Source organism: Nuphar pumila, chromosome 10 (assembly GCF_984573655.1).
Source record: "Nuphar pumila chromosome 10, dmNupPumi1.hap1.1, whole genome shotgun sequence".
In the NCBI taxonomy this organism is placed as follows: Eukaryota; Viridiplantae; Streptophyta; class Magnoliopsida; order Nymphaeales; family Nymphaeaceae; genus Nuphar; species Nuphar pumila.
In genome coordinates, this window is record NC_143258.1 from 61,714,522 (window position 1) to 61,786,610 (window position 72,089).

The following is a 72,089-nucleotide window of genomic DNA, read 5'->3' on the forward strand; positions in this document are numbered from 1 at the left end:
AACCAATTATAAAACTAGATTTGAAAATCCCGACCAGTTATAGAAAATGGATTTGAAAATCCCGACCAGTTATAGAAACTGGATTTCAAAATCTCGACCAGTTATAGAAACTGGATTTCAAAATCCCGATCAGTTATAGAAACTGGATTTGAAAATCCCGACCACTTATAAAATCTGGAATTGAAAATTCCGACCAGTTATAGAAACAGGATTTCAAAATCCCAACCAGTTATAGAAACTGGATTTTAAAATCCCGACCAGTTATAACACTGAATTTGAAAATCCCGACCGGTTATAAAAACAGGATTTGAAAATCCCGACCAGTTATAGAAACTTGATTTGAAAATCCTGACCAGTTATAGAAACTGGATTTGAAAATCCCGACCAGTTATAAAAAATAGATTTGAAAATTCTGACCAGTTATAAAACTGCATTTGAAAATCCCGACCAGTTATAGAAACTGGATTTGAAAATCCTGATCAGTTATAATACTGGATTTGAAAATCTTGACCAATTATAAAAGTAGATTTGAAAATCCCGACCAGTTATAGAAAATGGATTTGAAAATCCCGACCAGTTATAAAACTGGATTTGAAAATCCTGACCAGTTATAAAACTGGATTTAAAATTCCCGACGAGTTATAAAACTGGATTTGAAAATCTCGACCAGTTATAAAAACTGGATTTGAAAATCCTGACCAGTTATAAAACTGGATTGGAAAATCTCGACCAGTTATAGAAACTGGATTTAAAAATCCCGAACAGTTATGACACAATATTTGAAAATCCCGACTAGTTATAGATACTAGATTTGAAAATCTCGACCAGTTATAAAAACTGGATTTGAAAATTCCGACCTGTTATACACTAAATTTGAAAATCCCGACCGGTTATAAAAACTGGATTTGAAAATCCCGACCAGTTATAGAAACTTGATTTGAAAATCCCGACCAATTATAGAAACTGGATTTGAATATCCTGACCAGTTATAGAAACTGAATTTGAAAATCCCAACCAGTTATAAAAACTGGATTTGAAAATCCCGACCAGTTATAAAACTGGATTTGAAAATCCCGACGAGTTATAGAAACTGAATTTGAAAATCCTGAACAGTTATAACACTGGATTTGAAAATCCCGACCAATTATAAAACTAGATTTGAAAATCCCGACCAGTTATAGAAAATGGATTTGAAAATCCCGACCAGTTATAAAACTGGATTTGAAAATCCCGACCAGTTATAAAACTGGATTTAAAAATCCCGACCAGTTATAGAAACTGGATTTGAAAATCCTAACCAGTTATAGAAACTGGATTTGAAAATCCCGACCAGTTATAAAAACTAGATTTGAAAATCCCGACCGGTTATAGAAACTGGATTTGAAAATCCCGACCAGTTATAAAAACTGGATTTGAAAATCCCGACCAGTTATAAAACTGGATTTGAAAATCCCGACGAGTTATAGAAACTGGATTTGAAAATCCTGATCAGTTATAACACTGGATTTGAAAATCCTAACCAATTATAAAACTAGATTTGAAAATCCCGACCAGTTATAGAAAATGGATTTGAAAATCCCGACCAGTTATAGAAACTGGATTTCAAAATCTCGACCAGTTATAGAAACTGGATTTCAAAATCCCGATCAGTTGTAGAAACTGGATTTGAAAATCCCGACCACTTATAAAATCTGGAATTGAAAATTCCGACCAGTTATAGAAACAGGATTTCAAAATCCCGACCAGTTATAGAAACTGGATTTTAAAATCCCGACCAGTTATAACACTGAATTTGAAAATCCCGACCGGTTATAAAAACAGGATTTGAAAATCCCGACCAGTTATAGAAACTTGATTTGAAAATCCTGACCAGTTATAGAAACTGGATTTGAAAATCCCGACCAGTTATAAAAAATAGATTTGAAAATTCTGACCAGTTATAAAACTGCATTTGAAAATCCCGACCAGTTATAGAAACTGGATTTGAAAATCCTGATCAGTTATAATACTGGATTTGAAAATCTTGACCAATTATAAAAGTAGATTTGAAAATCCCGACCAGTTATAGAAAATGGATTTGAAAATCCCGACCAGTTATAAAACTGGATTTGAAAATCCTGACCAGTTATAAAACTGGATTTAAAATTCCCGACGAGTTATAAAACTGGATTTGAAAATCTCGACCAGTTATAAAAACTGGATTTGAAAATCCTGACCAGTTATAAAACTGGATTGGAAAATCTCGACCAGTTATAGAAACTGGATTTAAAAATCCCGAACAGTTATGACACAATATTTGAAAATCCCGACCAGTTATAGATACTAGATTTGAAAATCCCGACCAGTTATAAAAACTGGATTTGAAAATTCCGACCTGTTATACACTAAATTTGAAAATCCCGACCGGTTATAAAAACTGGATTTGAAAATCCCGACCAGTTATAGAAACTTGATTTGAAAATCCCGACCAATTATAGAAACTGGATTTGAATATCCTGACCAGTTATAGAAACTGAATTTGAAAATCCCAACCAGTTATAAAAACTGGATTTGAAAATCCCGACCAGTTATAAAACTGGATTTGAAAATCCCGACGAGTTATAGAAACTGAATTTGAAAATCCTGAACAGTTATAACACTGGATTTGAAAATCCCGACCAATTATAAAACTAGATTTGAAAATCCCGACCAGTTATAGAAAATGGATTTGAAAATCCCGACCAGTTATAAAACTGGATTTGAAAATCCCGACCAGTTATAAAACTGGATTTAAAAATCCCGACCAGTTATAGAAACTGGATTTGAAAATCCTAACCAGTTATAGAAACTGGATTTGAAAATCCCGACCAGTTATAAAAACTAGATTTGAAAATCCCGACCGGTTATAGAAACTGGATTTGAAAATCCCGACCAGTTATAAAAACTGGATTTGAAAATCCCGACCAGTTATAAAACTGGATTTGAAAATCCCGACGAGTTATAGAAACTGGATTTGAAAATCCTGATCAGTTATAACACTGGATTTGAAAATCCTAACCAATTATAAAACTAGATTTGAAAATCCTGACAAGTTATAGAAAATGGATTTGAAAATCCCGACCAGTTATAGAAACTGGATTTCAAAATCTCGACCAGTTATAGAAACTGGATTTCAAAATCCCGATCAGTTATAGAAACTGGATTTGAAAATCCCGACCACTTATAAAATCTGGAATTGAAAATTCCGACCAGTTATAGAAACAGGATTTCAAAATCCCGACCAGTTATAGTAACTGGATTTTAAAATCCCGACCAGTTATAACACTGAATTTGAAAATCCCGACTGGTTATAAAAACAGGATTTAAAAATCCCGACCAGTTATAGAAACTTGATTTGAAAATCCTGACCAGTTATAGAAACTGGATTTGAAAATCCCGACCAGTTATAAAAAATAGATTTGAAAATTCTGACCAGTTATAAAACTGCATTTGAAAATCCCGACCAGTTATAGAAACTGGATTTGAAAATCCTGATCAGTTATAATACTGGATTTGAAAATCTTGACCAATTATAAAAGTAGATTTGAAAATCCCGACCAGTTATAGAAAATGGATTTGAAAATCCCGACCAGTTATAAAACTGGATTTGAAAATCCTGACCAGTTATAAAACTGGATTTAAAATTCCCGACGAGTTATAAAACTGGATTTGAAAATCTCGACCAGTTATAAAAACTGGATTTGAAAATCCTGACCAGTTATAAAACTGGATTGGAAAATCTCGACCAGTTATAGAAACTGGATTTAAAAATCCCGAACAGTTATGACACAATATTTGAAAATCCCGACCAGTTATAGATACTAGATTTGAAAATCCCGACCAGTTATAAAAACTGGAGTTGAAAATCCCGACCAGTTATAAAAACTGGAGTTGAAAATCCCAACCAGTTATAGAAACTAGATTTGAAAATCCCGACCAGTTTTAGAAACTGGATTTGAAAATCCCGACCAGTTATAGAAACTGGATTCGAAAATCCCGACCAGTTATAAAATCTGGAATTGAAAATCCCGACCAGTTATAGAAACTGGATTTCAAAATCCCGACCAGTTATAGAAACTGGATTTGAAAATTCCGACCTGTTATACACTAAATTTGAAAATCCCGACCGGTTATAAAAACTGGATTTGAAAATCCTGACCAATTATAAAACTAGATTTGAAAATCCCGACCAGTTATAGAAAATGGATTTGAAAATCCCGACCAGTTATAGAAACTGGACTTGAAAATCCCGACCAGTTATAAAACTGAATTTGAAAATCCCAACCATTTATAGAAACTGGATTTGAAAATTCTGACCAGTTATAAAACTAGATTTGAAAATCCCAACCAGTTATAGAAACTCGATTTGTAAATCCCGACCAGTTATGACACTAGATTTGAAAATCCTGACCAGTTATAGAAACTGGATTTGAAAATCTCGACCAGTTATAGAAACTGGATTTGAAAATCCTGACCAGTTATAGAAACTGGATTTGAAAATCCTGACCAGTTATAGAAACTGCATTTGAAAATTCTGACCAGTTATAAAACTGGATTTGAAAAACCCAACCAGTTATACAAACTGGATTTGAAAATCCCGACCAGTTATGACACTAGATTTGAAAATCCCGACCAGTTATAGAAACTGAATTTGAAAATCCTGACCAGTTATAAAAACTGGATTTGAAAATCCCGACCAGTTATAGAAACTGGATTTTAAAATCCCGACCAGTTATAGAAACTGGATTTGAAAATCCTGACCAGTTATAGAAACTGGATTTGAAAATCCGGACCAGTTATAAAAACTAGATTTGAATATCTCGACCAGTTATAGAAAATGGATTTGAAAATCCCGACCAGTTATAAAAACTGGATTTGAAAATCCCGACCAGTTATAAAACTGGATTTGAAAATCCCGACGAGTTATAGAAACTGGATTTGAAAATCCTGATCAGTTATTACACTGGATTTGAAAATCCTGACCAATTATAAAACTAGATTTGAAAATCCCAACCAGTTATAGAAAATGGATTTGAAAATCCCGACCATTTATAGAAACTGGACTTGAAAATCCCGACCAGTTATAAAACTGGATTTAAAAATCCCGACCAGTTATAAAAACTGGATTTGAAAATCCCGACCAGTTATAAAACTGGATTTGAAAATCCCAACCAGTTATAGAAACTGGATTTGAAAATTCTGACCAGTTATAAAACTAGATTTGAAAATCCCAACCAGTTATAGAAACTGGATTTGTAAATCCCGACCAGTTATGACACTAGATTTGAAAATCCTGACCAGTTATAGAAACTGGATTTAAAAATCTCGACCAGTTATAGAAACTGGATTTGAAAATCCTGACCAGTTATAGAAACTGGATTTGAAAATCCCGACCAGTTATAAAAACTAGATTTGAAAATCCCGACCAGTTATAAAAACTGGATTTGAAAATCCCGACCAATTGTAGAAACTGGATTTGAAAATCCCGACCAGTTATAGAAACTAGATTTAAAAATTCCGACCAGTTATAGAAACTGGATTTGAAAATCCCGACCAGTTGTAAAAACTGAATTTTGAAAATCCCGACCAGTTACAAAAACTGGATTTAAAAATCCTGACCAGTTATAAAACTGGATTTAAAAATCCCGACCAGTTATAGAAACTGGATTTGAAAATCCTGATCAGTTATAACACTAGATTTGAAAATCCCAACCAATTATAAAACTGGATTTGAAAATCCCGACCAGTTATAGAAACTAGATTTGAAAATCCCGACCAGTTATAAAACTGGATTTGAAAATCCCGACCAGTTATAAAACTGGATTTAAAAATCCCGACCAATTATAGAAATTGGATTTGAAAATCCCGACCAGTTATAAAACTGGATTTGAAAATCCTGACCAGTTATAGAAACTGCATTTGAAAATTCTGACCAGTTATAAAACTGGATTTGAAAAACCCAACCAGTTATACAAACTGGATTTGAAAATCCCGACCAGTTATGACACTAGATTTGAAAATCCCGACCAGTTATAGAAACTGAATTTGAAAATCCCGACCAGTTATAGAAACTGAATTTGAAAATCCCGACCAGTTATAAAAACTGGATTTGAAAATCCCGACCAGTTATAGAAACTGGATTTGAAAATCCCGACCAGTTATAGAAACTGGATTTTAAAATCCCGACCAGTTATAGAAACAGGATTTGAAAATCCTGACCAGTTATAGAAACTGGATTTGAAAATCCGGATCAGTTATAAAAACTAGGGTTGAAAATCCCGACCAGTTATAGAAACTGGATTTGAAAATCCCGACCAGTTATAAAAATTGGATTTGAAAATCCCGACCAGTTATAAAACTGGATTTGAAAATCCCGACGAGTTATAGAAACTGGATTTGAAAATCCTGATCAGTTATTACACTGGATTTGAAAATCCTGACCAATTATAAAACTAGATTTGAAAATCCCGACCAGTTATAGAAAATGGATTTGAAAATCCCGACCAGTTATAGAAACTGGATTTGAAAATCCCGACCAGTTATAAAACTGGATTTAAAAATCCCAACCAGTTATAGAAACTGGATTTGAAAATCCCAACCAGTTATAACACTGAATTTGAAAATCCCGACCAGTTATAAAAACTGGATTTGAAAATCCCGACCAGTTATAAAAACTGGATTTGAAAATCCCAACCATTTATAGAAACTGGATTTGAAAATTCTGACCAGTTATAAAACTAGATTTGAAAATCCCAACCAGTTATAGAAACTGGATTTGTAAATCCCGACCAGTTATGACACTAGATTTGAAAATCCTGACCAATTATAGAAACTGGATTTGAAAATCTCGACCAGTTATAGAAACTGGATTTGAAAATCCTGACCAGTTATAGAAACTGGATTTGAAAATCCCGACCAGTTATAAAAACTAGATTTGAAAATCCCGACCAGTTATAAAAACTGGATTTGAAAATCCCGACCAGTTGTAGAAACTGGATTTGAAAATCCCGACCAGTTATAGAAACTAGATTTGAAAATCCCGACCCGTTATAAAACTGGATTTAAAAATCCCAACCAGTTATAGAAACTGGATTTGAAAATCCCAACCAGTTATAACACTGAATTTGAAAATCCCGACCAGTTCTAAAAACTGGATTTGAAAATCCCGACCAGTTATAAAAACTGGATTTGAAAATTCCGACCAATTATAGAAACTGGATTTGAATATCCTGACCAGTTATAGAAACAGAATTTGAAAATCCCGACCAGTTATAAAAACTGGATTTGAAAATCCCGACCAGTTATAAAACTGGATTTGAAAATCCCGACGAGTTATAGAAACTGAATTTGAAAATCCTGAACAGTTATAACACTAGATTTGAAAATCCCGACCAATTATAAAACTAGATTTGAAAATCCCGACCAGTTATAGAAACTGGATTTGAAAATCCCGACCAGTTATAGAAACTAGATTTGAAAATCCCGACCCGTTATAAAACTGGATTTAAAAATCCCAACCAGTTATAGAAACTGGATTTGAAAATCCCAACCAGTTATAACACTGAATTTGAAAATCCCGACCAGTTATAAAAACTGGATTTGAAAATCCCGACCAGTTATAAAAACTGGATTTGAAAATCCCGACCAATTATAGAAACTGGATTTGAATATCCTGACCAGTTATAGAAACTGAATTTGAAAATCCCAACCAGTTATAAAAACTGGATTTGAAAATCCCGACCAGTTATAAAACTGGATTTGAAAATCCCGACGAGTTATAGAAACTGAATTTGAAAATCCTGAACAGTTATAACACTGGATTTGAAAATCCCGACCAATTATAAAACTAGATTTGAAAATCCCGACCAGTTATAGAAAATGGATTTGAAAATCCCGACCAGTTATAAAACTGGATTTGAAAATCCCGACCAGTTATAAAACTGGATTTAAAAATCACGACCAGTTATAGAAACTGGATTTGAAAATCCTAACCAGTTATAGAAACTGGATTTGAAAATCCCGACCAGTTATAAAAACTAGATTTGAAAATCCCGACCGGTTATAGAAACTGGATTTGAAAATCCCGACCAGTTATAAAAACTGGATTTGAAAATCCCGACCAGTTATAAAACTGGATTTGAAAATCCCGACGAGTTATAGAAACTGGATTTGAAAATCCTGATCAGTTATAACACTGGATTTGAAAATCCTAACCAATTATAAAACTAGATTTGAAAATCCCGACCAGTTATAGAAAATGGATTTGAAAATCCCGACCAGTTATAGAAACTGGATTTCAAAATCTCGACCAGTTATAGAAACTGGATTTCAAAATCCCGATCAGTTATAGAAACTGGATTTGAAAATCCCGACCACTTATAAAATCTGGAATTGAAAATTCCGACCAGTTATAGAAACAGGATTTCAAAATCCCAACCAGTTATAGAAACTGGATTTTAAAATACCGACCAGTTATAACACTGAATTTGAAAATCCCGACCGGTTATAAAAACAGGATTTGAAAATCCCGACCAGTTATAGAAACTTGATTTGAAAATCCTGACCAGTTATAGAAACTGGATTTGAAAATCCCGACCAGTTATAAAAAATAGATTTGAAAATTCTGACCAGTTATAAAACTGCATTTGAAAATCCCGACCAGTTATAGAAACTGGATTTGAAAATCCTGATCAGTTATAATACTGGATTTGAAAATCTTGACCAATTATAAAAGTAGATTTGAAAATCCCGACCAGTTATAGAAAATGGATTTGAAAATCCCGACCAGTTATAAAACTGGATTTGAAAATCCTGACCGGTTATAAAACTGGATTTAAAATTCCCGACGAGTTATAAAACTGGATTTGAAAATCTCGACCAGTTATAAAAACTGGATTTGAAAATCCTGACCAGTTATAAAACTGGATTGGAAAATCTCGACCAGTTATAGAAACTGGATTTAAAAATCCCGAACAGTTATGACACAATATTTGAAAATCCCGACCAGTTATAGATACTAGATTTGAAAATCCCGACCAGTTATAAAAACTGGATTTGAAAATTCCGACCTGTTATACACTAAATTTGAAAATCCCGACCGGTTATAGAAACTGGATTTGAAAATCCCGACCAGTTATAGAAACTGGATTTTAAAATCCCGACCAGTTATAGAAACTGGATTTGAAAATCCTGACCAGTTATAGAAACTGGATTTGAAAATCCGGATCAGTTATAAAAACTAGGGTTGAAAATCCCGACCAGTTATAGAAACTGGATTTGAAAATCCCGACCAGTTATAAAAACTGGATTTGAAAATCCCGACCAGTTATAAAACTGGATTTGAAAATCCCGACGAGTTATAGAAACTGGATTTGAAAATCCTGATCAGTTATAACACTGGATTTGAAAATCCTAACCAATTATAAAACTAGATTTGAAAATCCCGACCAGTTATAGAAAATGGATTTGAAAATCCCGACCAGTTATAGAAACTGGATTTCAAAATCCCGACCAGTTATAGAAACTGGATTTCAAAATCCCGACCAGTTATAGAAACTGCATTTGAAAATCCCGACCACTTATAAAATCTGGAATTGAAAATTCCGACCAGTTATAGAAACAGGATTTCAAAATCCCGACCAGTTATAGAAACTGGATTTTAAAATCCCGACCAGTTATAAAACTGAATTTGAAAATCCCGACCGGTTATAAAAACTGGATTTGAAAATCCCGACCAGTTATAGAAACTTGATTTGAAAATCATGACCAGTTATAGAAACTGGATTTGAAAATCCCGACCAGTTATAAAAAATGGATTTGAAAATCCCGACCAGTTATAAAACTGCATTTGAAAATCCCGACCAGTTATAGAAACTGGATTTGAAAATCGTGATCAGTTATAATACTGGATTTGAAAATCTCGACCAATTATAAAAGTAGATTTGAAAATCCCGACCAGTTATAGAAAATGGATTTGAAAATCCCGACCAGTTATAAAACTGGATTTGAAAATCCTGACTAGTTATAAAACTGGATTTAAAAATCCCGACGAGTTATTAAACTGGATTTGAAAATCTCGACCAGTTATAGAAACTGGATTTGAAAATCCTTACCAGTTATAAAACTGGATTGGAAAATCCCGACCAGTTATAGAAACTGGATTTAAAAATCCCGACCAGTTATGACACAATATTTGAAAATCCCGACCAGTTATAGATACTAGATTTGAAAATCCCGACCAGTTATAAAAACTGGAGTTGAAAATCCCGACCAGTTATAGAAATTGGAGTTGAAAATCCCGACCAGTTATAGAAACTGGATTTGAAAATCCCGACCAGTTATAAAACTGGATTTGAAAATCCCGACCAGTTATAGAAATTGGATTTGAAAATCCCGACCAGTTATGACACTAGATTTTGAAATTCCGACTAGTTATAGAAACTGGATTTGAAAATCCCGACCAGTTATAGAAACTGGATTTGAAAATCCCGACCAGTTGCAAAAACTGAATTTTGAAAATCCCGACCAGTTACAAAAACTGGATTTAAAAATCCTGACCAGTTATAAAACTGGATTTGAAAATCCCGACCAGTTATAGAAACTGGATTTGAAAATCATGATCAGTTATAACACTAGATTTGAAAATCCCAACCAATTATAAAACTGGATTTGAAAATCCCGACCAGTTATAGAAACTAGATTTGAAAATCCCGACCAGTTATAAAACTGGATTTGAAAATCCCGACCAGTTATAAAACTGGATTTAAAAATCCCGACCATTTATAGAAATTGGATTTGAAAATCCCGACCAGTTATAAAACTGGATTTGAAAATCCTGACCAGTTATAGAAACTGCATTTGAAAATTCTGACCAGTTATAAAACTGGATTTGAAAAACCCAACCAGTTATACAAACTGGATTTGAAAATCCCGACCAGTTATGACACTAGATTTGAAAATCCCGACCAGTTATAGAAACTGAATTTGAAAATCCCGACCAGTTATAAAAACTGGATTTGAAAATCCCGACCAGTTATAGAAACTGGATTTTAAAATCCCGACCAGTTATAGAAACTGGATTTGAAAATCCTGACCAGTTATAGAAACTGGATTTGAAAATCCGGACCAGTTATAAAAACTAGATTTGAAAATCTCGACCAGTTATAGAAAATGGATTTGAAAATCCCGACCAGTTATAAAAACTGGATTTGAAAATCCCGACCAGTTATAAAACTGGATTTGAAAATCCCGACGAGTTATAGAAACTGGATTTGAAAATCCTGATCAGTTATTACACTGGATTTGAAAATCCTGACCAATTATAAAACTAGATTTGAAAATCCCAACCAGTTATAGAAAATGGATTTGAAAATCCCGAACAGTTATAGAAACTGGACTTGAAAATCCCGACCAGTTATAAAACTGGATTTAAAAATCCCGACCAGTTATAAAAACTGGATTTGAAAATCCCGACCAGTTATAAAACTGGATTTGAAAATCCCAACCAGTTATAGAAACTGGATTTGAAAATTCTGACCAGTTATAAAACTAGATTTGAAAATCCCAACCAGTTATAGAAACTGGATTTGTAAATCCCGACCAGTTATGACACTAGATTTGAAAATCCTGACCAGTTATAGAAACTGGATTTAAAAATCTCGACCAGTTATAGAAACTGTATTTGAAAATCCTGACCAGTTATAGAAACTGGATTTGAAAATCCCGACCAGTTATAAAAACTAGATTTGAAAATCCCGACCAGTTATAAAAACTGGATTTGAAAATCCCGACCAGTTGTAGAAACTGGATTTGAAAATCCCGACCAGTTATAGAAACTAGATTTGAAAATCCCGACCCGTTATAAAACTGGATTTAAAAATCCCAACCAGTTATAGAAACTGGATTTGAAAATCCCAACCAGTTATAACACTGAATTTGAAAATCCCGACCAGTTCTAAAAACTGGATTTGAAAATCCCGACCAGTTATAAAAACTGGATTTGAAAATTCCGACCAATTATAGAAACTGGATTTGAATATCCTGACCAGTTATAGAAACAGAATTTGAAAATCCCGACCAGTTATAAAAACTGGATTTGAAAATCCCGACCAGTTATAAAACTGGATTTGAAAATCCCGACGAGTTATAGAAACTGAATTTGAAAATCCTGAACAGTTATAACACTAGATTTGAAAATCCCGACCAATTATAAAACTAGATTTGAAAATCCCGACCAGTTATAGAAACTGGATTTGAAAATCCCGACCAGTTATAGAAACTAGATTTGAAAATCCCGACCCGTTATAAAACTGGATTTAAAAATCCCAACCAGTTATAGAAACTGGATTTGAAAATCCCAACCAGTTATAACACTGAATTTGAAAATCCCGACCAGTTATAAAAACTGGATTTGAAAATCCCGACCAGGTATAAAAACTGGATTTGAAAATCCCGACCAATTATAGAAACTGGATTTGAATATCCTGACCAGTTATAGAAACTGAATTTGAAAATCCCAACCAGTTATAAAAACTGGATTTGAAAATCCCGACCAGTTATAAAACTGGATTTGAAAATCCCGACGAGTTATAGAAACTGAATTTGAAAATCCTGAACAGTTATAACACTGGATTTGAAAATCCCGACCAATTATAAAACTAGATTTGAAAATCCCGACCAGTTATAGAAAATGGATTTGAAAATCCCGACCAGTTATAAAACTGGATTTGAAAATCCCGACCAGTTATAAAACTGGATTTAAAAATCACGACCAGTTATAGAAACTGGATTTGAAAATCCTAACCAGTTATAGAAACTGGATTTGAAAATCCCGACCAGTTATAAAAACTAGATTTGAAAATCCCGACCGGTTATAGAAACTGGATTTGAAAATCCCGACCAGTTATAAAAACTGGATTTGAAAATCCCGACCAGTTATAAAACTGGATTTGAAAATCCCGACGAGTTATAGAAACTGGATTTGAAAATCCTGATCAGTTATAACACTGGATTTGAAAATCCTAACCAATTATAAAACTAGATTTGAAAATCCCGACCAGTTATAGAAAATGGATTTGAAAATCCCGACCAGTTATAGAAACTGGATTTCAAAATCTCGACCAGTTATAGAAACTGGATTTCAAAATCCCGATCAGTTATAGAAACTGGATTTGAAAATCCCGACCACTTATAAAATCTGGAATTGAAAATTCCGACCAGTTATAGAAACAGGATTTCAAAATCCCAACCAGTTATAGAAACTGGATTTTAAAATACCGACCAGTTATAACACTGAATTTGAAAATCCCGACCGGTTATAAAAACAGGATTTGAAAATCCCGACCAGTTATAGAAACTTGATTTGAAAATCCTGACCAGTTATAGAAACTGGATTTGAAAATCCCGACCAGTTATAAAAAATAGATTTGAAAATTCTGACCAGTTATAAAACTGCATTTGAAAATCCCGACCAGTTATAGAAACTGGATTTGAAAATCCTGATCAGTTATAATACTGGATTTGAAAATCTTGACCAATTATAAAAGTAGATTTGAAAATCCCGACCAGTTATAGAAAATGGATTTGAAAATCCCGACCAGTTATAAAACTGGATTTGAAAATCCTGACCAGTTATAAAACTGGATTTAAAATTCCCGACGAGTTATAAAACTGGATTTGAAAATCTCGACCAGTTATAAAAACTGGATTTGAAAATCCTGACCAGTTATAAAACTGGATTGGAAAATCTCGACCAGTTATAGAAACTGGATTTAAAAATCCCGAACAGTTATGACACAATATTTGAAAATCCCGACCAGTTATAGATACTAGATTTGAAAATCCCGACCAGTTATAAAAACTGGATTTGAAAATTCCGACCTGTTATACACTAAATTTGAAAATCCCGACCGGTTATAGAAACTGGATTTGAAAATCCCGACCAGTTATAGAAACTGGATTTTAAAATCCCGACCAGTTATAGAAACTGGATTTGAAAATCCTGACCAGTTATAGAAACTGGATTTGAAAATCCGGATCAGTTATAAAAACTAGGGTTGAAAATCCCGACCAGTTATAGAAACTGGATTTGAAAATCCCGACCAGTTATAAAAACTGGATTTGAAAATCCCGACCAGTTATAAAACTGGATTTGAAAATCCCGACGAGTTATAGAAACTGGATTTGAAAATCCTGATCAGTTATAACACTGGATTTGAAAATCCTAACCAATTATAAAACTAGATTTGAAAATCCCGACCAGTTATAGAAAATGGATTTGAAAATCCCGACCAGTTATAGAAACTGGATTTCAAAATCCCGACCAGTTATAGAAACTGGATTTCAAAATCCCGACCAGTTATAGAAACTGCATTTGAAAATCCCGACCACTTATAAAATCTGGAATTGAAAATTCCGACCAGTTATAGAAACAGGATTTCAAAATCCCGACCAGTTATAGAAACTGGATTTTAAAATCCCGACCAGTTATAAAACTGAATTTGAAAATCCCGACCGGTTATAAAAACTGGATTTGAAAATCCCGACCAGTTATAGAAACTTGATTTGAAAATCATGACCAGTTATAGAAACTGGATTTGAAAATCCCGACCAGTTATAAAAAATGGATTTGAAAATCCCGACCAGTTATAAAACTGCATTTGAAAATCCCGACCAGTTATAGAAACTGGATTTGAAAATCGTGATCAGTTATAATACTGGATTTGAAAATCTCGACCAATTATAAAAGTAGATTTGAAAATCCCGACCAGTTATAGAAAATGGATTTGAAAATCCCGACCAGTTATAAAACTGGATTTGAAAATCCTGACTAGTTATAAAACTGGATTTAAAAATCCCGACGAGTTATTAAACTGGATTTGAAAATCTCGACCAGTTATAGAAACTGGATTTGAAAATCCTTACCAGTTATAAAACTGGATTGGAAAATCCCGACCAGTTATAGAAACTGGATTTAAAAATCCCGACCAGTTATGACACAATATTTGAAAATCCCGACCAGTTATAGATACTAGATTTGAAAATCCCGACCAGTTATAAAAACTGGAGTTGAAAATCCCGACCAGTTATAGAAATTGGAGTTGAAAATCCCGACCAGTTATAGAAACTGGATTTGAAAATCCCGACCAGTTATAAAACTGGATTTGAAAATCCCGACCAGTTATAGAAATTGGATTTGAAAATCCCGACCAGTTATGACACTAGATTTTGAAATTCCGACTAGTTATAGAAACTGGATTTGAAAATCCCGACCAGTTATAGAAACTGGATTTGAAAATCCCGACCAGTTGCAAAAACTGAATTTTGAAAATCCCGACCAGTTACAAAAACTGGATTTAAAAATCCTGACCAGTTATAAAACTGGATTTGAAAATCCCGACCAGTTATAGAAACTGGATTTGAAAATCATGATCAGTTATAACACTAGATTTGAAAATCCCAACCAATTATAAAACTGGATTTGAAAATCCCGACCAGTTATAGAAACTAGATTTGAAAATCCCGACCAGTTATAAAACTGGATTTGAAAATCCCGACCAGTTATAAAACTGGATTTAAAAATCCCGACCATTTATAGAAATTGGATTTGAAAATCCCGACCAGTTATAAAACTGGATTTGAAAATCCTGACCAGTTATAGAAACTGCATTTGAAAATTCTGACCAGTTATAAAACTGGATTTGAAAAACCCAACCAGTTATACAAACTGGATTTGAAAATCCCGACCAGTTATGACACTAGATTTGAAAATCCCGACCAGTTATAGAAACTGAATTTGAAAATCCCGACCAGTTATAAAAACTGGATTTGAAAATCCCGACCAGTTATAGAAACTGGATTTTAAAATCCCGACCAGTTATAGAAACTGGATTTGAAAATCCTGACCAGTTATAGAAACTGGATTTGAAAATCCGGACCAGTTATAAAAACTAGATTTGAAAATCTCGACCAGTTATAGAAAATGGATTTGAAAATCCCGACCAGTTATAAAAACTGGATTTGAAAATCCCGACCAGTTATAAAACTGGATTTGAAAATCCCGACGAGTTATAGAAACTGGATTTGAAAATCCTGATCAGTTATTACACTGGATTTGAAAATCCTGACCAATTATAAAACTAGATTTGAAAATCCCAACCAGTTATAGAAAATGGATTTGAAAATCCCGAACAGTTATAGAAACTGGACTTGAAAATCCCGACCAGTTATAAAACTGGATTTAAAAATCCCGACCAGTTATAAAAACTGGATTTGAAAATCCCGACCAGTTATAAAACTGGATTTGAAAATCCCAACCAGTTATAGAAACTGGATTTGAAAATTCTGACCAGTTATAAAACTAGATTTGAAAATCCCAACCAGTTATAGAAACTGGATTTGTAAATCCCGACCAGTTATGACACTAGATTTGAAAATCCTGACCAGTTATAGAAACTGGATTTAAAAATCTCGACCAGTTATAGAAACTGTATTTGAAAATCCTGACCAGTTATAGAAACTGGATTTGAAAATCCCGACCAGTTATAAAAACTAGATTTGAAAATCCCGACCAGTTATAAAAACTGGATTTGAAAATCCCGACCAATTGTAGAAACTGGATTTGAAAATCCCGACCAGTTATAGAAACTAGATTTGAAAATTCCGACCAGTTATAGAAACTGGATTTGAAAATCCCGACCAGTTGTAAAAACTGAATTTTGAAAATCCCGACCAGTTACAAAAACTGGATTTAAAAATCCTGACTAGTTATAAAACTGGATTTGAAAATCCCGACCAGTTATAGAAACTGGATTTGAAAATCCTGATCAGTTATAACACTAGATTTGAAAATCCCAACCAATTATAAAACTGGATTTGAAAATCCCGACCAGTTATAGAAACTAGATTTGAAAATCCCGACCAGTTATAAAACTGGATTTGAAAATCCCGACCAGTTATAAAACTGGATTTAAAAATCCCGACCAATTATAGAAATTGGATTTGAAAATCCCGACCAGTTATAAAACTGGATTTGAAAATCCTGACCAGTTATAGAAACTGCATTTGAAAATTCTGACCAGTTATAAAACTGGATTTGAAAAACCCAACCAGTTATACAAACTGGATTTGAAAATCCAGACCAGTTATGACACTAGATTTGAAAATCCCGACCAGTTATAGAAACTGAATTTGAAAATCCCGACCAGTTATAGAAACTGAATTTGAAAATCCCGACCAGTTATAAAAACTGGATTTGAAAATCCCGACCAGTTATAGAAACTGGATTTGAAAATCCCGACTAGTTATAGAAACTGGATTTTAAAATCCCGACCAGTTATAGAAACTGGATTTGAAAATCCTGACCAGTTATAGAAACTGGATTTGAAAATCCGGATCAGTTATAAAAACTAGGGTTGAAAATCCCGACCAGTTATAGAAACTGGATTTGAAAATCCCGACCAGTTATAAAAATTGGATTTGAAAATCCCGACCAGTTATAAAACTGGATTGGAAAATCCCGACGAGTTATAGAAACTGGATTTGAAAATCCTGATCAGTTATTACACTGGATTTGAAAATCCTGACCAATTATAAAACTAGATTTGAAAATCCCGACCAGTTATAGAAAATGGATTTGAAAATCCCGACCAGTTATAGAAACTGGACTTGAAAATCCCGACCAGTTATAAAACTGGATTTGAAAATCCCAACCATTTATAGAAACTGGATTTGAAAATTCTGACCAGTTATAAAACTAGATTTGAAAATCCCAACCAGTTATAGAAACTGGATTTGTAAATCCCGACCAGTTATGACACTAGATTTGAAAATCCTGACCAGTTATAGAAACTGGATTTGAAAATCTCGACCAGTTATAGAAACTGGATTTGAAAATCCTGACCAGTTATAGAAACTGGATTTGAAAATCCCGACCAGTTATAAAAACTAGATTTGAAAATCCCGACCAGTTATAAAAACTGGATTTGAAAATCCCGACCAGTTGTAGAAACTGGATTTGAAAATCCCGACCAGTTATAGAAACTAGATTTGAAAATCCCGACCCGTTATAAAACTGGATTTAAAAATCTCAACCAGTTATAGAAACTGGATTTGAAAATCCCAACCAGTTATAACACTGAATTTGAAAATCCCGACCAGTTATAAAAACTGGATTTGAAAATCCCGACCATTTATAAAAACTGGATTTGAAAATTCCGACCAATTATAGAAACTGGATTTGAATATCCTGACCAGTTATAGAAACTGAATTTGAAAATCCCGACCAGTTATAAAAACTGGATTTGAAAATCCCGACTAGTTATAAAACTGGATTTGAAAATCCTGACCAGTTATAGAAACTGGATTTGAAAATCCCGACCAGTTATAAAAACTAGATTTGAAAATCCCGACCAGTTATAAAAACTGGATTTGAAAATCCCGACCAGTTGTAGAAACTGGATTTGAAAATCCCGACCAGTTATAGAAACTAGATTTGAAAATCCCGACCCGTTATAAAACTGGATTTAAAAATCCCAACCAGTTATAGAAACTGGATTTGAAAATCCCAACCAGTTATAACACTGAATTTGAAAATCCCGACCAGTTATAAAAACTGGATTTGAAAATCCCGACCAGTTATAAAAACTGGATTTGAAAATCCCGACCAATTATAGAAACTGGATTTGAATATCCTGACCAGTTATAGAAACTGATTTGAAAATCCCAACCAGTTATAAAAACTGGATTTGAAAATCCCGACCAGTTATAAAACTGGATTTGAAAATCCCGACGAGTTATAGAAACTGAATTTGAAAATCCTGAACAGTTATAACACTGGATTTGAAAATCCCGACCAATTATAAAACTAGATTTGAAAATCCCGACCAGTTATAGAAAATGGATTTGAAAATCCCGACCAGTTATAAAACTGGATTTGAAAATCCCGACCAGTTATAAAACTGGATTTAAAAATCCCGACCAGTTATAGAAACTGGATTTGAAAATCCTAACCAGTTATAGAAACTGGATTTGAAAATCCCGACCAGTTATAAAAACTAGATTTGAAAATCCCGACCGGTTATAGAAACTGGATTTGAAAATCCCGACCAGTTATAAAAACTGGATTTGAAAATCCCGACCAGTTATAAAACTGGATTTGAAAATCCCGACGAGTTATAGAAACTGGATTTGAAAATCCTGATCAGTTATAACACTGGATTTGAAAATCCTAACCAATTATAAAACTAGATTTGAAAATCCTGACAAGTTATAGAAAATGGATTTGAAAATCCCGACCAGTTATAGAAACTGGATTTCAAAATCTCGACCAGTTATAGAAACTGGATTTCAAAATCCCGATCAGTTATAGAAACTGGATTTGAAAATCCCTACCACTTATAAAATCTGGAATTGAAAATTCCGACCAGTTATAGAAACAGGATTTCAAAATCCCGACCAGTTATAGTAACTGGATTTTAAAATCCCGACCAGTTATAACACTGAATTTGAAAATCCCGACTGGTTATAAAAACATGATTTAAAAATCCCGACCAGTTATAGAAACTTGATTTGAAAATCCTGACCAGTTATAGAAACTGGATTTGAAAATCCCGACCAGTTATAAAAAATAGATTTGAAAATTCTGACCAGTTATAAAACTGCATTTGAAAATCCCGACCAGTTATAGAAACTGGATTTGAAAATCCTGATCAGTTATAATACTGGATTTGAAAATCTTGACCAATTATAAAAGTAGATTTGAAAATCCCGACCAGTTATAGAAAATGGATTTGAAAATCCCGACCAGTTATAAAACTGGATTTGAAAATCCTGACCAGTTATAAAACTGGATTTAAAATTCCCGACGAGTTATAAAACTGGATTTGAAAATCTCGACCAGTTATAAAAACTGGATTTGAAAATCCTGACCAGTTATAAAACTGGATTGGAAAATCTCGACCAGTTATAGAAACTGGATTTAAAAATCCCGAACAGTTATGACACAATATTTGAAAATCCCGACCAGTTATAGATACTAGATTTGAAAATCCCGACCAGTTATAAAAACTGGAGTTGAAAATCCCGACCAGTTATAAAAACTGGAGTTGAAAATCCCAACCAGTTATAGAAACTAGATTTGAAAATCCCGACCAGTTTTAGAAACTGGATTTGAAAATCCCGACCAGTTATAGAAACTGGATTCGAAAATCCCGACCAGTTATAAAATCTGGAATTGAAAATCCCGACCAGTTATAGAAACTGGATTTCAAAATCCCGACCAGTTATAGAAACTGGATTTGAAAATTCCGACCTGTTATACACTAAATTTGAAAATCCCGACCGGTTATAAAAACTGGATTTGAAAATCCTGACCAATTATAAAACTAGATTTGAAAATCCCGACCAGTTATAGAAAATGGATTTGAAAATCCCGACCAGTTATAGAAACTGGACTTGAAAATCCCGACCAGTTATAAAACTGGATTTGAAAATCCCAACCATTTATAGAAACTGGATTTGAAAATTCTGACCAGTTATAAAACTAGATTTGAAAATCCCAACCAGTTATAGAAACTGGATTTGTAAATCCCGACCAGTTATGACACTAGATTTGAAAATCCTGACCAGTTATAGAAACTGGATTTGAAAATCTCGACCAGTTATAGAAACTGGATTTGAAAATCCTGACCAGTTATAGAAACTGGATTTGAAAATCCTGACCAGTTATAGAAACTGCATTTGAAAATTCTGACCAGTTATAAAACTGGATTTGAAAAACCCAACCAGTTATACAAACTGGATTTGAAAATCCCGACCAGTTATGACACTAGATTTGAAAATCCCGACCAGTTATAGAAACTGAATTTGAAAATCCTGACCAGTTATAAAAACTGGATTTGAAAATCCCGACCAGTTATAGAAACTGGATTTTAAAATCCCGACCAGTTATAGAAACTGGATTTGAAAATCCTGACCAGTTATAGAAACTGGATTTGAAAATCCGGACCAGTTATAAAAACTAGATTTGAATATCTCGACCAGTTATAGAAAATGGATTTGAAAATCCCGACCAGTTATAAAAACTGGATTTGAAAATCCCGACCAGTTATAAAACTGGATTTGAAAATCCCGACGAGTTATAGAAACTGGATTTGAAAATCCTGATCAGTTATTACACTGGATTTGAAAATCCTGACCAATTATAAAACTAGATTTGAAAATCCCAACCAGTTATAGAAAATGGATTTGAAAATCCCGACCAGTTATAGAAACTGGACTTGAAAATCCCGACCAGTTATAAAACTGGATTTAAAAATCCCGACCAGTTATAAAAACTGGATTTGAAAATCCCGACCAGTTATAAAACTGGATTTGAAAATCCCAACCAGTTATAGAAATTGGATTTGAAAATTCTGACCAGTTATAAAAACTGGATTTGAAAATCCCGACCAGTTGTAGAAACTGGATATGAAAATCCCGACCAGTTATAGAAACTAGATTTGAAAATCCCGACCCGTTATAAAACTGGATTTAAAAATCCCAACCAGTTATAGAAACTGGATTTGAAAATCCCAACCAGTTATAACACTGAATTTGAAAATCCCGACCAGTTATAAAAACTGGATTTGAAAATCCCGACCAGTTATAAAAACTGGATTTGAAAATCCCGACCAATTATAGAAACTGGATTTGAATATCCTGACCAGTTATAGAAACTGATTTGAAAATCCCAACCAGTTATAAAAACTGGATTTGAAAATCCCGACCAGTTATAAAACTGGATTTGAAAATCCCGACGAGTTATAGAAACTGAATTTGAAAATCCTGAACAGTTATAACACTGGATTTGAAAATCCCGACCAATTATAAAACTAGATTTGAAAATCCCGACCAGTTATAGAAAATGGATTTGAAAATCCCGACCAGTTATAAAACTAGATTTGAAAATCCCGACCAGTTATAAAACTGGATTTAAAAATCCCGACCAGTTATAGAAACTGGATTTGAAAATCCTAACCAGTTATAGAAACTGGATTTGAAAATCCCGACCAGTTATAAAAACTAGATTTGAAAATCCCGACCGGTTATAGAAACTGGATTTGAAAATCCCGACCAGTTATAAAAACTGGATTTGAAAATCCCGACCAGTTATAAAACTGGATTTGAAAATCCCGACGAGTTATAGAAACTGGATTTGAAAATCCTGATCAGTTATAACACTGGATTTGAAAATCCTAACCAATTATAAAACTAGATTTGAAAATCCCGACCAGTTATAGAAAATGGATTTGAAAATCCCGACCAGTTATAGAAACTGGATTTCAAAATCTCGACCAGTTATAGAAACTGGATTTCAAAATCCCGATCAGTTATAGAAACTGGATTTGAAAATCCCGACCACTTATAAAATCTGGAATTGAAAATTCCGACCAGTTATAGAAACAGGATTTCAAAATCCCGACCAGTTATAGAAACTGGATTTTAAAATCCCGACCAGTTATAACACTGAATTTGAAAATCCCGACCGGTTATAAAAACAGGATTTGAAAATCCCGACCAGTTATAGAAACTTGATTTGAAAATCCTGACCAGTTATAGAAACTGGATTTGAAAATCCCGACCAGTTATAAAAAATAGATTTGAAAATTCTGACCAGTTATAAAACTGCATTTGAAAATCCCGACCAGTTATAGAAACTGGATTTGAAAATCCTGATCAGTTATAATACTGGATTTGAAAATCTTGACCAATTATAAAAGTAGATTTGAAAATCCCGACCAGTTATAGAAAATGGATTTGAAAATCCCGACCAGTTATAAAACTGGATTTGAAAATCCTGACCAGTTATAAAACTGGATTTAAAATTCCCGACGAGTTATAAAACTGGATTTGAAAATCTCGACCAGTTATAAAAACTGGATTTGAAAATCCTGACCAGTTATAAAACTGGATTGGAAAATCTCGACCAGTTATAGAAACTGGATTTAAAAATCCCGAACAGTTATGACACAATATTTGAAAATCCCGACCAGTTATAGATACTAGATTTGAAAATCCCGACCAGTTATAAAAACTGGATTTGAAAATTCCGACCTGTTATACACTAAATTTGAAAATCCCGACCGGTTATAAAAACTGGATTTGAAAATCCCGACCAGTTATAGAAACTTGATTTGAAAATCCCGACCAATTATAGAAACTGGATTTGAATATCCTGACCAGTTATAGAAACTGGATTTGAAAATCCCGACCAGTTATAAAAACTAGATTTGAAAATCCCGACCAGTTATAAAAACTGGATTTGAAAATCCCGACCAGTTGTAGAAACTGGATTTGAAAATCCCGACCAGTTATAGAAACTAGATTTGAAAATCCCGACCCGTTATAAAACTGGATTTAAAAATCTCAACCAGTTATAGAAACTGGATTTGAAAATCCCAACCAGTTATAACACTGAATTTGAAAATCCCGACCAGTTATAAAAACTGGATTTGAAAATCCCGACCAGTTATAAAAACTGGATTTGAAAATTCCGACCAATTATAGAAACTGGATTTGAATATCCTGACCAGTTATAGAAACTGAATTTGAAAATCCCGACCAGTTATAAAAACTGGATTTGAAAATCCCGACCAGTTATAAAACTGGATTTGAAAATCCTGACCAGTTATAGAAACTGGATTTGAAAATCCCGACCAGTTATAAAAACTAGATTTGAAAATCCCGACCAGTTATAAAAACTGGATTTGAAAATCCCGACCAGTTGTAGAAACTGGATTTGAAAATCCCGACCAGTTATAGAAACTAGATTTGAAAATCCCGACCCGTTATAAAACTGGATTTAAAAATCCCAACCAGTTATAGAAACTGGATTTGAAAATTCCGACCTGTTATACACTAAATTTGAAAATCCCGACCGGTTATAAAAACTGGATTTGAAAATCCTGACCAATTATAAAACTAGATTTGAAAATCCCGACCAGTTATAGAAAATGGATTTGAAAATCCCGACCAGTTATAGAAACTGGACTTGAAAATCCCGACCAGTTATAAAACTGGATTTGAAAATCCCAACCATTTATAGAAACTGGATTTGAAAATTCTGACCAGTTATAAAACTAGATTTGAAAATCCCAACCAGTTATAGAAACTGGATTTGTAAATCCCGACCAGTTATGACACTAGATTTGAAAATCCTGACCAGTTATAGAAACTGGATTTGAAAATCTCGACCAGTTATAGAAACTGGATTTGAAAATCCTGACCAGTTATAGAAACTGGATTTGAAAATCCTGACCAGTTATAGAAACTGCATTTTAAAATTCTGACCAGTTATAAAACTGGATTTGAAAAACCCAACCAGTTATACAAACTGGATTTGAAAATCCCGACCAGTTATGACACTAGATTTGAAAATCCCGACCAGTTATAGAAACTGAATTTGAAAATCCTGACCAGTTATAAAAACTGGATTTGAAAATCCCGACCAGTTATAGAAACTGGATTTTAAAATCCCGACCAGTTATAGAAACTGGATTTGAAAATCCTGACCAGTTATAGAAACTGGATTTGAAAATCCGGACCAGTTATAAAAACTAGATTTGAATATCTCGACCAGTTATAGAAAATGGATTTGAAAATCCCGACCAGTTATAAAAACTGGATTTGAAAATCCCGACCAGTTATAAAACTGGATTTGAAAATCCCGACGAGTTATAGAAACTGGATTTGAAAATCCTGATCAGTTATTACACTGGATTTGAAAATCCTGACCAATTATAAAACTAGATTTGAAAATCCCAACCAGTTATAGAAAATGGATTTGAAAATCCCGACCAGTTATAGAAACTGGACTTGAAAATCCCGACCAGTTATAAAACTGGATTTAAAAATCCCGACCAGTTATAAAAACTGGATTTGAAAATCCCGACCAGTTATAAAACTGGATTTGAAAATCCCAACCAGTTATAGAAACTGGATTTGAAAATTCTGACCAGTTATAAAAACTGGATTTGAAAATCCCGACCAGTTGTAGAAACTGGATTTAAAAATCCCAACCAGTTATAGAAACTAGATTTGAAAATCCCGACCCGTTATAAAACTGGATTTAAAAATCCCAACCAGTTATAGAAACTGGATTTGAAAATCCCAACCAGTTATAACACTGAATTTGAAAATCCCGACCAGTTATAAAAACTGGATTTGAAAATCCCGACCAGTTATAAAAACTGGATTTGAAAATCCCGACCAATTATAGAAACTGGATTTGAATATCCTGACCAGTTATAGAAACTGATTTGAAAATCCCAACCAGTTATAAAAACTGGATTTGAAAATCCCGACCAGTTATAAAACTGGATTTGAAAATCCCGACGAGTTATAGAAACTGAATTTGAAAATCCTGAACAGTTATAACACTGGATTTGAAAATCCCGACCAATTATAAAACTAGATTTGAAAATCCCGACCAGTTATAGAAAATGGATTTGAAAATCCCGACCAGTTATAAAACTGGATTTGAAAATCCCGACCAGTTATAAAACTGGATTTAAAAATCCCGACCAGTTATAGAAACTGGATTTGAAAATCCTAACCAGTTATAGAAACTGGATTTGAAAATCCCGACCAGTTATAAAAACTAGATTTGAAAATCCCCACCGGTTATAGAAACTGGATTTGAAAATCCCGACCAGTTATAAAAACTGGATTTGAAAATCCCGATCAGTTATAAAACTGGATTTGAAAATCCCGACGAGTTATAGAAACTGGATTTGAAAATCCTGATCAGTTATAACACTGGATTTGAAAATCCTAACCAATTATAAAACTAGATTTGAAAATCCTGACAAGTTATAGAAAATGGATTTGAAAATCCCGACCAGTTATAGAAACTGGATTTCAAAATCTCGACCAGTTATAGAAACTGGATTTCAAAATCCCGATCAGTTATAGAAACTGGATTTGAAAATCCCGACCACTTATAAAATCTGGAATTGAAAATTCCGACCAGTTATAGAAACAGGATTTCAAAATCCCGACCAGTTATAGTAACTGGATTTTAAAATCCCGACCAGTTATAACACTGAATTTGAAAATCCCGACTGGTTATAAAAACAGGATTTAAAAATCCCGACCAGTTATAGAAACTTGATTTGAAAATCCTGACCAGTTATAGAAACTGGATTTGAAAATCCCGACCAGTTATAAAAAATAGATTTGAAAATTCTGACCAGTTATAAAACTGCATTTGAAAATCCCGACCAGTTATAGAAACTGGATTTGAAAATCCTGATCAGTTATAATACTGGATTTGAAAATCTTGACCAATTATAAAAGTAGATTTGAAAATCCCGACCAGTTATAGAAAATGGATTTGAAAATCCCGACCAGTTATAAAACTGGATTTGAAAATCCTGACCAGTTATAAAACTGGATTTAAAATTTCCGACGAGTTATAAAACTGGATTTGAAAATCTCGACCAGTTATAAAAACTGGATTTGAAAATCCTGACCAGTTATAAAACTGGATTGGAAAATCTCGACCAGTTATAGAAACTGGATTTAAAAATCCCGAACAGTTATGACACAATATTTGAAAATCCCGACCAGTTATAGATACTAGATTTGAAAATCCCGACCAGTTATAAAAACTGGAGTTGAAAATCCCGACCAGTTATAAAAACTGGAGTTGAAAATCCCAACCAGTTATAGAAACTAGATTTGAAAATCCCGACCAGTTTTAGAAACTGGATTTGAAAATCCCGACCAGTTATAGAAACTGGATTCGAAAATCCCGACCAGTTATAAAATCTGGAATTGAAAATCCCGACCAGTTATAGAAACTGGATTTCAAAATCCCGACCAGTTATAGAAACTGGATTTGAAAATTCCGACCTGTTATACACTAAATTTGAAAATCCCGACCGGTTATAAAAACTGGATTTGAAAATCCTGACCAATTATAAAACTAGATTTGAAAATCCCGACCAGTTATAGAAAATGGATTTGAAAATCCCGACCAGTTATAGAAACTGGACTTGAAAATCCCGACCAGTTATAAAACTGGATTTGAAAATCCCAACCATTTATAGAAACTGGATTTGAAAATTCTGACCAGTTATAAAACTAGATTTGAAAATCCCAACCAGTTATAGAAACTGGATTTGTAAATCCCGACCAGTTATGACACTAGATTTGAAAATCCTGACCAGTTATAGAAACTGGATTTGAAAATCTCGACCAGTTATAGAAACTGGATTTGAAAATCCTGACCAGTTATAGAAACTGGATTTGAAAATCCTGACCAGTTATAGAAACTGCATTTGAAAATTCTGACCAGTTATAAAACTGGATTTGAAAAACCCAACCAGTTATACAAACTGGATTTGAAAATCCCGACCAGTTATGACACTAGATTTGAAAATCCCGACCAGTTATAGAAACTGAATTTGAAAATCCTGACCAGTTATAAAAACTGGATTTGAAAATCCCGACCAGTTATAGAAACTGGATTTTAAAATCCCGACCAGTTATAGAAACTGGATTTGAAAATCCTGACCAGTTATAGAAACTGGATTTGAAAATCCGGACCAGTTATAAAAACTAGATTTGAATATCTCGACCAGTTATCGAAAATGGATTTGAAAATCCCGACCAGTTATAAAAACTGGATTTGAAAATCCCGACCAGTTATAAAACTGGATTTGAAAATCCCGACGAGTTATAGAAACTGGATTTGAAAATCCTGATCAGTTATTACACTGGATTTGAAAATCCTGACCAATTATAAAACTACATTTGAAAATCCCAACCAGTTATAGAAAATGGATTTGAAAATCCCGACCAGTTATAGAAACTGGACTTGAAAATCCCGACCAGTTATAAAACTGGATTTAAAAATCCCGACCAGTTATAAAAACTGGATTTGAAAATCCCGACCAGTTATAAAACTGGATTTGAAAATCCCAACCAGTTATAGAAATTGGATTTGAAAATTCTGACCAGTTATAAAAACTGGATTTGAAAATCCCGACCAGTTGTAGAAACTGGATTTGAAAATCCCGACCAGTTATAGAAACTAGATTTGAAAATCCCGACCCGTTATAAAACTGGATTTAAAAATCCCAACCAGTTATAGAAACTGGATTTGAAAATCCCAACCAGTTATAACACTGAATTTGAAAATCCCGACCAGTTATAAAAACTGGATTTGAAAATCCCGACCAGTTATAAAAACTGGATTTGAAAATCCCGACCAATTATAGAAACTGGATTTGAATATCCTGACCAGTTATAGAAACTGATTTGAAAATCCCAACCAGTTATAAAAACTGGATTTGAAAATCCCGACCAGTTATAAAACTGGATATGAAAATCCCGACGAGTTATAGAAACTGAATTTGAAAATCCTGAACAGTTATAACACTGGATTTGAAAATCCCGACCAATTATAAAACTAGATTTGAAAATCCCGACCAGTTATAGAAAATGGATTTGAAAATCCCGACCAGTTATAAAACTGGATTTGAAAATCCCGACCAGTTATAAAACTGGATTTAAAAATCCCGACCAGTTATAGAAACTGGATTTGAAAATCCTAACCAGTTATAGAAACTGGATTTGAAAATCCCGACCAGTTATAAAAACTAGATTTGAAAATCCCGACCGGTTATAGAAACTGGATTTGAAAATCCCGACCAGTTATAAAAACTGGATTTGAAAATCCCGACCAGTTATAAAACTGGATTTGAATATCCCGACGAGTTATAGAAACTGGATTTGAAAATCCTGATCAGTTATAACACTGGATTTGAAAATCCTAACCAATTATAAAACTAGATTTGAAAATCCCGACCAGTTATAGAAAATGGATTTGAAAATCCCGACCAGTTATAGAAACTGGATTTCAAAATCTCGACCAGTTATAGAAACTGGATTTCAAAATCCCGATCAGTTATAGAAACTGGATTTGAAAATCCCGACCACTTATAAAATCTGGAATTGAAAATTCCGACCAGTTATAGAAACAGGATTTCAAAATCCCGACCAGTTATAGTAACTGGATTTTAAAATCCCGACCAGTTATAACACTGAATTTGAAAATCCCGACTGGTTATAAAAACAGGATTTAAAAATCCCGACCAGTTATAGAAACTTGATTTGAAAATCCTGACCAGTTATAGAAACTGGATTTGAAAATCCCGACCAGTTATAAAAAATAGATTTGAAAATTCTGACCAGTTATAAAACTGCATTTGAAAATCCCGACCAGTTATAGAAACTGGATTTGAAAATCCTGATCAGTTATAATACTGGATTTGAAAATCTTGACCAATTATAAAAGTAGATTTGAAAATCCCGACCAGTTATAGAAAATGGATTTGAAAATCCCGACCAGTTATAAAACTGGATTTGAAAATCCTGACCAGTTATAAAACTGGATTTAAAATTTCCGACGAGTTATAAAACTGGATTTGAAAATCTCGACCAGTTATAAAAACTGGATTTGAAAATCCTGACCAGTTATAAAACTGGATTGGAAAATCTCGACCAGTTATAGAAACTGGATTTAAAAATCCCGAACAGTTATGACACAATATTTGAAAATCCCGACCAGTTATAGATACTAGATTTGAAAATCCCGACCAGTTATAAAAACTGGAGTTGAAAATCCCGACCAGTTATAAAAACTGGAGTTGAAAATCCCAACCAGTTATAGAAACTAGATTTGAAAATCCCGACCAGTTTTAGAAACTGGATTTGAAAATCCCGACCAGTTATAGAAACTGGATTCGAAAATCCCGACCAGTTATAAAATCTGGAATTGAAAATCCCGACCAGTTATAGAAACTGGATTTCAAAATCCCGACCAGTTATAGAAACTGGATTTGAAAATTCCGACCTGTTATACACTAAATTTGAAAATCCCGACCGGTTATAAAAACTGGATTTGAAAATCCTGACCAATTATAAAACTAGATTTGAAAATCCCGACCAGTTATAGAAAATGGATTTGAAAATCCCGACCAGTTATAGAAACTGGACTTGAAAATCCCGACCAGTTATAAAACTGGATTTGAAAATCCCAACCATTTATAGAAACTGGATTTGAAAATTCTGACCAGTTATAAAACTAGATTTGAAAATCCCAACCAGTTATAGAAACTGGATTTGTAAATCCCGACCAGTTATGACACTAGATTTGAAAATCCTGACCAGTTATAGAAACTGGATTTGAAAATCTCGACCAGTTATAGAAACTGGATTTGAAAATCCTGACCAGTTATAGAAACTGGATTTGAAAATCCTGACCAGTTATAGAAACTGCATTTGAAAATTCTGACCAGTTATAAAACTGGATTTGAAAAACCCAACCAGTTATACAAACTGGATTTGAAAATCCCGACCAGTTATGACACTAGATTTGAAAATCCCGACCAGTTATAGAAACTGAATTTGAAAATCCTGACCAGTTATAAAAACTGGATTTGAAAATCCCGACCAGTTATAGAAACTGGATTTTAAAATCCCGACCAGTTATAGAAACTGGATTTGAAAATCCTGACCAGTTATAGAAACTGGATTTGAAAATCCGGACCAGTTATAAAAACTAGATTTGAATATCTCGACCAGTTATCGAAAATGGATTTGAAAATCCCGACCAGTTATAAAAACTGGATTTGAAAATCCCGACCAGTTATAAAACTGGATTTGAAAATCCCGACGAGTTATAGAAACTGGATTTGAAAATCCTGATCAGTTATTACACTGGATTTGAAAATCCTGACCAATTATAAAACTACATTTGAAAATCCCAACCAGTTATAGAAAATGGATTTGAAAATCCCGACCAGTTATAGAAACTGGACTTGAAAATCCCGACCAGTTATAAAACTGGATTTAAAAATCCCGACCAGTTATAAAAACTGGATTTGAAAATCCCGACCAGTTATAAAACTGGATTTGAAAATCCCAACCAGTTATAGAAACTGGATTTGAAAATTCTGACCAGTTATAAAAACTGGATTTGAAAATCCCGACCAGTTGTAGAAACTGGATTTGAAAATCCCGACCAGTTATAGAAACTAGATTTGAAAATCCCGACCCGTTATAAAACTGGATTTAAAAATCCCAACCAGTTATAGAAACTGGATTTGAAAATCCCAACCAGTTATAACACTGAATTTGAAAATCCCGACCAGTTATAAAAACTGGATTTGAAAATCCCGACCAGTTATAAAAACTGGATTTGAAAATCCCGACCAATTATAGAAACTGGATTTGAATATCCTGACCAGTTATAGAAACTGATTTGAAAATCCCAACCAGTTATAAAAACTGGATTTGAAAATCCCGACCAGTTATAAAACTGGATATGAAAATCCCGACGAGTTATAGAAACTGAATTTGAAAATCCTGAACAGTTATAACACTGGATTTGAAAATCCCGACCAATTATAAAACTAGATTTGAAAATCCCGACCAGTTATAGAAAATGGATTTGAAAATCCCGACCAGTTATAAAACTGGATTTGAAAATCCCGACCAGTTATAAAACTGGATTTAAAAATCCCGACCAGTTATAGAAACTGGATTTGAAAATCCTAACCAGTTATAGAAACTGGATTTGAAAATCCCGACCAGTTATAAAAACTAGATTTGAAAATCCCGACCGGTTATAGAAACTGGATTTGAAAATCCCGACCAGTTATAAAAACTGGATTTGAAAATCCCGACCAGTTATAAAACTGGATTTGAATATCCCGACGAGTTATAGAAACTGGATTTGAAAATCCTGATCAGTTATAACACTGGATTTGAAAATCCTAACCAATTATAAAACTAGATTTGAAAATCCCGACCAGTTATAGAAAATGGATTTGAAAATCCCGACCAGTTATAGAAACTGGATTTCAAAATCTCGACCAGTTATAGAAACTGGATTTCAAAATCCCGATCAGTTATAGAAACTGGATTTGAAAATCCCGACCACTTATAAAATCTGGAATTGAAAATTCCGACCAGTTATAGAAACAGGATTTCAAAATCCCAACCAGTTATAGAAACTGGATTTTAAAATCCCGACCAGTTATAACACTGAATTTGAAAATCCCGACCGGTTATAAAAACAGGATTTGAAAATCCCGACCAGTTATAGAAACTTGATTTGAAAATCCTGACCAGTTATAGAAACTGGATTTGAAAATCCCGACCAGTTATAAAAAATAGATTTGAAAATTCTGACCAGTTATAAAACTGCATTTGAAAATCCCGACCAGTTATAGAAACTGGATTTGAAAATCCTGATCAGTTATAATACTGGATTTGAAAATCTTGACCAATTATAAAAGTAGATTTGAAAATCCCGACCAGTTATAGAAAATGGATTTGAAAATCCCGACCAGTTATAAAACTGGATTTGAAAATCCTGACCAGTTATAAAACTGGATTTAAAATTCCCGACGAGTTATAAAACTGGATTTGAAAATCTCGACCAGTTATAAAAACTGGATTTGAAAATCCTGACCAGTTATAAAACTGGATTGGAAAATCTCGACCAGTTATAGAAACTGGATTTAAAAATCCCGAACAGTTATGACACAATATTTGAAAATCCCGACCAGTTATAGATACTAGATTTGAAAATCCCGACCAGTTATAAAAACTGGATTTGAAAATTCCGACCTGTTATACACTAAATTTGAAAATCCCGACCGGTTATAAAAACTGGATTTGAAAATCCCGACCAGTTATAGAAACTTGATTTGAAAATCCCGACCAATTATAGAAACTGGATTTGAATATCCTGACCAGTTATAGAAACTGAATTTGAAAATCCCAACCAGTTATAAAAACTGGATTTGAAAATCCCGACCAGTTATAAAACTGGATTTGAAAATCCCGACGAGTTATAGAAACTGAATTTGAAAATCCTGAATAGTTATAACACTGGATTTGAAAATCCCGACCAATTATAAAACTAGATTTGAAAATCCCGACCAGTTATAGAAAATGGATTTGAAAATCCCGACCAGTTATAAAACTGGATTTGAAAATCCCGACCAGTTATAAAACTGGATTTAAAAATCCCGACCAGTTATAGAAACTGGATTTGAAAATCCTAACCAGTTATAGAAACTGGATTTGAAAATCCCGACCAGTTATAAAAACTAGATTTGAAAATCCCGACCGGTTATAGAAACTGGATTTGAAAATCCCGACCAGTTATAAAAACTGGATTTGAAAATCCCGACCAGTTATAAAACTGGATTTGAAAATCCCAACGAGTTATAGAAACTGGATTTGAAAATCCTGATCAGTTATAACACTGGATTTGAAAATCCTAACCAATTATAAAACTAGATTTGAAAATCCCGACCAGTTATAGAAAATGGATTTGAAAATCCCGACCAGTTATAGAAACTGGATTTCAAAATCTCGACCAGTTATAGAAACTGGATTTCAAAATCCCGATCAGTTATAGAAACTGGATTTGAAAATCCCGACCACTTATAAAATCTGGAATTGAAAATTCCGACCAGTTATAGAAACAGGATTTCAAAATCCCGACCAGTTATAGAAACTGGATTTTAAAATCCCGACCAGTTATAACACTGAATTTGAAAATCCCGACCGGTTATAAAAACCGGATTTGAAAATCCCGACCAATTATAGAAACTTGATTTGAAAATCCTGACCAGTTATAGAAACTGGATTTGAAAATCCCGACCAGTTATAAAAAATAGATTTGAAAATTCTGACCAGTTATAAAACTGCATTTGAAAATCCCGACCAGTTATAGAAACTGGATTTGAAAATCCTGATCAGTTATAATACTGGATTTGAAAATCTTGACCAATTATAAAAGTAGATTTGAAAATCCCGACCAGTTATAGAAAATGGATTTGAAAATCCCGACCAGTTATAAAACTGGATTTGAAAATCCTGACCAGTTATAAAACTGGATTTAAAATTCCCGACGAGTTATAAAACTGGATTTGAAAATCTCGACCAGTTATAAAAACTGGATTTGAAAATCCTGACCAGTTATAAAACTGGATTGGAAAATCTCGACCAGTTATAGAAACTGGATTTAAAAATCCCGAACAGTTATGACACAATATTTGAAAATCCCGACCAGTTATAGATACTAGATTTGAAAATCCCGACCAGTTATAAAAACTGGATTTGAAAATTTCGACCTGTTATACACTAAATTTGAAAATCCCGACCGGTTATAAAAACTGGATTTGAAAATCCCGACCAGTTATAGAAACTTGATTTGAAAATCCCGACCAATTATAGAAACTGGATTTGAATATCCTGACCAGTTATAGAAACTGAATTTGAAAATCCCAACCAGTTATAAAAACTGGATTTGAAAATCCCGACCAGTTATAAAACTGGATTTGAAAATCCCGACGAGTTATAGAAACTGAATTTGAAAATCCTGAACAGTTATAACACTGGATTTGAAAATCCCGACCAATTATAAAACTAGATTTGAAAATCCCAAACAGTTATAGAAAATGGATTTGAAAATCCCGACCAGTTATAAAACTGGATTTGAAAATCCTGACCAGTTATAAAACTGAATTTAAAAATCCCGACCAGTTATAGAAACTGGATTTGAAAATCCTAACCAGTTAAACATACTGGATTTGAAAATCCCGACCAGTTATAAAAACTAGATTTGAAAATCCCGACCGGTTATAGAAACTGGATTTGAAAATCCCGACCAGTTATAAAAACTGGATTTGAAAATCCCGACCAGTTATAAAACTGGATTTGAAAATCCCGACGAGTTATAGAAACTGGATTTGAAAATCCTGATCAGTTATAACACTGGATTTGAAAATCCTAACCAATTATAAAACTAGATTTGAAAATCCCGACCAGTTATAGAAAATGGATTTGAAAATCCCGACCAGTTATAGAAACTGGATTTCAAAATCTCGACCAGTTATAGAAACTGGATTTCAAAATCCCGATCAGTTATAGAAACTGGATTTGAAAATCCCGACCACTTATAAAATCTGGAATTGAAAATTCCGACCAGTTATAGAAACAGGATTTCAAAATCCCGACCAGTTATAGAAACTGGATTTTAAAATCCCGACCAGTTATAACACTGAATTTGAAAATCCCGACCGGTTATAAAAACAGGATTTGAAAATCCCGACCAGTTATAGAAACTTGATTTGAAAATCTTGACCAGTTATAGAAACTGGATTTGAAAATCCCGACCAGTTATAAAAAATAGATTTGAAAATTCTGACCAGTTATAAAACTGCATTTGAAAATCCCGACCAGTTATAGAAACTGGATTTGAAAATCCTGATCAGTTATAATACTGGATTTGAAAATCTTGACCAATTATAAAAGTAGATTTGAAAATCCCGACCAGTTATAGAAAATGGATTTGAAAATCCCGACCAGTTATAAAACTGGATTTGAAAATCCTGACCAGTTATAAAACTGGATTTAAAATTCCCGACGAGTTATAAAACTGGATTTGAAAATCTCGACCAGTTATAAAAACTGGATTTGAAAATCCTGACCAGTTATAAAACTGGATTGGAAAATCTCGACCAGTTATAGAAACTGGATTTAAAAATCCCGAACAGTTATGACACAATATTTGAAAATCCCGACCAGTTATAGATACTAGATTTGAAAATCCCGACCAGTTATAAAAACTGGATTTGAAAATTCCGACCTGTTATACACTAAATTTGAAAATCCCGACCGGTTATAAAAACTGGATTTGAAAATCCCGACCAGTTATAGAAACTTGATTTGAAAATCCCGACCAATTATAGAAACTGGATTTGAATATCCTGACCAGTTATAGAAACTGAATTTGAAAATCCCAACCAGTTATAAAAACTGGATTTGAAAATCCCGACCAGTTATAAAACTGGATTTGAAAATCCCGACGAGTTATAGAAACTGAATTTGAAAATCCTGAACAGTTATAACACTGGATTTGAAAATCCCGACCAATTATAAAACTAGATTTGAAAATCCCGACCAGTTATAGAAAATGGATTTGAAAATCCCGACCAGTTATAAAACTGGATTTGAAAATCCCGACCAGTTATAAAACTGGATTTAAAAATCCCGACCAGTTATAGAAACTGGATTTGAAAATCCTAACCAGTTATAGAAACTGGATTTGAAAATCCCGACCAGTTATAAAAACTAGATTTGAAAATCCCGACCGGTTATAGAAACTGGATTTGAAAATCCCGACCAGTTATAAAAACTGGATTTGAAAATCCCGACCAGTTATAAAACTGGATTTGAAAATCCCGACGAGTTATAGAAACTGGTTTTGAAAATCCTGATCAGTTATAACACTGGATTTGAAAATCCTAACCAATTATAAAACTAGATTTGAAAATCCTGACCAGTTATAGAAAATGGATTTGAAAATCCCGACCAGTTATAGAAACTGGATTTGAAAATCTCGACCAGTTATAGAAACTGGATTTCAAAATCCCGATCAGTTATAGAAACTGGATTTGAAAATCCCGACCACTTATAAAATCTGGAATTGAAAATTCCGACCAGTTATAGAAACAGGATTTCAAAATCCCGACCAGTTATAGAAACTGGATTTTAAAATCCCGACCAGTTATAACACTGAATTTGAAAATCCCGACCGGTTATAAAAACAGGATTTAAAAATCCCGACCAGTTATAGAAACTTGATTTGAAAATCCTGACCAGTTATAGAAACTGGATTTGAAAATCCCGACCAGTTATAAAAAATAGATTTGAAAATTCTGACCAGTTATAAAACTGCATTTGAAAATCCCGACCAGTTATAGAAACTGGATTTGAAAATCCTGATCAGTTATAATACTGGATTTGAAAATCTTGACCAATTATAAAAGTAGATTTGAAAATCCCGACCAGTTATAGAAAATGGATTTGAAAATCCCGACCAGTTATAAAACTGGATTTGAAAATCCTGACCAGTTATAAAACTGGATTTAAAATTCCCGACGAGTTATAAAACTGGATTTGAAAATCTCGACCAGTTATAAAAACTGGATTTGAAAATCCTGACCAGTTATAAAACTGGATTGGAAAATCTCGACCAGTTATAGAAACTGGATTTAAAAATCCCGAACAGTTATGACACAATATTTGAAAATCCCGACCAGTTATAGATACTAGATTTCAAAATCCCGACCAGTTATAAAAACTGGAGTTGAAAATCCCGACCAGTTATAAAAACTGGAGTTGAAAATCCCAACCAGTTATAGAAACTAGATTTGAAAATCCCGACCAGTTATAGAAACTGGATTTGAAAATCCCGACCAGTTATAGAAACTGGATTCGAAAATCTCGACCAGTTATAAAATCTGGAATTGAAAATCCCGACCAGTTATAGAAACTGGATTTCAAAATCCCGACCAGTTATAGAAACTGGATTTGAAAATTCCGACCTGTTATACACTAAATTTGAAAATCCCGACCGCTTATAAAAACTGGATTTGAAAATCCCGACCAGTTATAGAAACTTGATTTGAAAATCCTGACCAGTTATAAAAACTGGATTTAAAAATCCCGACCAGTTATAAAAACTAGATTTGAAAATCCCGACCAGTTATAAAACTGGATTTGAAAATCCCGACCAGTTATAAAAAATGGATTTGAAAATCCCGACCAGTTATAAAACTGCATTTGAAAATCCCGACCAGTTATAGAAACTGGATTTGAAAATCCTGATCAGTTATAATACTGGATTTGAAAATCTCGACCATTTATAAAAGTAGATTTGAAAATCCCGACCAGTTATAGAAAATGGATTTGGAAATCCCGACCAGTTATAAAACTGGATTTGAAAATCCCGACCAGTTATAAAACTGGATTTAAAAATCCCGACGAGTTATAAAATTGGATTTGAAAATCTCGACCAGTTATAGAAACTGGATTTGAAAATCCTGACCAGTTATAAAACTGGATTGGAAAATCCCGACCAGTTATAGAAACTGGATTTAAAAATCCCGACCAGTTATGACACAATATTTGAAAATCCCGACCAGTTATAGATACTAGATTTGAAAATCCTGACCAGTTATAAAAACTGGAGTTGAAAATCCCGACCAGTTATAAAAACTGGAGTTGAAAATCCCAACCAGTTATAGAAACTGGATTTGAAAATCCCGACCAGTTTTAGAAACTGAATTTGAAAATCCCGACCAGTTATAGAAACTGGATTTGAAAATCCCGACCAGTTATAAAATCTGGAATTGAAAATCCCGACCAGTTATAGAAACTGGATTTCAAAATCCCGACCAGTTATAGAAACTGGATTTGAAAATTCTGACCTGTTATACACTAAATTTGAAAATCCCGACCGGTTATAAAAACTGGATTTGAAAATCCCGACCAGTTATAGAAACTTGATTTGAAAATCCTGACCAGTTATAGAAACTGGATTTAAAAATCCCGACCAGTTATAAAAACTAGATTTGAAAATCCCGACCAGTTATAAAACTGGATTTGAAAATCCCGATCAGTTATAGAAACTGAATTTGAAAATCCTGATCAGTTATAACACTGGATTTTAAAAATCCCGACCAATTATAAAACTAGATTTGAAAATCCCGACCAGTTATAGGAAATGGATTTGAAAATCCCGACCAGTTATAAAACTGGATTTGAAAATCCCGACCAGTTATAAAACTGAATTTGAAAATCCCGACCAGTTATAAAACTGGATTTGAAAATCCCGACCAGTTATAAAACTGGATTTGAAAATCCCGACCAGTTATAGAAACTGGATTTGAAAATCCTTACCAGTTATAAAACTGGATTTGAAAATCCTGACCAGTTATAAAAACTAGATTTGAAAATCCCGACTAGTTATAGATACTGGATTTGAAAATCCCGACCAGTTATAGAAACTGGAGTTGAAAATCCCGTCCAGTTATAGAAACCTGATTTGAAAATCCCGACCAGTTATAGAAACTGGATTTGAAAATCCCGACCAGTTATAGAAACTGGATTTGAAAATCCCGACCAGTTATAGAAACTGGATTTGAAAATCCCGACCAGTTATAAAATCTAGAATTGAAAATCCCGACCAGTTATAGAAACTGGATTTCAAAATCCCGACCAGTTATAGAAACTGGATTTGAAAATCCCGACCAGTTATAACACTGAATTTGAAAATCCCGACCGGTTATAAAAACTGGATTCGAAAATCCCGACCAGTTATAAAAACTTGATTTGAAAATCTGGACCAGTTATAGAAACTGGATTTGAAAATCCCGACCAGTTATAAAAACTGGATTTGAAAATCCCGACTAGTTATAAAACTGGATTTGAAAATCCCGACCAGTTATAGAAACTGGATTTGAAAATCCTGATCAGTTATAACACTAGATTTGAAAATCTGTACCAGTTATAGAAACTTGACTTGAAAATCCCGACCAGCTATAAAACTGGATTTAAAAATCCCGACCAGTTATAAAAACTGGATTTGAAAATCCCGACCAGTTGTAAAACTGGATTTGAAAATCCCAACCAGTTATAGAAACTGGATTTGAAAATTCTGACCAGTTATAAAACTAGATTTGAAAATCCCAACCAGTTATAGAAACTGGATTTGGAAATCCCGACCAGTTATGACACTAGATTTGAAAATCCCGACCAGTTATAGAAACTGGATTTGAAAATCTCGACCAGTTATAGAAACTGGATTTGAAAATCCTGACCAGTTATAGAAACTGGATTTGAAAATCCCGACCAGTTATAAAAACTAGATTTGAAAATCCCGACCAGTTATAGAAACTGGATTTGAAAATCTCGACCAGTTATAGAAACTAGATTTGAAAATTCCGAAACGTTATAAAACTGGATTTAAAAATCCCAACCAGTTATAGAAACTGGATTTGAAAATGCCAACCAGTTATAACACTGAATTTGAAAATCCCGACCAGTTATAAAAACTGGATTTGAAAATCCCGACTAGTCATAGAAACTGGATTTCAAAATCCTGACCAGTTATAGAAACTTGATTTGAAAATCCTGACCAGTTATAGAAACTGGATTTAAAAATCCCGACCAGTTATAAAAACTAGATTTGAAAATCCCGACCAGTTATAAAACTGGATTTGAAAATCCCGACCAGTTATAGAAACTGGATTTCAAAATCCTGACCAGTTATAGAAACTTGATTTGAAAATCCTGACCAGTTATAGAAACTGGATTTAAAAATCCCGACCAGTTATAAAAACTAGATTTGAAAATCCCGACCAGTTATAAAACTGGATTTGAAAATCCCGACCAGTTATAGAAACTGAATTTGAAAATCCTGATCAGTTATAACACTGGATTTTAAAAATCCCGACCAATTATAAAACTAGATTTGAAAATCCCGACCAGTTATAGGAAATGGATTTGAAAATCCCGACCAGTTATAAAACTGGATTTGAAAATCCCGACCAGTTATAAAACTGAATTTAAAAATCCCGACCAGTTATAGAAACTGGATTTGAAAATCCCGACCAGTTATAAAACTGGATTTGAAATTCCCGACCAGTTATAGAAACTGGATTTGAAAATCCTTACCAGTTATAAAACTGGATTTGAAAATCCCGACCAGTTATAGAAACTGGATTTGAAAATCCTCACCAGTTATAGAAACTAGATTTGAAAATCCCGACTAGTTATAGATACTGGATTTGAAAATCCCGACCAGTTATAGAAACTGGAGTTGAAAATCCCGTCCAGTTATAGAAACCTGATTTGAAAATCCCGACCAGTTATAGAAACTGGATTTGAAAATCCCGACCAGTTATAGAAACTGGATTTGAAAATCCCGAAAAGTTATAGAAACTGGATTTGAAAATCCCGACCAGTTATAAAATCTAGAATTGAAAATCCCGACCAGTTATAGAAACTGGATTTCAAAATCCCGACCAGTTATAGAAACTGGATTTGAAAATCCCGACCAGTTATAACACTGAATTTGAAAATCCCGACCGGTTATAAAAACTGGATTCGAAAATCCCGACCAGTTATAAAAACTTGATTTGAAAATCTGGACCAGTTATAGAAACTGGATTTGAAAATCCCGACCAGTTATAAAAACTGGATTTGAAAATCCCGACTAGTTATAAAACTGGATTTGAAAATCCCGACCAGTTATAGAAATTGGATTTGAAAATCCTGATCAGTTATAACACTAGATTTGAAAATCTGTACCAGTTATAGAAACTTGACTTGAAAATCCCGACCAGCTATAAAACTGGATTTAAAAATCCCGACCAGTTATAAAAACTGGATTTGAAAATCCCGACCAGTTATAAAACTGGATTTGAAAATCCCAACCAGTTATAGAAACTGGATTTGAAAATTCTGACCAGTTATAAAACTAGATTTGAAAATCCCAACCAGTTATAGAAACTGGATTTGGAAATCCCGACCAGTTATGACACTAGATTTGAAAATCCCGACCAGTTATAGAAACTGGATTTGAAAATCTCGACCAGTTATAGAAACTGGATTTGAAAATCCTGACCAGTTATAGAAACTGGATTTGAAAATCCCGACCAGTTATAAAAACTAGATTTGAAAATCCCGACCAGTTATAGAAACTGGATTTGAAAATCTCGACCAGTTATAGAAACTAGATTTGAAAATTCCGAAACGTTATAAAACTGGATTTAAAAATCCCAACCAGTTATAGAAACTGGATTTGAAAATCTCGACCAGTTATAGAAACTAGATTTGAAAATTCCGAAACGTTATAAAACTGGATTTAAAAATCCCAACCAGTTATAGAAACTGGATTTGAAAATGCCAACCAGTTATAACACTGAATTTGAAAATCCCGACCAGTTATAAAAACTGGATTTGAAAATCCCGACTAGTCATAGAAACTGGATTTCAAAATCCTGACCAGTTATAGAAACTTGATTTGAAAATCCTGACCAGTTATAGAAACTGGATTTAAAAATCCCGACCAGTTATAAAAACTAGATTTGAAAATCCTGACCAGTTATAAAACTGGATTTGAAAATCCCGACCAGTTATAGAAACTGGATTTCAAAATCCTGACCAGTTATAGAAACTTGATTTGAAAATCCTGACCAGTTATAGAAACTGGATTTAAAAATCCCGACCAGTTATAAAAACTAGATTTGAAAATCCCGACCAGTTATAAAACTGGATTTGAAAATCCCGACCAGTTATAGAAACTGAATTTGAAAATCCTGATCAGTTATAACACTGGATTTTAAAAATCCCGACCAATTATAAAACTAGATTTGAAAATCCCGACCAGTTATAGGAAATGGATTTGAAAATCCCGACCAGTTATAAAACTGGATTTGAAAATCCCGACCAGTTATAAAACTGAATTTAAAAATCCCGACCAGTTATAGAAACTGGATTTGAAAATCCCGACCAGTTATAAAACTGGATTTGAAATTCCCGACCAGTTATAGAAACTGGATTTGAAAATCCTTACCAGTTATAAAACTGGATTTGAAAATCCCGACCAGTTATAGAAACTGGATTTGAAAATCCTGACCAGTTATAGAAACTAGATTTGAAAATCCCGACTAGTTATAGATACTGGATTTGAAAATCCCGACCAGTTATAGAAACTGGAGTTGAAAATCCCGTCCAGTTATAGAAACCTGATTTGAAAATCCCGACCAGTTATAGAAACTGGATTTGAAAATCCCGACCAGTTATAGAAACTGGATTTGAAAATCCCGAAAAGTTATAGAAACTGGATTTGAAAATCCCGACCAGTTATAAAATCTAGAATTGAAAATCCCGACCAGTTATAGAAACTGGATTTCAAAATCCCGACCAGTTATCGAAACTGGATTTGAAAATCCCGACCAGTTATAACACTGAATTTGAAAATCCCGACCGGTTATAAAAACTGGATTCGAAAATCCCGACCAGTTATAAAAACTTGATTTGAAAATTTGGACCAGTTATAGAAACTGGATTTGAAAATCCCGACCAGTTATAAAAACTGGATTTGAAAATCCCGACTAGTTATAAAACTGGATTTGAAAATCCCGACCAGTTATAGAAACTGGATTTGAAAATCCTGATCAGTTATAACACTGGATTTGAAAATCTGTACCAGTTATAGAAACTTGACTTGAAAATCCCGACCAGCTATAAAACTAGATTTAAAAATCCCGACCAGTTATAAAAACTGGATTTGAAAATCCCGACCAGTTATAAAACTGGATTTGAAAATCCCAACCAGTTATAGAAACTGGATTTGAAAATTCTGACCAGTTATAAAACTAGATTTGAAAATCCCAACCAGTTATAGAAACTGGATTTGGAAATCCCGACCAGTTATGACACTAGATTTGAAAATCCCGACCAGTTATAGAAACTGGATTTGAAAATCTCGACCAGTTATAGAAACTGGATTTGAAAATCCTGACCAGTTATAGAAACTGGATTTGAAAATCCCGACCAGTTATAAAAACTAGATTTGAAAATCCCGACCAGTTATAGAAACTGGATTTGAAAATCCCGACCAGTTATAGAAACTAGATTTGAAAATCCCGAAACGTTATAAAACTGGATTTAAAAATCCCAACCAGTTATAGAAACTGGATTTGAAAATCCCAACGAGTTATAACACTGAATTTGAAAATCCCGACCAGTTATAAAAACTGGATTTGAAAATCCCGACCAGTTATAAAAATTGGATTTGAAAATCCCGACCAATTATAGAAACTGGATTTGAATATCCTGACCAGTTATAAAAACTGAATTTGAAAATCACGACCAGTTATAAAAACTGGATTTGAAAATCCCGACCAGTTATAAAACTGGATTTGAAAATCCCGACGAGTTATAGAAACTGAATTTGAAAATCCTGAACAGTTATAACACTGGATTTGAAAATCCTGACCAATTATAAAACTAGATTTGAAAATCCCGACCAGTTATAGAAAATGGATTTGAAAATCCCGACCAGTTATAAAACTGGATTTGAAAATCCCGACCAGTTATAAAACTGGATTTAAAAATCCCGACCAGTTATAGAAACTGGATTTAAAAATCCCGACCAGTTATAGAAACTGGATTTAAAAATCCTAACCAGTTATAGAAACTGGATTTGAAAATCCCGACCAGTTATAAAAACTAGATTTGAAAATCCCGACCAGTTAGAGAAACTGGATTTGAAAATCCCGACTAGTTATAAAATTGGATTTGAAAATCCTGACCAGTTATAAAACTGGATTTAAAAATCCCGACCAGTTATAGAAACTGGATTTGAAAATCCCGACCAGTTATAAAACTGGATTTGAAAATCCCCACCAATTATAGAAACTGGATTTGAAAATCCTGACCAGTTATAAAACTGGATTTGAAAATCCTGACCAGTTATAGAAACTGGATTTAAAAATTCCGACTAGTTATGACACTAGATTTGAAAATTCCGACCAGTTATAGATACTGGATTTGAAAATTCCGACCAGTTATAAAAACTGGAGTTGAAAATCCCGACCAGTTATAGAAACTGGATTTGAAAATCTCGACCAGTTATAGAAACTGGATTTGAAAATCCCGACAAGTTATAGAAACTGGATTTCAAAATCCCGACCAGTTATAGAAACTGATTTGAAAATCTCGACCAGTTATAGAAACTGGATTTGAAAATCCTCACCAGTTATAAAACTGGATTTGAAAATCCCGACCAGTTATAGAAACTGGATTTAAAAATTCCGACCAGTTATGACACTATATTTGAAAATTCCGACCAGTTATAGATACTGGATTTGAAAATCCCGACCAGTTATAAAAACTGGAGTTGCAAATCCCGACCAGTTATAGAAACTGGATTTGAAAATCCCGACCAGTTATAACACTGAATTTGAAAATCCCGACCGGTTATAAAAACTGGATTCGAAAATCCCGACCAGTTATAGAAACTTGATTTGAAAATCTGTACCAGTTATAGAAACTGGATTTGAAAATCCCGACCAGTTATAAAAACTGGATTTGAAAATCCCGACCAGTTATAAAACTGGATTTGAAAATCCCGACCAGTTATAAAACTGGATTTGAAAATCTCGACCAGTTATAGAAATTGGATTTGAAAATCCCAACCAGTTATAGAAACTGGATTTGAAAATCCCGACCAGTTATAAAACTGGATTTGAAAATCCTGACCAGTTATAGAAACTGGATTTGAAAATCCTGATCAGTTATAACACTAGATTTGAAAATTCCGACCAATTATAAAACTGGATTTGAAAATACCGACCAGTTATAGAAACTGGATTTGAAAATCCCGACTAGTTATAAAACTGGATTTGAAAATCCCGACCAGTTATAAAACTGGATTTCAAAATCCCGACCAGTTATAGAAATTGGATTTGAAAATTCCGACCAGTTATGACACTAGATTTGAAAATTCCGACCAGTTATAGATACTGGATTTGAAAATCCCGACCAGTTATAAAAACTGGAGTTGAAAATCCCGACCAGTTATAGAAACTGGATTTGAAAATCTCGACAAGTTATAGAAACTGGATTTGAAAATCCCGACCAGTTATAGAAACTGGATTTCAAAATCCCGACCAGTTATAGAAACTGGATTTGAAAATCCCGACCAGTTATAAAACTGGATTTGAAAATCCTAACCAGTTATAGAAACTGGATTTGAAAATCCTGATCAGTTATAACACTAGATTTGAAAATTCCGACCAATTATAAATATGATTTAAAATCCCCACCAGTTATAGAAACTAGATTTGAAAATCCCAACCAGTTATAGAAACTGGATTTGGAAATCCCGACCAGTTATGACACTAGATTTGAAAATCCCGACCAGTTATAGAAACTGGATTTGAAAATCTCGACCAGTTATAGAAACTGGATTTGAAAATCCTGACCAATTATAGAAACTGGATTTGAAAATCCCGACCAGTTATAAAAACTAGATTTGAAAATCCCGACCAGTTATAGAAACTGGATTTGAAAATCTCGACCAGTTATAGAAACTAGATTTGAAAATTCCGAAACGTTATAAAACTGGATTTAAAAATCCCAACCAGTTATAGAAACTGGATTTGAAAATCTCGACCAGTTATAGAAACTAGATTTGAAAATTCCGAAACGTTATAAAACTGGATTTAAAAATCCCAACCAGTTATAGAAACTGGATTTGAAAATGCCAACCAGTTATAACACTGAATTTGAAAATCCCGACCAGTTATAAAAACTGGATTTGAAAATCCCGACTAGTCATAGAAACTGGATTTCAAAATCCTGACCAGTTATAGAAACTTGATTTGAAAATCCTGACCAGTTATAGAAACTGGATTTAAAAATCCCGACCAGTTATAAAAACTAGATTTGAAAATCCTGACCAGTTATAAAACTGGATTTGAAAATCCCGACCAGTTATAGAAACTGGATTTCAAAATCCTGACCAGTTATAGAAACTTGATTTGAAAATCCTGACCAGTTATAGAAACTGGATTTAAAAATCCCGACCAGTTATAAAAACTAGATTTGAAAATCCCGACCAGTTATAAAACTGGATTTGAAAATCCCGACCAGTTATAGAAACTGAATTTGAAAATCCTGATCAGTTATAACACTGGATTTTAAAAATCCCGACCAATTATAAAACTAGATTTGAAAATCCCGACCAGTTATAGGAAATGGATTTGAAAATCCCGACCAGTTATAAAACTGGATTTGAAAATCCCGACCAGTTATAAAACTGAATTTAAAAATCCCGACCAGTTATAGAAACTGGATTTGAAAATCCCGACCAGTTATAAAACTGGATTTGAAATTCCCGACCAGTTATAGAAACTGGATTTGAAAATCCTTACCAGTTATAAAACTGGATTTGAAAATCCCGACCAGTTATAGAAACTGGATTTGAAAATCCTGACCAGTTATAGAAACTAGATTTGAAAATCCCGACTAGTTATAGATACTGGATTTGAAAATCCCGACCAGTTATAGAAACTGGAGTTGAAAATCCCGTCCAGTTATAGAAACCTGATTTGAAAATCCCGACCAGTTATAGAAACTGGATTTGAAAATCCCGACCAGTTATAGAAACTGGATTTGAAAATCCCGAAAAGTTATAGAAACTGGATTTGAAAATCCCGACCAGTTATAAAATCTAGAATTGAAAATCCCGACCAGTTATAGAAACTGGATTTCAAAATCCCGACCAGTTATCGAAACTGGATTTGAAAATCCCGACCAGTTACAACACTGAATTTGAAAATCCCGACCGGTTATAAAAACTGGATTCGAAAATCCCGACAAGTTAGAAAAACTTGATTTGAAAATTTGGACCAGTTATAGAAACTGGATTTGAAAATCCCGACCAGTTATAAAAACTGGATTTGAAAATCCCGACTAGTTATAAAACTGGATTTGAAAATCCCGACCAGTTATAGAAACTGGATTTGAAAATCCTGATCAGTTATAACACTGGATTTGAAAATCTGTACCAGTTATAGAAACTTGACTTGAAAATCCCGACCAGCTATAAAACTAGATTTAAAAATCCCGACCAGTTATAAAAACTGGATTTGAAAATCCCGACCAGTTATAAAACTGGATTTGAAAATCCCAACCAGTTATAGAAACTGGATTTGAAAATTCTGACCAGTTATAAAACTAGATTTGAAAATCCCAACCAGTTATAGAAACTGGATTTGGAAATCCCGACCAGTTATGACACTAGATTTGAAAATCCCGACCAGTTATAGAAACTGGATTTGAAAATCTCGACCAGTTATAGAAACTGGATTTGAAAATCCCGACCAGTTATAAAAACTAGATTTGAAAATCCCGACCAGTTATAGAAACTAGATTTGAAAATCCCGACCAGTTATAGAAACTGGATTTGAAAATCCCGACCAGTTATAGAAACTAGATTTGAAAATCCCGAAACGTTATAAAACTGGATTTAAAAATCCCAACCAGTTATAGAAACTGGATTTGAAAATCCCAACGAGTTATAACACTGAATTTGAAAATCCCGACCAGTTATAAAAACTGGATTTGAAAATCCCGACCAGTTATAAAAATTGGATTTGAAAATCCCGACCAATTATAGAAACTGGATTTGAATATCCTGACCAGTTATAAAAACTGAATTTGAAAATCACGACCAGTTATAAAAACTGGATTTGAAAATCCCGACCAGTTATAAAACTGGATTTGAAAATCCCGACGAGTTATAGAAACTGAATTTGAAAATCCTGAACAGTTATAACACTGGATTTGAAAATCCTGACCAATTATAAAACTAGATTTGAAAATCCCGACCAGTTATAGAAAATGGATTTGAAAATCCCGACCAGTTATAAAACTGGATTTGAAAATCCCGACCAGTTATAAAACTGGATTTAAAAATCCCGACCAGTTATAGAAACTGGATTTAAAAATCCCGACCAGTTATAGAAACTGGATTTAAAAATCCTAACCAGTTATAGAAACTGGATTTGAAAATCCCGACCAGTTATAAAAACTAGATTTGAAAATCCCGACCAGTTAGAGAAACTGGATTTGAAAATCCCGACTAGTTATAAAATTGGATTTGAAAATCCTGACCAGTTATAAAACTGGATTTAAAAATCCCGACCAGTTATAGAAACTGGATTTGAAAATCCCGACCAGTTATAAAACTGGATTTGAAAATCCCCACCAATTATAGAAACTGGATTTGAAAATCCTGACCAGTTATAAAACTGGATTTGAAAATCCTGACCAGTTATAGAAACTGGATTTAAAAATTCCGACTAGTTATGACACTAGATTTGAAAATTCCGACCAGTTATAGATACTGGATTTGAAAATTCCGACCAGTTATAAAAACTGGAGTTGAAAATCCCGACCAGTTATAGAAACTGGATTTGAAAATCTCGACCAGTTATAGAAACTGGATTTGAAAATCCCGACAAGTTATAGAAACTGGATTTCAAAATCCCGACCAGTTATAGAAACTGATTTGAAAATCTCGACCAGTTATAGAAACTGGATTTGAAAATCCTCACCAGTTATAAAACTGGATTTGAAAATCCCGACCAGTTATAGAAACTGGATTTAAAAATTCCGACCAGTTATGACACTATATTTGAAAATTCCGACCAGTTATAGATACTGGATTTGAAAATCCCGACCAGTTATAAAAACTGGAGTTGCAAATCCCGACCAGTTATAGAAACTGGATTTGAAAATCCCGACCAGTTATAACACTGAATTTGAAAATCCCGACCGGTTATAAAAACTGGATTCGAAAATCCCGACCAGTTATAGAAACTTGATTTGAAAATCTGTACCAGTTATAGAAACTGGATTTGAAAATCCCGACCAGTTATAAAAACTGGATTTGAAAATCCCGACCAGTTATAAAACTGGATTTGAAAATCCCGACCAGTTATAAAACTGGATTTGAAAATCTCGACCAGTTATAGAAATTGGATTTGAAAATCCCAACCAGTTATAGAAACTGGATTTGAAAATCCCGACCAGTTATAAAACTGGATTTGAAAATCCTGACCAGTTATAGAAACTGGATTTGAAAATCCTGATCAGTTATAACACTAGATTTGAAAATTCCGACCAATTATAAAACTGGATTTGAAAATACCGACCAGTTATAGAAACTGGATTTGAAAATCCCGACTAGTTATAAAACTGGATTTGAAAATCCCGACCAGTTATAAAACTGGATTTCAAAATCCCGACCAGTTATAGAAATTGGATTTGAAAATTCCGACCAGTTATGACACTAGATTTGAAAATTCCGACCAGTTATAGATACTGGATTTGAAAATCCCGACCAGTTATAAAAACTGGAGTTGAAAATCCCGACCAGTTATAGAAACTGGATTTGAAAATCTCGACAAGTTATAGAAACTGGATTTGAAAATCCCGACCAGTTATAGAAACTGGATTTCAAAATCCCGACCAGTTATAGAAACTGGATTTGAAAATCCCGACCAGTTATAAAACTGGATTTGAAAATCCTAACCAGTTATAGAAACTGGATTTGAAAATCCTGATCAGTTATAACACTAGATTTGAAAATTCCGACCAATTATAAATATGATTTAAAATCCCCACCAGTTATAGAAACTAGATTTGAAAATCCCGACTAGTTATAAAACTGGATTTGAAAATACCGACCAGTTATAAAACTGGATTTGAAAATCCCGACCAGTTATAGAAATTGGATTTGAAAATCCCGACCAGTTATGACACTAGATTTGGAAATCCCGACCAGTTATAGAAACTGTATTTGAAAATCTCGACCAGTTATAGAAACTGGATTTGAAAATCTCGACCAGTTATAGAAACTGGATTTGAAAATCCCGACCAGTTATAGAAACTGGATTTCAAAATCCTGACCAGTTATAGAAACTGGATTTGAAAATCCCGACCAGTTATAAAACTGGATTTGAAAATCCAGACCAGTTATAGAAACTGGATTTGAAAATCCTGATCAGTTATAACACTAGATTTGAAAATTCCGACCAATTATAAAACTGAATTTAAAACTCCCGACCAGTTATAGAAACTGGATTTGAAAATTTCGACTAGTTATAAAACTGGATTTGAAAATCCCGACCAGTTATAAAACTGGATTTGAAAATCCCGACCAGTTATAGAAACTGGATTTCAAAATCCCGACCAGTTATAGAAACTGGATTTGAAAATCCCGACCAGTTATAAAACTGGATTTGAAAATCCTGACCAGTTATAGAAACTGGATTTGAAAATCCTGATCAGTTATAACACTAGATTTGAAAATTCCGACCAATTATAAAACTGGATTTGAAAATCCCGACCAGTTATAGAAACTGGATTTGAAAATCCCGACTAGTTATAAAACTGGATTTGAAAATCCCGACCAGTTATAAAACTGGATTTGAAAATCTCGACCAGTTATAGAAATTGGATTTGAAAATCCCGACCAGTTATGACACTAGATTTGGAAATCCCGACCAGTTATAGAAACTGTATTTGAAAATCTCGACCAGTTATAGAAACTGGATTTGAAAATCCTGACCAGTTATAAAACTGGATTTGAAAATCCTGACCAGTTATAGAAATTGGATTTGAAAATCCCGACCAGTTATGACACTAGATTTGGAAATCCCGACCAGTTATAGAAACTGTATTTGAAAATCTCGACCAGTTATAGAAACTGGATTTGAAAATCCCGACCAGTTATAGAAACTGGATTTGAAAATCCCGACCAGTTATAGAAAATGGATTTGAAAATCTCGACCAGTTGTAAAAACTGAATTTTGAAAATCCCGACCAATTACAAAAACTGGATTTGAAAATCCCGACTAGTTATAAAACTGGATTTGAAAATCCTGACCAGTTAGAGAAACTGGATTTGAAAATCCTGATCAGTTATAACACTATATTTGAAAATTCCGACCAATTATAAAACTGGATTTGAAAATCCCGACCAGTTATAGAAACTGGATTTGAAAATCCCGACTAGTTATAAAACTGGATTTGAAAATCCTGACCAGTTATAAAACTGGATTTAAAAATCCCGACCAGTTATAGAAACTGGATTTGAAAATCCCGACCAGTTATAAAACTGGATTTGAAAATCCCCACCAGTTATAGAAACTGGATTTGAAAATCCTGACCAGTTATAAAACTGGATTTGAAAATCCCGACCAGTTAAAGAAACTGGATTTAAAAATTCCGACTAGTTATGACAGTAGATTTGAAAATTCCGACCAGTTATAGATACTAGATTTGAAAATCCCGACCAGTTATAAAAACTGGAGTTGAAAATCCCGACCAGTTATAGAAACTGGATTTGAAAATCTCGACAAGTTATAGAAACTGGATTTGAAAATCCCGACCAGTTATAGAAACTGGATTTCAAAATCCCGATCAGTTATAGAAACTGATTTGAAAATCCCGACCTGTTATAGAAACTGGATTTGAAAATCCTGACCAGTTATAAAACTGGATTTAAAAATCCCGACCAGTTATAGAAACTGGATTTAAAAATTCCGACCAGTTATGACACTAGATTTGAAAATTCCGACCAGTTATAGATACTGGATTTGAAAATCCAGACCAGTTATAAAAACTGGAGTTGCAAATCCCGACCAGTTATAGAAACTGGATTTAAAAATCTCGACCAGTTATAGAAACTGTATTTGAAAATCCCGACCACTTATTGAAACTGGATTTCAAAATCCCGACCAGTTATAGAAACTGGATTTGAAAATCCCGACCAGTTATAGAAACTGGATTTGAAAATCCTGACCAGTTATAGAAACTGGATTTGAAAATCCTGATCAGTTATAACACTAGATTTGAAAATTCCGACCAATTATAAAACTGAATTTAAAACTCCCGACCAGTTATAGAAACTCGATTTGAAAATCCCGACTAGTTATAAAACTGGATTTGAAAATCCCGACCAGTTATAAAACTGGATTTGAAAATCCCGACCAGTTATAAAAACTGGATTTCAAAATCCCGACCAGTTATAGAAACTGGATTTGAAAATCCCGACCAGTTATAAAACTGGATTTGAAAATCCTGACCAGTTATAAAAACTGGATTTGAAAATCCCGACCAGTTATAAAAACTGGATTTGAAAATCCCGACCAGTTATAGAAACTGGATTTAAAAATTCTGACTAGTGATGACACTAGATTTAAAAATTCCGACCAGTTATAGATACTGGATTTGAAAATCCCGACCAGTTATAACACTGAATTTGAAAATCCCGACCAGTTATAAAAACTGGATTTGAAAATCACGACCAGTTATAGAAACTGGATTTGAAAATCCCGACCAGTTATAGAAACTGGATTTAAAAATTCCGACCAGTTATGACACTAGATTTGAAAATTCCGACCAGTTATAGATACTGGATTTGAAAATCCCGACGAGTTATAAAAACTGGAGTTGCAAATCCCGACCAGTTATAGAAACTGGATTTGAAAATCTCGACCAGTTATAGAAACTGTATTTGAAAATCCCGACCAGTTATAAAAACTAGAGTTGAAAATCCCGACGAGTTATAGAAACTGGATTTGAAAATCCCGACCAGTTATAGAAACTGGATTTGAAAATCTCGGCCAGTTATAGAACTGGATTTGAAAATCCCGACCAGTTATAAAATCTGGAATTGAAAATCCCGACCAGTTATAGAAACTGGATTTCAAAATCCCGACCAGTTATAACACTGAATTTGAAAATCCCGACCGGTTATAAAAACTGGATTTGAAAATCCCGACCAGTTATAGAAACTTGATTTGAAAATCCTGACGAGTTATAGAAACTTGATTTGAAAATCCTGACCAGTTATAGAAACTGGATTTGAAAATCCCGACCAGTTATAAAAACTGGATTTGAAAATCCCGACCAGTTATAAAACTGGATTTGAAAATTCCGACCAGTTATAGAAACTGGATTTTAAAATCCTGATCAGTTATAACACTGGATTTGAAAATCCCGACCAGTTATAGAAACTGGATTTCAAAATCCCGACCAGTTATAGAAACTGGATTTGAAAATCCCGACCAGTTATAACACTGAATTTGAAAATCCCGACCGGTTATAAAAACTGGATTTGAAAATGCCGACCAGTTATAAAACTGGATTTGAAAATCCCGACCAGTTATAGAAACTGGATTTGAAAATCCTGATCAGTTATAACACTGGATTTGAAAATCCAGACCAATTATAAAACTAGATTTGAAAATCCCGACCAGTTATAGAAAATGGATTTGAAAATCCCGACCAGTTATAAAACTGGATTTGAAAATCCCGACCAGTTATAGAAACTGGATTTGAAAATCCCGACCAGTTATAACACTGAATTTGAAAATCCCGATCAGTTATAAAAACTGGATTTGAAAATCCCGACTAGTTATAAAAACTGGATTTGAAAATCCTGACCAGTTATAGAAACTGAATTTGAAAATCCTGACCAGTTATAAAAACTGGATTTGAAAATCCTGACCAGTTATAGAAACTGAATTTGAAAATCCCGACCAGTTATAAACACTGGATTTGAAAATCCCGACCAGTTATAAAACTGGATTTGAAAATCGCGAGGAGTTATAGAAACTGAATTTGAAAATCCTTATCAGTTATAACACTGGATTTGAAAATCCCGACTAATTATAAAACTAGATTTGAAAATCCCGACCAGTTATAGAAAATGGATTTAAAAATCCCGACCAGTTATAAAACTGGATTTGAAAATCCCGACCAGTTATAGAAACTGGATTTGAAAATCCCGACTAGTTATAAAAACTGGATTTGAAAATCCCAACCAGTTATAGAAACTGGATTTCAAAATCCCGATCAGTTATAGAAACTGGAGTTGAAAATCCCGACCAGTTATAACACTGAATTTGAAAATCGCGACCAGTTATAAAAACTGAATTTGAAAATCCCGACCAGTTATAGAAACTGGATTTGAAAATCCTGACCAGTTATAGAAACTGAATTTGAAAATCCCGACTAGTTATAAAAACTGGATTTGAAAATCCCGACTAGTTATAAAACTGGATTTGAAAATCCCGACGAGTTATAGAAACTGAATATGAAAATCCTGATCAGTTATAACACCTGATTTGAAAATCCCGACCAATTATAAAACTAGATTTGAAAATCCTGACCAGTTATTGAAAATGGATTTGAAAATCCCGACCAGTTATAAAACTGGATTTGAAAATCCCGACCAGTTATAGAAAATGGATTCGAAAAATCCCGACCATTTATAAAACTGGATTTGAAAATCCCGACGAGTTATAGAAACTGAATTTGAAAATCCTGATCAGTTATAACACTGGATTTGAAAATCCCGACCAATTATAAAAACTAGTTATAGAAACTGGATTTGAAGATCCCGACCAGTTATAGAAACTTGATTTGAAAATCCTGACCAGTTATAGAAACTGGATTTGAAAATCCCGACCAGTTATAAAAACTGGATTTGAAAATCTTGACCAGTTATAAAACTGGATTTGAAAATCCCGACCAGTTATAGAAACTGGATTTGAAAATCCTGATCAGTTATAACACTGGATTTGAAAATCCCGACCAATTATAAAACTAAATTTGAAAATCGGGATCTGTTATAGAAACTGGATTTGAAAATCCCGACCAGTTATAAATCTGGATTTGAAAATCCCAACCAGTTATAAAACTAGATTTAAAAATCCCGACCAGTTATAGAAACTGCATTTGAAAATCCTGACCAGTTATAAAACTGGATTTGAAAATCCCGACCAGTTATAGAAATTGGATTTGAAAATTCCGACCAGTTATGACACTAGATTTGGAAATGACGACCAGTTATAGAAACTGGATTTGAAAATCCCGACCAGTTATAAAAATTGGATTTGAAAATCCCGACTAGTTATAGAAACTGGATTTGAAAATCCCGACCAGTTGTAAAAACTGAATTTTGAAAATCCCGACTAGTTACAAAAACTGGATTCTAAAATCCAGACCAGTTATAAAAACTAGATTTGAAAATCCCGACCAGATATAGAAACTGGATTTGAAAATCCCGACCAGTTATAGAAACTGGATTTGAAAATCCCGACCAGTTATAGAAACTAGATTTGAAAATCCCGACCAGTTATAAAACTGGATTTGAAAATCCCGACCAGTTATAGAAACTGGATTTGAAAATCCCGACCAGTTATAAAAACTGGATTTGAAAATCCCGACCAGTTGTAGAAACTGGCTTTCAAAATACCGACCAGTTATAGAAACTTGATTTGAAAATCCCGACCAGTTATAGAAACTGGATTTGAAAATCCCGACCAGTTATAAAAACTAGATTTGAAAATCCCAACCAGTTATATAAACTGGATTTCAAAATACAGACCAGTTATAGAAACTTGATTTGAAAATCCCGACCAGTTATAGAAACTGGATTTGAAAATCCCGACCAGTTATAGAAACTAGATTTGAAAATCCCGACCAGTTATAAAACTGGATTTGAAAATCCCGACCAGTTATAGAGACTGGATTTGAAAATCCCGACCAGTTATAAAAACTGGATTTGAAAATCCCGACCAGTTATAGAAACTCGATTTCAAAATACCGACCAGTTTTAGAAATTGGATTTGAAAATCCCGACCAGTTATAACACTGAATTTGAAAATCCCGACCAGTTATAAAAACTGGATTTGAAAATCCCGACGAGTTATAGAAACTAAATTTGAAAATCCTGATCAGTTATAACACTGGATTTGAAAATCCAGACCAATTATAAAACTAGATTTGAAAATCCCGACCAGTTACAGCAAATGGATTTGAAAATCCCGACCAGTTATAAAACTGGATTTGAAAATTCCGACCAGTTATGACACTAGATTTGAAAATCCCGACCAGTTATAGAAACTTGATTTGAAAATCCCGACCAGTTATAAAACTGGATTTGAAAATCCCGACCAGTTATAGAAACTGGATTTGAAAATCCCGACCAGTTATAGAAACTGGATTTTAAAATCCCGACCAATTATAGAAACTGGATTTGAAAATCCTGACCAGTTATAAAAACTAGATTTGAAAATACCGACTAATTATAAAAACTAGATTTGAAAATCCCGACCAGTTATAGAAACTGGATTTGAAAATCCCGACCAGTTATAGAAAGTAGATTTGAAAATATCGACCAGTTATAGAAACTAGATTTGAAAATCCCGACCAGTTATAAAACTGGATTTGAAAATCTCGACCAGTTATAGAAACTGGATTTGAAAATCCCGACCAGTTATAAAAACTGGATTTGAAAATCCCAACCAGTTATAAAAACTGGATTTCAAAATCCCGACCAGTTATAGAAACTGGAGTTGAAAATCCCGACTAGTTATAACAATGAATTTGAAAATCCCGACCAGTTATAAAAACTGGATTTGAAAATTCCGACCAGTTATAGAAACTGGATTTGAAAATCCTGACCAGTTAAAGAAACTGAATTTGAAAATCCCGACCAGTTATTAAAATTGGATTTGAAAATCCCGACCAGTTATAAAACTGGATTTGAAAATCCCGACGAGTTATAGAAACTGAATTTGAAAATCCTGATCAGTTATAACACTGGATTTGAAAATCCCGACCAATTATAAAACTAGATTTGAAAATCCCGACCAGTTATAGAAAATGGATTTGAAAATCCCGACCAGTTATAAAACTGGATTTGAAAATTCCGACCAGTTATAGAAACTGGATTTGAAAATCCTGACCAGTTAAAGAAACTGAATTTGAAAATCCCGACCAGTTATTAAAATTGGATTTGAAAATCCCGACCAGTTATAAAACTGGATTTGAAAATCCCGACGAGTTATAGAAACTGAATTTGAAAATCCTGATCAGTTATAACACTGGATTTGAAAATCCCGACCAATTATAAAACTAGATTTGAAAATCCCGACCAGTTATAGAAAATGGATTTGAAAATCCCGACCAGTTATAAAACTGGATTTGAAAATCCCGACCAGTTATAAAAACTAGAGTTGAAAATCTCGACCAGTTATAGAAACTGGATTTGAAAATCACGACCAGTTATAGAAACTAGATTTGAAAATCTCGACTAGTTATAGAAACTGGATTTGAAAATCCCGACCAGATATAAGATCTGGATTTGAAAATCCCGACCAGTTATAAAATCTGGAATTGAAAATCCCGACCAGTTATAGAAACTGGATTTCAAAATCCCGACCAGTTATAGAAACTGGATTTGAAAATCCCGACCAGTTATAGAAACTGGATTTGAAAATCCCGACCAGTTATAACACTGAATTTGAAAATCCCGACCGGTTATAAAAACTGGATTTGAAAATCCCGACCAGTTATAGAAACTTGATTTGAAAATCCTGACCAGTTATAGAAACTGGATTTCAAAATCCCGACCAGGTATAAAAACTGGATTTGAAAATCTCGACCAGTTATAAAATTGGATTTAAAAATCCCGACAGTTATAGAAACTGGATTTGAAAATCCTGATCAGTTATAACACTGGATTTGAAAATCCCGACCAATTATAAAACTAGATTTAAAAATCGGGACCTGTTATAGAAACTGGATTTGAAAATCCCGACCAGTTATAGAAACTGGATTTGAAAATCCTAACCAGTTATAAAACTGGATTTGAAAATCCCGACCAGTTATAGAAACTGGATTTGAAAATCTCGACAAGTTATAGAAACTGGATTTGAAAATCCCGACCAGTTATAGAAATTGGATTTAAAAATCCCGACCAGTTATGACACTAGATTTTGAAATCACGACCAGTTATAGAAACTGAATTTGAAAATCCCGACCAGTTGTAAAAACTGAATTTTGAAAATCCCGACCAGTTACAAAAACTGGATTTGAAAATCCCGACCAGTTATAAAAACTAGATTTGAAAATCCCGACCAGTTATAGAAACTGGATTTCAAAATCCCGATCAGTTATAGAAATTGATTTGAAAATCCCGACCAGTTATAACACTGAATTTGAAAATCCCGACCAGTTATAAAAACTGCATTTGAAAATCCCGACCAGTTATAGAAACTGGATTTGAAAATCCTGACCAGTTATAGAAACTGAATTTGAAAATCCCGACCATTTATAGAAACGGGATTTGAAAATTATGATCAGTTATAACACTAGATTTGAAAATTCCGACCAATTATAAAACTGGATTTGAAAATCCCGACCAGTTATAGAAACTGGATTTGAAAATCCCGACTAGTTATAAAACTGGATTTGAAAATCCCGACCAATTATAAAACTGGATTTAAAAATCCCGACCAGTTATAGAAACTGGATTTGAAAATCCCGACGAGTTATAAAACTGGATTTGAAAATCCCGACCAGTTATAGAAACTGGATTTGAAAATCCTGACCAGTTATAAAACTGGATTTGAAAATCCCGACCATTTATAGAAACTGGATTTAAAAATTCTGACTAGTTATGACACTAGATTTAAAAATTCCGACCAGTTATAGATACTGGATTTGAAAATCCCGACCAGTTATAACACTGAATTTGAAAATCCCGACCAGTTATAAAAACTGGATTTGAAAATCCCGACGAGTTATATAAACTAAATTTGAAAATCCTGACCAGTTATAGAAACTGAATTTGAAAATCCCGACCAGTTATAAACACTGGATTTGAAAATCCCGACCAGTTATAAAACTGGATTTGAAAATCCCGACCAGTTATAGAAACTGAATTTGAAAATCCTTATCAGTTATAACACTGGATTTGAAAATCCCGACTAATTATAAAACTAGATTTGAAAATTCCGACCAGTTATAGAAAATGGATTTAAAAATCCCGACCAGTTATAAAACTGGATTTGAAAATCCCGACCAGTTATAGAAACTGGATTTGAAAATCCCGACTAGTTATAAAAACTGGATTTGAAAATCCCAACCAGTTATAGAAACTGGATTTCAAAATCCCGATCAGTTATAGAAACTGATTTGAAAATCCCGACCAGTTATAACACTGAATTTGAAAATCCCGACCAGTTATAAAAACTGCATTTGAAAATCCCGACCAGTTATAGAAACTGGATTTGAAAATCCTGACCAGTTATAGAAACTGAATTTGAAAATCCCGACCATTTATAGAAACTGGATTTGAAAATTATGATCAGTTATAACACTAGATTTGAAAATTCCGACCAATTATAAAACTGGATTTAAAAATCCCGACCAGTTATAGAAACTGGATTTGAAAATCCCGACTAGTTATAAAACTGGATTTGAAAATCCCGACCAATTATAAAACTGGATTTAAAAATCCCGACCAGTTATAGAAACTGGATTTGAAAATCCCGACCAGTTATAAAACTGGATTTGAAAATCCCGACCAGTTATAGAAACTGGATTTGAAAATCCTGACCAGTTATAAAACTGGATTTGAAAATCCCGACCAGTTATAGAAACTGGATTTAAAAATTCTGACTAGTTATGACACTAGATTTAAAAATTCCGACCAGTTATAGATACTGGATTTGAAAATCCCGACCAGTTATAACACTGAATTTGAAAATCCCGACCAGTTATAAAAACTGGATTTGAAAATCCTGACCAGTTATAAAACTGGATTTGAAAATCCCGACCAGTTATAGAAACTGGATTTAAAAATTCTGACTAGTTATGACACTAGATTTAAAAATTCCGACCAGTTATAGATACTGGATTTGAAAATCCCGACCAGTTATAACACTGAATTTAAAAATCCCGACCAGTTATAGAAACTGGATTTGAAAATCCCGACTAGTTATAAAACTGGATTTGAAAATCCCGACCAATTATAAAACTGGATTTAAAAATCCTGACCAGTTATAGAAACTGGATTTGAAAATCCCGACCAGTTATAAAACTGGATTTGAAAATCCCGACCAGTTATAGAAACTGGATTTGAAAATCCTGACCAGTTATAAAACTGGATTTGAAAATCCCGACCAGTTATAGAAACTGGATTTAAAAATTCTGACTAGTTATGACACTAGATTTAAAAATTCCGACAAGTTATAGATACTGGATTTGAAAATCCCGACCAGTTATAACACTGAATTTGAAAATCCCGACCAGTTATAAAAACTGGATTTGAAAATCCCGACGAGTTATAGAAACTAAATTTGAAAATCCTGATAAGTTATAACACTGGATTTGAAAATCCCGACCAATTATAAAACTAGATTTGAAAATCCCTACCAGTTATAGCAAATGGATTTGAAAATCCCGACCAGTTATAAAACTGGATTTGAAAATCCCGACCAGTTATGACACTAGATTTGAAAATCCCGACCAGTTATAGAAACTGGATTTGAAAATCCCGACCAGTTATAGAAATTGGATTTGAAAATCCCGACCAGTTATAGAAACTGGATTTTAAAATCCCGACCAATTATAGAAACTGGATTTGAAAATCCTGACCAGTTATAGAAACTAGATTTGAAAATCCCGACCAGTTATAAAAACTAGATTTGAAAATCCCGACCAGTTATAAAAACTGGATTTGAAAATCCCGACCAGTTATAGAAACTAGATTTGAAAATATCGACCAGTTATAGAAACTAGATTTGAAAATCCCGACCAGTTATAAAACTGGATTTGAAAATCTCGACCAGTTATAGAAACTGGATTTGAAAATCCCGACGAGTTATAAAAACTGGATTTGAAAATCCCAACCAGTTATAGAAACTGGATTTCAAAATCCCGACCAGTTATAGAAACTGCAGTTGAAAATCCCGACCAGTTATAACACTGAATTTGAAAATCCCGACCAGTTATAAAAACTGGATTTGAAAATCCCGACCAGTTATAGAAACTGGATTTGAAAATCCTGACGAGTTATAGAAACTGAATTTGAAAATCCTGACCAGTTATTAAAACTGGATTTGAAAATCCCGACCAGTTATAAAACTGGATTTGAAAATCCCGACGAGTTATAGAAACTGAATTTGAAATTCCTGATCAGTTATAACACTGGATTTGAAAATCCCGACCAATTATAAAACTAGATTTGAAAATCCCGACCAGTTATAGAAAATGGATTTGAAAATCCCGACCAGTTATAAAACTGGATTTGAAAATCCCGACCAGTTATAAAAACTAGAGTTGAAAATCCCGACCAGTTATAGAAATTGGATTTGAAAATCATGACCAGTTATAGAAACTGGATTTGAAAATCTCGACCAGTTATAGAAACTGATTTGAAAATCCCGACCAGATATAGAAACTGGATTTGAAAATCCCGACCAGTTATAAAATCTGGAATTGAAAATCCCGACCAGTTATAGAAACTGGATTTGAAAATCCCGACCAGTTATAGAAACTGGATTTGAAAATCCCGACCAGTTATAGAAACTGGATTTGAAAATCCCGACCAGTTATAACACTGAATTTGAAAATCCCGACCGGTTATAAAAACTGGATTTGAAAATCCCGACCAGTTATAGAAACTTGATTTGAAAATCCTGACCAGTTATAGAAACTGGATTTGAAAATCCCGACCAGTTATAAAAACTGGATTTGAAAATCTCGACCAGTTATAAAATTGGATTTGAAAATCCCGACCAGTTATAGAAACTGGATTTGAAAATCCTGATCAGTTATAACACTGAATTTGAAAATCCCGACCAATTATAAAACTAGATTTGAAAATCGGGACCTGTTATAGAAACTGAATTTGAAAATCCCGACCATTTATAGAAACTGGATTTGAAAATTATGATCAGTTATAACACTAGATTTGAAAATTCCGACCAATTATAAAACTAGATTTGAAAATCCCGACCAGTTATAGAAACTGGATTTGAAAATCCCGACTAGTTATAAAACTGGATTTGAAAATCCCGACCAATTATAAAACTAGATTTAAAAATCCCGACCAGTTATAGAAACTGGATTTGAAAATCCCGACCAGTTATAAAACTGGATTTGAAAATCCCGACCAGTTATAGAAACTGGATTTGAAAATCCTGACCAGTTATAAAACTGGATTTGAAAATCCCGACCAGTTATAGAAACTGGATTTAAAAATTCTGACTAGTTATGACACTAGATTTAAAAATTCCGACCAGTTATAGATACTGGATTTGAAAATCCCGACCACTTATAACACTGAATTTGAAAATCCCGACCAGTTATAAAAACTGGATTTGAAAATCCCGACGAGTTATAGAAACTAAATTTGAAAATCCTGATCAGTTATAACACTGGATTTGAAAATCCCGACCAATTATAAAACTAGATTTGAAAATCCCGACCAGTTATAGCAAATGGATTTGAAAATCCCAACCAGTTATAAAACTGGATTTGAAAATCCCGACCAGTTATGACACTAGATTTGAAAATCTCGACCAGTTATAGAAACTGGATTTGAAAATCCCGACCAGTTATAGAAACTGGATTTGAAAATCCCGACCAGTTATAGAAACTGGATTTTAAAATCCCAACCAATTATAGAAACTGGATTTAAAAATCCTGACCAGTTATAGAAACTAGATTTGAAAATCCCGACCAGTTATAAAAACTAGATTTGAAAATCCCGACCAGTTATAGAAACTGGATTTGAAAATCCCGACCAGTTATAGAAACTAGATTTGAAAATATCGACCAGTTATAGAAACTAGATTTGAAAATCCCGACCAGTTATAAAACTGGATTTGAAAATCCCGACCAGTTATAAAAACTGGATTTGAAAATCCCAACCAGTTATAGAAACTGGATTTCAAAATCCCGACCAGTTATAGAAACTGGAGTTGAAAATCCCGACCAGTTATAACACTGAATTTGAAAATCCTGACCAGTTATAAAAACTGGATTTGAAAATCCCGACCAGTTATATAAACTGGATTTGAAAATCCTGACCAGTTATAGAAACTGAATTTGAAAATCCTGACCAGTTATTAAAACTGGATTTAAAAATCCCGACCAGTTATAAAACTGGATTTGAAAATCCCGACGAGTTATAGAAACTGAATTTGAAAATCATGATCAGTTATAACACTGGATTTGAAAATCCCGACCAATTATAAAACTAGATTTGAAAATCCCGACCAGTTATAGAAACTGGATTTGAAAATCCCGACCAGTTATAAAAACTAGAGTTGAAAATCCCGACCAGTTATAGAAATTGGATTTGAAAATCACGACCAGTTATAGAAACTGGATTTGAAAATCTTGACCAGTTATAGAAACTCGATTTGAAAATCCCGACCAGATATAGAAACTGGATTTGAAAATCCGGACCAGTTATAAAATCTAGAATTGAAAATCCCGACCAGTTATAGAAACTGGATTTGAAAATCCTGATCAGTTATAACACTGGATTTGAAAATCCCGACCAATTATAAAACTAAATTTGAAAATCGGGATCTGTTATAGAAACTGGATTTGAAAATCCCGACCAGTTATAAATCTGGATTTGAAAATCCCAACCAGTTATAAAACTAGATTTAAAAATCCCGACCAGTTATAGAAACTGCATTTGAAAATCCTGACCAGTTATAAAACTGGATTTGAAAATCCCGACCAGTTATAGAAAATGGATTTAAAAATCCCGACCAGTTATGACACTAGATTTTGAAATCACGACCAGTTATAGAAACTGGATTTGAAAATCCCGACCAGTTGTAAAAACTGAATTTTAAAAATCCCGACCAGTTACAAAAACTGGATTAGAAAATCCCGACCAGTTATAAAAACTAGATTTGAAAATCCCGACCAGTTATAGAAACTAGATTTGAAAATCCCGACCAGTTATAGAAACTGGATTTGAAAATCCCTACCAGTTATAGAAACTAGATTTGAAAATCCCGACTAGTTATAAAACTGGATTTGAAAATCCCGACCAGTTATAGAAACTGGATTTGAAAATCCCGACCAGTTATAAAAACTGGATTTGAAAATCCCGACCACTTATAGAAACTGGATTTCAAAATACCGACCAGTTATAGAAACTGGATTTGAAAATCTCGACCAGTTATAAAAACTGGATTTGAAAATCCCGACCAGTTATAACACTGAATTTGAAAATCCCGACCAGTTATAAAAACTGGATTTGAAAATCCCGACCAGTTATAGAAACTGGATTTGAAAATCCTGACTAGTTATAGAAACTGAATTTGAAAATCCCGACCATTTATAGAAACTGGATTTGAAAATCATGATCAGTTATAACACTAGATTTGAAAATTCTGACCAATTATAAAACTGGATTTGAAAATCCCGACCAGTTATAGAAACTGGATTTGAAAATCCCGACTAGTTATAAAACTGGATTTGAAAATCCCGACCAATTATAAAACTGGATTTAAAAATCCCGACCAGTTATAGAAACTGGATTTGAAAATCCCAACCAGTTATAAAACTGGATTTGAAAATCCCGACCAGTTATAGAAACTGGATTTGAAAATCTCGACCAGTTATAGAAACTGGATTTGAAAATCCTGACTAGTTATAGAAACTGAATTTGAAAATCTCGACCAGTTATAGAAACTGGATTTGAAAATCCTGACCAGTTATAAAACTGGATTTGAAAATCCTGACCAGTTATAGAAACTGGATTTGAAAATCCTGATCAGTTATAACACTAGATTTGAAAATTCCGACCAATTATAAAACTGAATTTAAAACTCCCGACCAGTTATAGAAACTGGATTTGAAAATCCCGACTAGTTATAAAACTGGATTTGAAAATCCCGACCAGTTATAAAACTGGATTTGAAAATCCCGACCAGTTATAGAAACTGGATTTCAAAATCCTGACCAGTTATAGAAACTGGATTTGAAAATCCCGACCAGTTATAGAAACTGGATTTGAAAATCCCGACCAGTTATAGAAAATGGATTTGAAAATCTCGACCAGTATTAAAAACTGAATTTTGAAAATCCCGACCAGTTACAAAAACTGGATTTGAAAATCCCGACTAGTTATAAAACTGGATTTGAAAATCCTGACCAGTTATAGAAACTGGATTTGAAAATCCTGATCAGTTATAACACTAGATTTGAAAATTCCGACCAATTATAAAACTGGATTTGAAAATCCCGACCAGTTATAGAAACTGGATTTGAAAATCCCGACTAGTTATAAAACTGGATTTGAAAATCCCGACCAGTTATAAAACTGGATTTAAAAATCCCGACCAGTTATAGAAACTGGATTTGAAAATCCCGACCAGTTATAAAACTGGATTTGAAAATCCCCACCAGTTATAGAAACTGGATTTGAAAATCCTGACCAGTTATAAAACTGGATTTGAAAATCCCGACCAATTAAAGAAACTGGATTTAAAAATTCCGACTAGTTATGACAATAGATTTGAAAATTCCGACCAGTTATAGATACTAGATTTGAAAATCCCGACCAGTTATAAAAACTGGAGTTGAAAATCCCGACCAGTTATAGAAACTGGATTTGAAAATCTCGACAAGTTATAGAAACTGGATTTGAAAATCCCGACCAGTTATAGAAACTGGATTTCAAAATCCCGATCAGTTATAGAAACTGATTTGAAAATCCCGACCAGTTATTGAAACTGGATTTGAAAATCCTGACCAGTTATAAAACTGGATTTGAAAATCCCGACCAGTTATAGAAACTGGATTTAAAAATTCCGACCAGTTATGACACTAGATTTGAAAATTCCGACCAGTTATAGATACTGGATTTGAAAATCCAGACCAGTTATAAAAACTGGAGTTGCAAATCCCGACCAGTTATAGAAACTGGATTTGAAAATCTCGACCAGTTATAGAAACTGTATTTGAAAATCCCGACCACTTATAGAAACTGGATTTCAAAATCCCGACCAGTTATAGAAACTGGATTTGAAAATCCCGACCAGTTATAGAAACTGGATTTGAAAATCCTGACCAGTTATAGAAACTGGATTTGAAAATCCTGATCAGTTATAACACTAGATTTGAAAATTCCGACCAATTATAAAACTGAATTTAAAACTCCCGACCAGTTATAGAAACTGGATTTGAAAATCCCGACTAGTTATAAAACTGGATTTGAAAATCCCGACCAGTTATAAAACTGGATTTGAAAATCCCGACCAGTTATAGAAACTGGATTTCAAAATCCCGACCAGTTATAGAAACTGGATTTGAAAATCCCGACCAGTTATAAAACTGGATTTGAAAATCCTGACCAGTTATAAAAACTGGATTTGAAAATCCCGACCAGTTATAAAAACTGGATTTGAAAATCCCGACCAGTTATAGAAACTAGATTTAAAAATTCTGACTAGTTATGACACTAGATTTAAAAATTCCGACCAGTTATAGATACTGGATTTGAAAATCCCGACCAGTTATAACACTGAATTTGAAAATCCCGACCAGTTATAAAAACTGGATTTGAAAATCCTGACCAGTTATAGAAACTGGATTTGAAAATCCCGACCAGTTATAAAACTGGATTTGAAAATGCCGACCAGTTATAGAAACTGGATTTGAAAATCCTGACCAGTTATAAAACTGGATTTGAAAATCCCGACCAGTTATAGAAACTGGATTTAAAAATTCTCACTAGTTATGACACTAGATTTAAAAATTCCGACCAGTTATAGATACTGGATTTGAAAATCCCGACCAGTTATAAAAACTGGAGTTGAAAATCCAGACCATTTATAGAAACTGGATTTGAAAATCTCGACCAGTTATAGAAACTGTATTTGAAAATCCCGACCAGTTATAGAAACTAGATTTCAAAATCCCGACCAGTTATAGAAACTGGATTTGAAAATCAGGACCAGTTATAGAAACTGGATTTGAAAATCCCGACCAGTTATAGAAACTGGATTTAAAAATTCCGACCAGTTATGACACTAGATTTGAAAATTCCGACCAGTTATAGATACTGGATTTGAAAATCCCGACGAGTTATAAAAACTGGAGTTGCAAATCCCGACCAGTTATAGAAACTGGATTTGAAAATCTCGACCAGTTATAGAAACTGTATTTGAAAATCCCGACCAGTTATAAAATCTGGAATTGAAAATCCCGACCAGTTATAGAAACTAGATTTCAAAATCCCGACCAGTTATAGAAACTAGATTTGAAAATCCCGACCGGTTATAAAAACTGGATTTGAAAATCCCGACCAGTTATAGAAACTTGATTTGAAAATCCTGACCAGTTATAGAAACTGGATTTGAAAATCCCGACCAGTTATAAAAACTGGATTTGAAAATCCCGACCAGTTATAAAACTGGATTTGAAAATCCCGACCAGTTATAGAAACTGGATTTGAAAATCCTGATAAGTTATAACACTGGATTTGAAAATCCCGACCAGTTATAGAAACTGGATTTCAAAATCCCGACCAGTTATAGAAACTGGATTTGAAAATCCCGACCAGTTATAGAAACTGGATTTTAAAATCCCGACCAGTTATAACACTGAATTTAAAAATCCCGACCGGTTATAAAAACTGGATTTGAAAATGCCGACCAGTTATAGAAACTGGATTTGAAAATCCTGATCAGTTATAACACTGGATTTGAAAATCCCGACCAATTATAAAACTAGATTTGAAAATCCCGACAAGTTATAGAAATTGGATTTGAAAATCCCGACCAGTTATAAAACTGGATTTGAAAATCCCGACCAGTTATAGAAACTGGATTTGAAAATCCCGACCAGTTATAACACTGAATTTGAAAATCCCGACCAGTTATAAAAACTGGATTTGAAAATCCCGACTAGTTATAAAAACTGGATTTGATAATGCCGACCAGTTATAGAAACTGGATTTGAAAATCCTGATCAGTTATAACACTGGATTTGAAAATCCCGACCAATTATAAAACTAGATTTGAAAATCCTGACCAGTTATAGAAACTGGATTTGAAAATCCTGATCAGTTATAACACTAGATTTGAAAATTCCGACCAATTATAAAACTGGATTTGAAAATCACGACCAGTTATAGAAACTGGATTTGAAAATCCCGACTAGTTATAAAACTGGATTTGAAAATCCCGACCAGTTATAAAACTGGATTTAAAAATCCCGACCAGTTATAGAAACTGGATTTGAAAATCCCGACCAGTTATAAAACTGGATTTGAAAATCCCCACCAGTTATAGAAACTGGATTTGAAAATCCTGACCAGTTATAAAACTGGATTTGAAAATCCCGACCAGTTATAAAAACTGGATTTGAAAATCACGACCAGTTATAGAAACTGGATTTGAAAATCCCGACCAGTTATAGAAACTGGATTTAAAAATTCCGACCAGTTATGACACTAGATTTGAAAATTCCGACCAGTTATAGATACTGGATTTGAAAATCCCGACGAGTTATAAAAACTGGAGTTGCAAATCCCGACCAGTTATAGAAACTGGATTTGAAAATCTCGACCAGTTATAGAAACTGTATTTGAAAATCCCGACCAGTTATAGAAACTGGATTTCAAAATCCCGACCAGTTATAGAAACTGGATTTGAAAATCCCTATCAGTTATAGAAACTGGATTTGAAAATCCCGACCAGTTATAAAATCTGGAATTGAAAATCCCGACCAGTTATAGAAACTAGATTTCAAAATCCCGACCAGTTATAGAAACTAGATTTGAAAATCCCGACCGGTTATAAAAACTGGATTTGAAAATCCCGACCAGTTATAAAAACTTGATTTGAAAATCCTGACCAGTTATAGAAACTGGATTTGAAAATCCCGACCAGTTATAAAAACTGGATTTGAAAATCCCGACCAGTTATAAAACTGGATTTGAAAATCCCGACCAGTTATAGAAACTGGATTTGAAAATCCTGATAAGTTATAACACTGGATTTGAAAATCCCGACCAGTTATAGAAACTGGATTTCAAAATCCCGACAAGTTATAGAAACTGGATTTGAAAATCCCGACCAGTTATAGAAACTGGATTTGAAAATCCCGACCAGTTATAACACTGAATTTGAAAATCCCGACCGGTTATAAAAACTGGATTTGAAAATGCCGACCAGTTATAGAAACTGGATTTGAAAATCCTGATCAGTTATAACACTGGATTTGAAAATCCCGACCAATTATAAAACTAGATTTGAAAATCCCGACCAGTTATAGAAAATGGATTTGAAAATCCCGACCAGTTATAAAACTGGATTTGAAAATCCCGACCAGTTATAGAAACTGGATTTGAAAATCCCGACCAGTTATAACACTGAATTTGAAAATCCCGACCAGTTATAAAAACTGGATTTGAAAATCCCGACTAGTTATAAAAACTGGATTTGAAAATCCTGACCAGTTATAGAAACTGAATTTGAAAATCCTGACCAGTTATAAAAACTGGATTTGAAAATCCCGACCAGTTATAAAACTGGATTTGAAAATCCCGACCAGTTATAGAAACTGGATTTGAAAATCCTGATAAGTTATAACACTGGATTTGAAAATCCCGACCAGTTATAGAAACTGGATTTCAAAATCCCGACAAGTTATAGAAACTGGATTTGAAAATCCCGACCAGTTATAGAAACTGGATTTGAAAATCCCGACCAGTTATAACACTGAATTTGAAAATCCCGACCGGTTATAAAAACTGGATTTGAAAATGCCGACCAGTTATAGAAACTGGATTTGAAAATCCTGATCAGTTATAACACTGGATTTGAAAATCCCGACCAATTATAAAACTAGATTTGAAAATCCCGACCAGTTATAGAAAATGGATTTGAAAATCCCGACCAGTTATAAAACTGGATTTGAAAATCCCGACCAGTTATAGAAACTGGATTTGAAAATCCCGACCAGTTATAACACTGAATTTGAAAATCCCGACCAGTTATAAAAACTGGATTTGAAAATCCCGACTAGTTATAAAAACTGGATTTGAAAATCCTGACCAGTTATAGAAACTGAATTTGAAAATCCTGACCAGTTATAAAAACTGGATTTGAAAATCCCGACCAGTTATAACACTGAATTTGAAAATCCCGACCGGTTATAAAAACTGGATTTGAAAATCCCGACCAGTTATAGAAACTTGATTTGAAAATCCTGACCAGTTATAGAAACTGGATTTGAAAATCCCGACCAGTTATAAAAACTGGATTTGAAAATCTCGACCAGTTATAAAATTGGATTTGAAAATCCCGACCAGTTATAGAAACTGGATTTGAAAATCCTGATCAGTTATAACACTGAATTTGAAAATCCCGACCAATTATAAAACTAGATTTGAAAATCGGGACCTGTTATAGAAACTGAATTTGAAAATCCCGACCATTTATAGAAACTGGATTTGAAAATTATGATCAGTTATAACACTAGATTTGAAAATTCCGACCAATTATAAAACTAGATTTGAAAATCCCGACCAGTTATAGAAACTGGATTTGAAAATCCCGACTAGTTATAAAACTGGATTTGAAAATCCCGACCAATTATAAAACTGGATTTAAAAATCCCGACCAGTTATAGAAACTGGATTTGAAAATCCCGACCAGTTATAAAACTGGATTTGAAAATCCCGACCAGTTATAGAAACTGGATTTGAAAATCCTGACCAGTTATAAAACTGGATTTGAAAATCCCGACCAGTTATAGAAACTGGATTTAAAAATTCTGACTAGTTATGACACTAGATTTAAAAATTCCGACCAGTTATAGATACTGGATTTGAAAATCCCGACCACTTATAACACTGAATTTGAAAATCCCGACCAGTTATAAAAACTGGATTTGAAAATCCCGACGAGTTATAGAAACTAAATTTGAAAATCCTGATCAGTTATAACACTGGATTTGAAAATCCCGACCAATTATAAAACTAGATTTGAAAATCCCGACCAGTTATAGCAAATGGATTTGAAAATCCCAACCAGTTATAAAACTGGATTTGAAAATCCCGACCAGTTATGACACTAGATTTGAAAATCTCGACCAGTTATAGAAACTGGATTTGAAAATCCCAACCAGTTATAGAAACTGGATTTGAAAATCCCGACCAGTTATAGAAACTGGATTTTAAAATCCCAACCAATTATAGAAACTGGATTTGAAAATCCTGACCAGTTATAGAAACTAGATTTGAAAATCCCGACCAGTTATAAAAACTAGATTTGAAAATCCCGACCAGTTATAGAAACTGGATTTGAAAATCCCGACCAGTTATAGAAACTAGATTTGAAAATATCGACCAGTTATAGAAACTAGATTTGAAAATCCCGACCAGTTATAAAACTGGATTTGAAAATCCCGACCAGTTATAAAAACTGGATTTGAAAATCCCAACCAGTTATAGAAACTGGATTTCAAAATCCCGACCAGTTATAGAAACTGGAGTTGAAAATCCCGACCAGTTATAACACTGAATTTGAAAAGCCCGACCAGTTATAAAAACTGGATTTGAAAATCCCGACCAGTTATATAAACTGGATTTTAAAATCCTGACCAGTTATAGAAACTGAATTTGAAAATCCTGACCAGTTATTAAAACTGGATTTAAAAATCCCGACCAGTTATAAAACTGGATTTGAAAATCCCGACGAGTTATAGAAACTGAATTTGAAAATCAT